At 45.2% G+C, this 72,089-nt stretch overlaps 2 protein-coding genes across 6 annotated transcripts; both read left to right on the top strand.

Annotated features, from left to right (window-relative positions):
• Positions 1–16,342: 16,342 nt before the first annotated feature.
• RAB14 (RAB14, member RAS oncogene family) lies at positions 16,343–66,426 on the top strand. Of its 5 annotated transcripts, none has more exons than XM_085882470.1 (8): positions 16,343–16,472; positions 25,479–25,597; positions 45,400–45,453; positions 50,830–51,007; positions 60,092–60,158; positions 60,960–61,047; positions 64,677–64,707; positions 64,852–66,426. In XM_085882470.1, exons 2-8 carry the CDS (start codon positions 25,546–25,548, stop codon positions 65,027–65,029), a joined length of 648 nt encoding a protein of 215 aa, XP_085738596.1. In that variant the 5' UTR covers positions 16,343–16,472; positions 25,479–25,545; the 3' UTR covers positions 65,030–66,426. The 5 variants fall into 5 exon arrangements, with proteins under 5 accessions (XP_085738596.1, XP_085738597.1, XP_085738598.1 ...); XM_085882471.1 differs by having other exon boundaries at positions 16,414–16,472; positions 25,482–25,597; XM_085882472.1 differs by having other exon boundaries at positions 16,457–16,576.
• A 2,584-nt stretch (positions 66,427–69,010) lies between these two features.
• On the top strand, positions 69,011–71,402 carry HDHD2 (haloacid dehalogenase like hydrolase domain containing 2). Its single transcript, XM_085882468.1, has one exon. The coding sequence runs from the start codon at positions 69,029–69,031 to the stop codon at positions 69,830–69,832; it is 804 nt and encodes a 267-aa protein (XP_085738594.1). The 5' UTR covers positions 69,011–69,028; the 3' UTR covers positions 69,833–71,402.
• The last annotated feature ends 687 nt before the right edge of the window (positions 71,403–72,089 follow it).

The following is a 72,089-nucleotide window of genomic DNA, read 5'->3' as shown; positions in this document are numbered from 1 at the left end:
CATCTTGGAAGGTAACGTGAGATTTGGGTGTAGGGACCTATTGTCAGGTGAGGTCAAATTAGATCTGTGACTTGCTACAGGTACCATGTAAACCTGTACTAACCTGTTTCATGGATGGGTTGTCGACGACGAAACCGTCTCCTCCACCAAGTTTCTTGGTGAGGAGGATGTTTGGATATAGACACCCAGCAGGATTAAAAATAAAACCTGTCAAAGGGCGGAGGAGCTCCTTGTGAGCCAACGGCCATCCATATCTAGTGCCCAACTGTGTCTGCGGACATCCTCCTGCAGTTGGGTTACTTTTTATTAGGAGGTTGGTGGCAGGATTTGCACTCCAGCCATCGTAAAACCCTTCATTCCGCAAAACATATGAAAAGCACGAATTAATCTGAAAACCGACTCCGTGGGAGTACCTCTTGTGCAGATGCCCTACGCAGGGCAACTCACCAGATGACGGGATTGGGGCAAAACCTTGAGGACCCCCAATATTTGATGATAGGAGGGAAACCACGGAGTAACATGCCTGGGTCAGATTGTGGACGTGTGCGGCAGAGTGGTGATGGAGTGTCGTCCACCAGATGGCGGTCTCCTTGGGTTAACCTGAGGCAGTCTCTTTGGGTGGGTGCCTGGAATGTCCTATCCCTAAGAGAGGATGATCACCTGTCTCTGTTATCATCTGAGCTCAAGCATTTGGACATTGATATTGCAGCACCCTCTGAGGTTCGGAGACCAGATTGCGGCGAGACCATGGCTGGTGGTTACACCTACTATTGGTCTGGTCGCTTTGATGGTTACCATGCCCAAGGAGTTGCTGTAACTGTATCCAATAAGTTGATTCCAATGGTAATTGAAGTAACACCGGTCAATGAGCGTATTATGAGACAAAGGAGTCGTCATCACTCCATGGGTGTCGTTTCTCCACTCCACTCCATTCCCTGGTCTCTGTGAATGCTCCGACTGAGGCAAGTAATCTGACCGTGAAGGATGCATTCTATGCCACACTCAAGTCTGTGGTTCATCACTGCCCCAGGCAAGATACTCTTCTCATCTTGGGGGATTTCAAAGCATCGACTGGAACTGATAGGGATGGTTATGAGATATATATTGGTCCCCATGGGTCTGGAACTATGAACCAGAATAGCACGAAGTTCCTTGACTTTGCAAGAAGTCATGGACTTAGGGTGGCTGGTTCATGGTTTCAGCGCCCACAAGCTCATCGCTGGACTTAGTATTCCAACGCTGGTGGTGTGCAAAGGAGATAGACCATGTGCTTGTTGATGGTCGTTGGAAGATGATCCAGAACTGCAAGGTCCACCGGAGTGCTCAGTTCTTCAATCCCGATCACAGGCTTGTGGTAGCAACTCTGAAGTTTCAGCTTCAATCCAGGAGAATGGTACAATTCCAGCCTAAGCTGGATGTTGGCAAGCTCAAGGATGAGAGGGTAGCTGAGGAGCTTGCGGGCAGGTGGAGTGTGGATTTGGGGGGTCTGAGTGCTTTGGGGAATCTTGAAGAGTTGTGGAGTGCCTTCAAGACCACCATCCTTGATGTTGCCGGTGGATGTTTTGGAACTCACCGTCGGGCACAGAAGAATTTTGTCTCTCAAGGGACACTGGATACCATTGACCAGAGTCACAGGGCCAGGCTCAATGGCAGAGCCGAGTTGTTCAGGGAGTTGAGGCATAAAACTGTATGTGCGCCGATGGTGGTCAAGGAGGCTGTGGATGCATTTTTTAGCATAATGGGTTTGAGGAAGATAAAACAAATAAATTGATGATAATTAAAACTTGGTATTAAAATAAATATATTAAACCTGAAATAAAAATGTACTCAATGTATCTATTTTAATTAACATAATCATATCTTTTCTTTGTATGGAAGGATCACCTCTCAGTGAAGCTGTGATGAGTGAGTTGGCTGACCTCGCAGTAACATAGCATTTCCTATTATTTCAATATATTGTTGCGGATTCGCGCCCGCCGGCGTGCGAACGGCCACGTAACTCGAATCGCGGCACGTCGCCCACCGGACGGACAATCCCGTCGTGACCCTCTCGGACTAACGCCGGGAACTAGTCACGGGTGGACCTTTCGGCCTCACCACGATCGTGCCAATCGGCCCCCACGTGGGATAGGGTTGCTCGCCAAATTCGACCTACCTAAGTACCCACACGGAGGGTAGACCGGGCGACCGCACCTCGCCGCAGGTCGACTTCGGACAAGGGCCACTTTAAGCGACCCGTTCCGTACTATCGGGATAACCGAGCGGTGTTATCGTCAACCTGGACGGTTCGATTAATTATCGGGCGTTTTAGCCCACGACCAACCCTTTACGTGAAGTAAGATGGAGATTCAATAGAGGAAAAGATGAAGCGAAGTGGGAAAACAGTTCAACATAAAGCACATTTATTTCACGATGAACAGAAAGCACACATATACAATTACACCAAAAGCAAATGTAAAAGAAGCAGAAACACAATATTACACAAAAAGCAAATGCAACAATGCAGATCTAACCGACTACCGGGCACACGGCAACACTTATACAGTTTTACTTCACAGACGGCGCCGACAACACATATACCCAAAGCAAAAGAAAAGGACCACCCTCAAGGATGAGGCAGGCCTGGGGCCGAGACCGCGTCGGGCCTACCCGTCTGATGATGAGACGCAAAGTGGCGGTGGCGCCCCAACTCCGCGGGCCTCGCGGACAGTGTCTGGTAGGGGGTGGGAAAGGGGCCCCCTTGTCGCACTATCTCAGCGCGGGGGGAAACAGGAGGGGGTTGTTGATGCTCGGGGGGAAAGGAGGATATCTCCCTGTCTCGGGTCCCGCGACGAGCGTCTCCACCACGACCTCGGTCGCGCCGCCGGCCTCTCCCTCTGCAGCTCCCCGACTCCGACACGAGCACCCCCTCGACCGCCTTCGCCGCCGCCACCTCTCCACAGCTCCGTCCTCTTCACTCTGACTACTACCACTTCTTCCCAGCTCCACCGACAACTCTTGACTGCGAACTCCTTTGACTGACTAACGCAGCCGTTTATATCCCCCGTGGCCTCACTCCTTCACCTTTGACCCTTTACCTCCGACCCTTCACCTCTAACTGGCTCCCCATTGGACCGAGGAAAAGTGGGCGTGAATGCTTTTTGATCCATGAATTTGCATATAGCGACCGCACTCCAACGCCCTGGAGGCGGGACCAAATCGCCCCACGCTCACCGATAGGACGGAACAGAAGTGGGCGTGAGTCGTTTTTGATCCGTTTTCCTCGGAAAGTCTGTGATGTTTCTGAACACACTGCTCGGTGTGTGCCCTGCACGAGTCCAGTATCGGTGCCCACAAGTGGCGCAAGAATGGTGGTGATACGATGGTGGCGAGTTGTGACGGTAAAGGTCGTGGCTGTTGTCGTGAAGCGGCGTTGTGGTTGGTGGTTGTTGTGTGATGGCTGTTGAGACGTGGTTGGTGGTGGTAGTAATGGCGGCTGGTCCAAAATAAAGATAGTAAAAGAAAAACGGCTATCGAAAAGGGTCGCAGCCCGCATGAATGACATTTATTCCCCCTAAACAACGGGTTTGGGCCTAACTACACATATACTTACAGAGATATCTCACCTAAGGGACCTGAATGGTGGTTTGTGAATTTCGTCAACCACAACACTACCCCCTCCCCTTTTTACAGACTCGTCCCGAGTCGTAAAATTTCCGTGTGCCATCATGTGTAGTTTTCCCCTAGTGCATTTTACCTACGGATCCCTGAGTGCGACATTCATGGTATTCATGTCCCCAAAATAAATAACCTGAGGTCTGAGTAACTACCTAAACAAACTCACTCACACAGACGACTTAAATAAAATTGCCGGCGCTAAGACAGACATGCCGGGGGCGCACTCATATTTACAGTACATCTTAACCTTAACTTACCAATTTTACACTAAACCATGGCCCAGGATCAATGAACTCTGCAAAAAGAAAGCAGTTAGCAGGGAGCCAGGCTGCTCGCATGCAGTCTCTGGCTCAAACAATGCAGGTGACAGGGAACGTGGCCGGCTGCTCACACGCAGTCCAAGGCCTTCCCTTTTGAACTGAACGCAGTGAACCACAACGGTGCATGGGCTGCACAAACGTAGTCTCCATGCCAGCTCAAGTGGCACACGCAATGAACACAACGAATGGATGGATGAATGGTTTGAACTGAACGCAGTGAACCACAACGGTGCATGGGCTGCACAAACGCAGTCTCCGTGCCAGCTCAAGTGGCACACGCAATGAGCACAACGAATGGATGGATGAATGGATGCACGCAAACACGGTGCACGGGCCGCCACTGCAGGCCCGTGTTGTAGCTGCCAACAGGGCAGTTCTTGCAGCTTGCAAACTGTTGCTTTTACGATGATCCCGGCGCGCATGGAAATGAACAGGGGGGGGGGGCAAAGCAAAATTGAACGGGGCTGGTGAACGTGGGCAGTGGGCATGGCATGGCATAGGCAGCAGGCAAACACAGCCTGCAGAACCAGGCCGTTGCAGGCAAACACAGCCGGCAGATGAACTGGCCGGCACAGGCCTTGAAGTACCACAGCTGCAGATGATCCGGCCGGCACAGGCCTTGCAGCAACACAGCCAGCAGATGAAGTGGGCCGGCACAGGCCTTGAAGAAAAACAGCCAGCCGGCAGATGAAGCTGGCCAGCCTTTGCCGTTCAGTGGAGGTTGGTGGAGGGGGTGCGGTGGTGCTGGCCACTCGGAAGGCGGGCTCGGACCTACCCTACGGTCTCCTTCCCAACCTATCGCCTTTGCCTGTCACTGTCTATACCCACTCCCTTAATTTGTCAAACCCCAATTTAGCCCCAACTTATTTTTTTATTTTTACTTCCCCACTATAAATCGTCCCCTAACCCCCTTTATCGTCCTTGTTCGGCTAACCTATCCTGTCACCTTGCCTACTCCCAACCCCTACGTTCCCTTCCCGGAGGGGAACAAGGGAGAGCTAGCGTCCTGTGTCGAGGCCCAATTCAAGCCTCAGAATTGCCTCCCCAGACTTCAGCGATCTAACCCAAAGTGGGTCCAGCGGCCCACAACGAGAGCGAGGGGATGGATGGTGCGGAGGGGTACACTTCCTATCTACCCTAACCATTTAACTGTTAAACTACCCCGGGGCTTTCAACAAGCGCCTCTCGCTTAAACTATTGGTTCTAACAACCCAGATTCCCGTCGCCTGTGTTGGTGTCCTCACAATTTCGGGCCTCGCCTCCCAATTTTCTCTCCGTGCCCTCACACGGTCTCATGGCTGGGACACGTGGCTCCCTTTGGCAGGCACGACCCTCTGCCGATTCTCCGACGATGGCACCCCCGGGCACTACACTGCCTCCGAGCCTACCAGCTCCCTAAACACCGGGGAGTGCCCCCCATGGCACCTCCTCTGAAACGCACACGTGGCAGGCTGGCTTCCCGGGCCCCTTTCCGAGGGTCACCCGTGCCCACAACACTGCCCACGCGGCTAATGGCGCCCCGGGCCCCCCGCACCAAGCAGGCGCACCCGTGCCCACTACGCTATCCCGGCCCCCCATGGGCCCTTGGCCTACTACGGCCGACTAGCCTGGTGCCCGGGGTACCCACTCAGCGATACTCACCTTTCGCCACCACGCTCCCAGCCTGTCAACAGGGCTCCTGCACCCCTCCAAACGGGTTTCGAGCCTACACTCCCACCAACAACAAAACGACCTCCATTTTTGTTAATTTGACTAACCCAGCTAACTCACTCTACACTGACCCCGGGGTCCCTTGGGCGGGAGTCACTCCTCCCCCCAATCACTCATCGCACCATGCATTCCCCATTCGCTCCACTCACACAGACCCGCTGGCCTCACTCACAACTCCAAGCACATGCTTCCACTTCACTCACCAACTCTTCAACACACACACCGCTGAACTCTGCCATCCTCCTAACTACTTCCCCTAACTAACTCGTGCTCCCACGTCATCCCTTACACTACAGCACGTTCCTTTTAACCTACGTAGCTAAACTACGTCAACTCTACACATCCAAAGGCTGTCACTGTCTCCAAATAAATCATTTTATTTCCCAACCTAAATCTGGCTACAATCCCTCCAACTAATCCATTCCACGGACTCCATGAGGACTTACCCCTGCCCCATGAAGTCGGTCTAGCTTAGCTAAGCCTTCCCCCTAACTAGTTTCCATCCTGTGCCCCGGGTAAGGGGGTCTTCCACCCCTTGCCCAGGAATCCTGTGCACCCGAAAGTGAGGCTTGCTTTTTCTTTTTTTTTTCTTTACATGCGCAGCACCAGCGCGGCAACTCACAGCTCGCGCACTTTGCACCTGCCCGTGACGTCATGCAGCTGCACGTGTACCTCGTCCCTCCTTGGACGGTACCATCCGGCAGGGATACCCCTCCTGCCGGATTCCAACCCCACGTGCAGCCATGACGTCACCGTGCGCATAAAAAAAAACACAAGCCCCACGTCTCGAGGGGTTCCCCACGCGAACACATGTGCTCTGCCCGTTGGAGCTTCACACACACGCCCGCGTGGAGAACCCGTCCGGTCCAAATCCATAATCCTGCCTAAACTTTGTCCGTCCGCGGGATCGGCAAATCCACCGCGTGCGTTTCCGGACCGGGACTTCACTCTCGCAAGCGAGCACGTGGGGGCCTCGTGCGTTGCACAGCACGGACCTCGTGCTCACTGCTGGGTGAACCCGGCACGGTCCCCGAAACAACTACAGCCGCTACTCGGCTTTCTTTCCTCACACGTCGCCGTCGTCGCCATTCCACACACGCACTCCCGCATGTTACGACGCTCACAGTCCATTCCATCAAATTCACCCCGGGAGACGCGGCTGCGTGCTCCCGCATGCCCACCGACATCTCCATTACATACCGCTCTCTCACACACACGGTCTCCCTTGCACTCGGCCGTTCACTCACGCATGCCATCTCCCTCGCACACGTGGCTCCACTCACTCGCGGCCTTCCACTCACTCGTGCCATACTACTCACACACGCGGGGGCACTCACCCGCGGTGCCTCATCCACACACCGTGCCTCACTCACACACGCGAGGGCACTCACCCGCGGTGCCTCATCCACACTGGCCGTTTCATCCACACACACAGCCTCACTCACACACGGTGCCTCACCCACACACGCGGGGGCACTCACCCGCGGTGCCTCACTCACACACGCGGGGGCACTCAACCGCGGTGTTTCATCCATACTCGTGCCTCACTCACACACGCGGGGGCTCTCACCCGCGGTGCCTCATCCACTTGCGGTGCCCCTTTTACACACGGCGTGCTGGGAAGCACGTACTCCGGCACAATCGCCACCACACCACTCACACACGGGGTCGCTTCCACACACGGGGACGCACTCACACCTTGCACCCCACACACAGGGACAACCACACTGGGGATTCGTGTCCCCACAAGGGTCTCCGGGGCCTCTATACCCCCCAAGCTCTCCGTGCACCTGTCCACAGCACCCGTCCCCTCAACCTCGCAAAGCACGACCGAACTCACCTGGTCGTGACTCGCCTCAAGGGGGCATACTCCCTCCCCTCGTTCCTGGAGGAGGCCATCCAACTGCTCGCACCGGGTCTCTACCCAGTCCGCGAGCTCACCCCCATTATCCTCCACTACCTCCGTGTGTGTGTGTACGTCACTTACCCGTCTTCATCGTGCAGTCTTCCCTCTATCGTTCCCATCTCCCGTGTCTCTGCCAACTCAGTCACCTCTTCACCCTTTACCTCCCTTGTCTCAACTATTATTTCCGTCTCTTCCCTTATCTCCCTCGTGCACGTCTCCGTCACCCCAATTAGTTTGTCCCTCTCGGTTACAGTCACTTTTTCTGTCACGACCCTCGCCCAACACGCCCCCCGAATTATTTTTTCACCCGCCTCCACCGCGGGCCCGACAGCCGTTGCACCCCCTCCCAGCTCGTTCGCTCCCACACGTGGAGTCGCCATTTTAAGCTCCCTGGTCACTGCCTTCATGCCCACCTGCAGGCTTCGGCCCATGTTCTGCGTCTCACCCCGCAGCTTTTTAGTTTCTTCCTTCATGTTTGTTTCCATTCCGTTCATTTGCTTGTTCATTCCTTCCATTTCGTTTTTCATTTCATTTATGTATGTATCCATTTTCGTTTTCATTGCCGCCAGCATGGCGAATAGCTGGGCCATGTCGGGTGCGCTTGGGTGAGCCGTTTCGGCAAGGATCGGGGAAGGGTTCTGGTGGAGAGGGGGAGGGGAGGTGTCATACACCACGGCCGCTGCCGCACCCATTTCGGGCTCTGGGCTCAGTTGGGCGAGTTCGTTTTCCTGTACAACCAACATTTCCTGCACGGGGATTTCGTCCTGGACCATGGATTCTACACATTCTACATCCATTTCTAATACCCCCGGCTTCCGCTCGCCTTGAGACGCCATCTTGCTTCTCGTAAAGCGTTAATTTAGCTCGCTCGTAATTTGGAGGGAATCGGGGGTCGCTCCTCTCACCCCTGGACCGATTCCCGTGAATTTAGCTGGAGACAGGAGAGCCCGTTTTCCCGTTCTCCGATACATGTGCCGCGAGGAGGGCGATGAGTTTGTATCGCACGACCTGACACCAGTGTTGCGGATTCGCGCCCGCCGGCGTGCGAACGGCCACGTAACTCGAATCGCGGCACGTCGCCCACCGGACGGACAATCCCGTCGTGACCCTCTCGGACTAACGCCGGGAACTAGTCACGGGTGGACCTTTCGGCCTCACCACGATCGTGCCAATCGGCACCCGCGTGGGATAGGGTTGCTCGCCAAATTCGACTTACCTAAGTACCCACACGGAGGGTAGACCGGGCGACCGCACCTCGCCGCAGGTCGACTTCGGACACTGGCCACTTTAAGCGACCCGTTCCGTACTCTCGGGATAACCGAGCGGTGTTATCGTCAACCTGGACGGTTCGATTAATTATCGGGCGTTTTAGCCCACGACCAACCCTTTACGTGAAGTAAGATGGAGATTCAATAGAGCAAAAGACGAAGCGAAGCGGGAAAACAGTTCAACATAAAGCACATTTATTTCACGATGAACAGAAAGCACACATATACAATTACACCAAAAGCAAATGTAAAAGAAGCAGAAACACAATATTACACAAAAAGCAAATGCAACAATGCAGATCTAACCGACTACCGGGCACACGGCAACACTTATACAGTTTTACTTCACAGACGGCGCCGACAACACATATACCCAAAGCAAAAGAAAAGGACCACCCTCAAGGATGAGGCGGGCCTGGGGCCGAGACCGCGTCGGGCCTACCCGTCTGATGATGAGACGCAAAGTGGCGGTGGCGCCCCAACTCCGCGGGCCTCGCGGATAGTGTCTGGTAGGGGGTGGGAAAGGGGCCCCCTTGTCGCACTATCTCAGCGCGGGGGGAAACAGGAGGGGGTTGTTGATGCTCGGGGGAAAGGAGGATATCTCCCTGTCTCGGGTCCCGCGACGAGCGTCTCCACCACGACCTCGGTCGCGCCGCCGGCCTCTCCCTCCGCAGCTCCCCGACTCCGACACGAGCACCCCCTCGACCGCCTTCGCCGCCGCCACCTCTCCACAGCTCTGTCCTCTTCACTCTGACTACTACCACTTCTTCCCAGCTCCACCGACAACTCTTGACTGCGAACTCCTTTGACTGACGAACGCAGCCGTTTATATCCCCCGTGGCCTCGCTCCTTCACCTTTGACCCTTTACCTCCGACCCTTCACCTCTAACTGGCTCCCCATTGGACCGAGGAAAAGTGGGCGTGAATGCTTTTTGATCCATGAATTTGCATATAGCGACCGCACTCCAACGCCCTGGAGGCGGGGCCAAATCGCCCCACGCTCACCGATAGGACGGAACAGAAGTGGGCGTGAGTCGTTTTTGATCCGTTTTCCTCGGAAAGTCTGTGATGTTTCTGAACAAGCTGCTCGGTGCGCGCCCTGCACGAGTCCAGTATCGGTGCCCACAAGTGGCGCAAGAATGGTGGTGATACGATGGTGGCGAGTTGTGACGGTAAAGGTCGTGGCTGTTGTCGTGAAGTGGCGTTGTGGTTGGTGGTTGTTGTATGATGGCTGTTGAGACGTGGTTGGTGGTGGTAGTAATGGCGGCTGGTCCAAAATAAAGATAGTAAAAGAAAAACGGCTATCTAAAAGGGTCGCAGCCCGCATGAATGACATTTATTCCCCCTAAACAACGGGTTTGGGCCTAACTACACATATACTTACAGAGATATCTCACCTAAGGGACCTGAATGGTGGTTTGTGAATTTCGTCAACCACAACAATATGTTCAAGGATTTTACGACATGATAAATAGAAGGCACCAGCAAGCTGGATAAAGGAATATTAGGTTTAAGTAACTGTCCAGATGTACCGCCTTGCTTGATATTCCCTCGTCTGCTGAAAGGAAGTTGAACCTTCTCCTTCCCATTCCATAAATTGTATGTGATCCATCTTCGTGCCCAAAGGATTGCAGTGTTGATGTCATTCCTGAGCTTGGAGAGAGACCATACATCTGGTCTTGAAATATACATATATATTATTCCTATAAAATAATGCTGATTGCTGCATAAAGCTGAAAATGATTTCCATCTGCAAATACATCAACCTGGCAAACTGTGACATCAGCCTTGAAAATTATAAAGAACTGTGTCTCACTGAACAGTATATATAAACTTGGGATTCTCAATATGTTTGAGAGATCTGGAATAAGTTTGTCTGTTCAGAATCTCCTCTAAGCATAACAAAGTGTTTGTCTGTTTAATAAATAAATGTTCTAATTGTGCTGATGACTGAGAGAATTCTTCAACAAGGCCTATGTGCGAGGAATCGGTGAGGGGGTAGAGCATCACCTGTGGTCAAGCGATTCTCATCCTGCTTACAGGGGAATTCACGCATTGCATTCCTCCAAACCCATCCCTCGGTGTACTGCAGTCAAAGTGGAGGGTGGAGAGCTCTTGACAGAGGAGTCCGAAGTGAAGGCCCGCTGGGCCGGATACTTTGAGCGGTTGTTCCAGGCTGATCGACCAGCTGTTGAGCTGGATGTCAGGGGTGTTGCTATCCCTATTGCTGACCCTCCAATCAACTGTGACCCACCTTAATTTGTGGAAATACAGGCTGCGGTGAACCGGTTGAATTTGGGCAAAGCTCCAGGGATCTGTAGCATCCATGCTGAACTTCTCAAGGCTGGTGGAAATGCTGTACTCGTGTCGTTGCATGCAGTTCTGTGCTCTGCCTGGAATATAGGCATCATCCCAACTAACTTGAATCGGGACTTTGTTGCCCCTCTCTGGAAAGGGAAGGGTGATCACCAACACTGCAACAACTACCGAAGCGTGACGCTGCTCTCAGTGCCAGGCAAGGTCTTTGTTCAGATAGTTTTTGATAGGGTTCGCCACCATCTGCTTGAGCAGCAGTGCCTAGAGCAGTCAGGCTTTACACCAAAGAGGTCCACGATTGACCGTATCCTTGCACTTCGTCTCCGCACTGAACGCAGACGAGAGTTTCGGTAGGGGCTGCTTGCAGACTATGTTGATCTCTGCAAAGTGATCAGTGAATCAAGATGCCCTCTGAAGGATTCTCAGTCTTTGTGGGGTGCACCAAAACTGATCAATCTGATGTCTGAACTCTACTCTGGGACTGAGAGTGCTGTGAGATGTGGTGAGACCATCTCCATCCTATTTACAGTTGCCACTGGAGATTTTCAGGGGTGTGTACTAGCACCCACACTTTTCAGTGCTTGTATGGATTGGATTCTGGGGAGGATGTCAGAGAGATCAAGCTGCGATGCATCGTTTGTGAATGTGAAGATCTCTGACCTTGGTTTCACAGATGATGCAGTCATCTTTGCGGAGACTCTGGATATCCTTTTGGGGGCCCTCGAGGTTGCTGAATGAGGAGTCAGAGGCACTGGCATTATGGGTTTCCTCGGTTAAAATGAAGATCCAGGCTTTCAATGACATCTTGGATGTTGCTATCTTGTCTGTAAATGTTTGTGGTGAGGATGTTGAGGTCATGGAGAGATTTACCTATGTTGGCGGTGATATTCATGTCTCTGCTGGCTGTAAGTCAGAGGTCAATAGATGTCTGGGTCGGGCCTGGGGAGTCATGGATTCACTGGATCATGGGGAGTGGCGCTGTTGGTATCTTTGCAAGAGGACGAAGGTCCAAGTCTTCACGTCATTGGTGCTTCCTGTCTTGCTCTGCTGATGTGAGACTTGGACTCTGACCAGGGATCTGAGACGGAGACTTAATTCCTTTGGTACCAGGTCTCTTCGGAGAATCCTTGGCTATCGCTGGTCGGATTTTGTTTCCAATGAGTGGTTGTTGAGAGGGATTCAAATGCCATTTGTTACCTGCATTGTCCATGAGCATCAGCTGCAGCTGTATGGACATGTGGCTTGTTTTCCTGATGCTGGTCCTGCTCACCAGATTCTCTCAGCAAGAGACCCTCGTGAGTGGAGGAAGCCAATGGGCAGACCACATGGCTCATGGTTGCAGCAGGTTGATCAGCATCTCAAGAAGATGGGGATAGGCCAGGCATCTGCCTGGGGGATGGCCAGACGGATGCCCCTGGAATACTGGCAGAATGTGGACGCATCGATGTGCTGCTCTGGTACATGCTCCCATATCTGACGTGACCTGACTATTTTATGTAACAGAGGGTCAGTTCTGCCGAAGTGGTTTATTGGCCAGGTTTATACTGGGTGGTGTTGTGTTTGAGAAGAATCATGTCTGGATCCACAGGTATACAAATGCACATCACCAGGCTTTATTCAAATTCCTGCCAACTTATCGAATCTTCTTCTTCTTCTTATTCTTCTTCTTCTTCTTCTTCTTCTTCTTCTTCTTCTTCTTCTTCTTGTTCTTCGTCTTCTTCTTTTTCTTCTTCGTCTTCGCCCAATACCGTATTGCATTGTGAAACACCCCCATGCGTCCAAAGTAGAATTAGCATTTATATCTAATAAATGTCAGTGTGTGTGTGTGTGTGTGTGCGTGTGTGTGTGTGTGTATGTGTGTGTGTGTGTGTGTGTGTGTGTGTGTGTGTGTGTGTGTGTGTGTGTGCGTGCGTGTGTGTGTATGTGTGTGTGTGTGTGTGTGTGTGTGTGTGTGTGTGTGTGTGTGTGTGTGTGTGTGTGTGTGTGTGTGTGTGTGTGTGTGTGTCCCCTCAACGCCAAAACTATGAAACCTATCAGCCTGAAACATTGCGGTGAAGTGCGGTGAAGACCGGCTTTAAAGTTATAGGGATTCTATGTGGTATGCAGCCACAGCCTGGCCAGCCATTCCTTATCAACCATTTAATTGGAGTGCTTTCTTGAGTGCTGAAGCCACTTGCGAAGCGCCCTCCAGTCGATAGCGGTACAGTTCGTGTCCTGATCGGGATGTACAGTCAGCAGTTGCTATGAGGCAGAGGTACATGATTTACAAAGGTTATATGGTTTCTCTTTATGAGTTTCAAAGCAAAATATATTTGATAACACCCGATTTCTGAGCTGTTTGCTGCGTCAACACGTTCTCTAAATTATAGAGCCAATTTTTTTTTCCACCCGTCACATGATGATCGGCAGCTGTTTATAAATAATAATGTTCTCCCTGAAACATTTATAATGCAACATTGCTTTTATAATTTGTTTATTGAAATTCCCCCAAAACAAGGGTGAAAGCTGCACAGGGTTTTTGGGTTGTTTACAATACGTACTGTAGTCGGTAATCAGAGTGACTCTCATCAAATAATTCCTGAAGAATTATCGATATCGGCCAATCACTAATACAGTGTGTGTGTGTGTGTGTGTGTGTGTGTGTGTGTGTGTGTGTGTGTGTGTGTGTGTGTGTGTGTGTGTGTGTGTGTGTGTGTGTGTGTGTGTGTGTGTGTGTGTGTTGTTCATACAGCATAACATTTTCTCTCTGCGCACTCTCCTCACCTCACCCGTCTCTCTCTCTCCCTCTCTCTCTCTCTCCCTCTCTCTCCTCTCTCTCCTCTCTCTCCTCTCTCTCCTCTCTCTCCTCCCTCTCTCTCTCTCCCTCTCTCTCTCTCTCTCTCTCTCTCCTCTCTCTCCCTCTCTCTCCTCTCTCCCTCTCTCTCCTCTCTCTCCTCTCTCTCCTCTCTCTCCTCTCTCTCCTCTCTCTCCTCTCTCTTCTCTCTCTCCTCTCTCTCTCCCCCCCATCCTTGCTCCGCACCTGCCTAATTCAGAGCAGCACTATCCCACACATGTCTCTCTCCTCTCTCTGGACACGTCCGGGCGGTGATCATTTCCGGACAGTGTTTGTCTCCGAACGTGTGTGAGCAGTGTTTGTCTCCGAACGTGTTTGGGCGGTGTTTGTCTCCGAACATGTTTGGGTGGTGTTTGTCTCCGAACGTGTTTGGGCGGTGTTTGTCTCCGAACGTGTTTGGGCGGTGTTTGTCTCCGAACGTGTTTGGGCGGTGTTTGTCTCCGAACGTGTTTGGGCGGTGTTTGTCTCCGAACGTGTTTGGGCGGTGTTTGTCTCCGAACGTGTTTGGGCGGTGTTTGTCTCCGAACGTGTTTGGGCGGTGTTTGTCTCCGAACGTGTTTGGGCCGTGTTTGTCTCTGAAGGTGTTTGGGTGGTGTTTGTCTCCGAACGTGTTTGGGCCGTGTTTGTCTCCGAAGGTGTTTGGGCGGTGTTTGTCTCCGAACGTGTTTGGGCTGTGTTTGTCTCCGAACGTGTTTGGGCGGTGTTTGTCTCCGAACGTGTTTGGGCGGTGTTTGTCTCCGAACGTGTTTGGGCGGTGTTTGTCTCCGAACGTGTTTGGGCGGTGTTTGTCTCCGAACGTGTTTGGGCGGTGTTTGTCTCCGAACGTGTTTGGGCGGTGTTTGTCTCCGAAGGTGTTTGGGCGGTGTTTGTCTCCGAACGTGTTTGGGCGGTGTTTGTCTCCGAACGTGTTTGGGCGGTGTTTGTCTCCGAACGTGTTTGGGCGGTGTTTGTCTCCGACGTGTTTGGGCGGTGTTTGTCTCTGAACGTGTTTGGGCCGTGTTTGTCTCCGAAGGTGTTTGGGTGGTGTTTGTCTCCGAACGTGTTTGGGCGGTGTTCATGTCCGGGCAGCGTTTATAGTATGACCGGTAGAAAATGGATTTCAGACATTATTTTCTTTCCATCTTCACTGTTATTCTATGCAGAATCATTTTAATGTGACAGAATGAATCAGAATTAACGCTCCACTACACGTCTGCCTTCCCTTCCTCTCACTTCTCGCTGTCCCCTTTTCTCACTCTCTCTCCCTCCCCGCTCCCCCACATCTCCTCAGTCTCCCCCCTCTCTCTTTCTCCCCCTCCTTTTTAAACTACCCCCCTCCCCGCTTTAGTATTCCCGTCAGTGAGGCGACAGGCGGTATTTTCTCGTCATAAATGTACGAACATGATACAACAGGTGGTTTGCCATTGCCTTCCAACAGTAGTTATGGACGGAATTTGTAATTTGTTCAGGGTGCCAGCGATAGCTCGCCTACTCTTTGCTAAGGACATTGTGGGATTTTTAACGTCCACCAATTAATTCCGGCAGATGGGACACCCAGTTTACAGCTGGGGTATGAACTTTGGACACGTCTGTTTGTAATATTAATGTGACCATGATTATCTATCTATAATTCCAGCAATCTCTGTGTGTGTGTGCGTGCGTGTGTCTGTCTGCGACCGCTGTTTCTCGCCAACCACTGGTCCGATCTCATTGAAACTTGCCAGGTATATTGCTGGGGCCCTGTGGATGTGCCTTTTCAAGGTTTGATATTAATCGGACAAGTAGTTCCCAAGTTATGGCCATTTATTTACCAAACCAATGACAGGACACGGTGTGATGACGTCACGATTGACGTCACAATTCTTTTTTTTTTTGCACGTACGGGCCCGCACAAGTTGCCATGAATGAAGCAATCTTCAATAAAAGCTTTTCAACCAAACTTTGAAGCAATAATGACAACATTCTCACTAAACGTGTCCCCATGCTTTAAACATGAATTTACACCGTACAAAACAACAGCACGTAATCAGCGTGATCACATGTTGCTCGTCTGACGTCACCTGATTCGTGTAAATTCGTGTTAACATCCAACGAGAGCAATCAAACATCGCTTCTTATTATACGTGCTTCGTGTAAAGGTAACTCGTCCGTTTGTGTGTGGTAGTTGTTACTGACTGTTCATGATGAAGAGAAAAACAAATCGTTGAAGTAGTCGTTCGAACGGTGTATAAGCACACATTCAGTCGGTCGTTCTGAACATCCCGATTATTTTATGAACGTGAGGCGTTTCGATCTCAAGTGCGTAGTTAATTAACATCGTGCAAAAATTGGACGCGACTCGAAAATCATGGAACGATTAACTTCGCCGCGTGACGATCTTGCTCGAACTTTGGATATATATTTATTTATTCCCCCCCCCCTGGTGTTTGTTGACGGGAAACCCCGTTACGGCGTCGCCATTTTGACTGCAGAGCCGGAAGCGGGTAGGTGTCGAACATTCAATCTTACCCTTCCAGCTTTCGTGTGCTGACAGCCGTGTTAACCGCCTCGTTTGCGTTCGGCACTTTGTCTCTCCGAGCTGAGGCACGTAAGGCGTCTTTGTTTTTTTCCTCCTCGTTGTTGTTATTTACCCTCCTGTTCACGTTTTGTATCGACTCGGGCCTCGATCCGGCTTGTTGAGATTTTCATTTGTATTTTTTTTTCTTGTTGAGGGAGAGACGTTTTACCCAAAGTAGTCGCTCTTGGTGCCTCGTTTGCCGCAAACACAATTATCCGACGATGGCTAGTCGAGGGAACGTGGCGATGGGATTGTCGAGGCCCGTCCGGAGTCGATGCCTTGTTGTTAGATTCGATTCGATGGTTTTTTTTTGTTTGTTTGTTTTTTTTTTTTAACAATTACCGTCCTGGTGTTGGTTGGATTACACCGACTGTGCTCGTTTGGAGCGTCACGGATGGGCGGTGGCTTATGTGACCTCTGCCATCTTTATTAAATTATTTGATGGTTGATGATCATGAGTTACAATCCTCGTAAACTATGACTCGTTCGTTAAATACACGCGACAGGATGGAGAGCGTGCTTCAAGTGGCCAAGAAATAATGGCGCTGTGATTTGTTTATTTTCTTGTTTCTCCGTGTCCTTGCTCTTTTTTTTTATTGAATGGTCATCTTTGTCCCCTTTTTCTGGGGTAGAGCGGTGGGTGGGCTTGGTATCATGTCAGGAAATGGATCGTTTAATACGGTTCCCATCGAAATGGACGTCTCGTCGTGCTCTGCTGAGAAAACGTACAAGTTCAAATCCATGAGTCGAGTATTCCTTTTAATTGGCGTTGGGTAAACATTGATCCATTATCCACGAATATTCGTTTAATTGGTGTTTCAACGGATGTGTCTACTCGGGTTTAAACTTTTGTGTGTGTGTGTGTGTGTGTGTGTGTGTGTGTGTGTGTGTGTGTGTGTGTGTGTGTGTGTGTGTGTGTGTGTGTGTGTGTGTGTGTGTGTGTTTACATGGTAATACCAGGTTGCTGTTTAGTGGTACTTGATTGTAAAAAAAAAAAAAAAAAAAAAAAAAGATAAATCACTATTTCCTTTTTCTATGCTAATGATGACGTTTGAGTTTGAAAAATATTATTTAATTTATCTATTTATAGTTGTGCTCTTTTGGTTGATCCCACCGAGGGAGAACATAAATTGTGCATCATTGACATGTGATCAGGGAAAAGCAGAAGGGGCACACAGCTTGCTTGCCCTCGTCCGCCGGAGTTTGCTGTTTGTGAAATGAGAAAGTGCTGAATTGATTGTCACGTCCAAGGCTGTAATATTTGGTGAATGTTTGTCTTTGCCTTCCCCAGGAGTCATTCCGGGCAGGAATTTGTAATTTCTTAAGAAGCGGGTGAGAACTCGCAGACTTGCTCGTGAAGGACGCTTTGGAACTTCTTTTTTTTTTCTTTTTTCTTTTTTTTTTAAACGTCCACCGACGACCGGTGCTGGCATGATGTCTTCCACCTTAACATCCACCAGATGGACGGCTGACGCCGCCCTGCATGCAAAATGCCAGAGTGACAGTTAATTGTTGCTTTAGAGTTTTGTTTGATCAATCTGGGGGTCATTTGGTGCTTGTTTTATAGCCCCTTTTAAGTTAATTGGTTACTGTTGTTGCTTGTCTGCATGGTATACCATGGACCCATGATGTTGGGTTGCGCTTCCATGCTTTTAAGGCACAATTTGAATGAACATCCCATTTGCTTTCTCGAAACGCACTTTTCATTCAAACTGATTTTGTTGGAGTCTATGGTCATGATCTTTGCTGTGATCAACTCGAGCAAGTGTTCTAGCCCGGCGGATATTCGGCAAACTCTGACTTTGCCTTTCACTTGGCCGAATGTGACAAACCATCGATGTCTGACTTAACTTTGTTTAATCTCGGGATGTTGGTATGGAATTTTAGAGATTTTATCGGAAGTCTGGATGAAACTTTATTGCTGAGCATACCGTGTCATCTGCGCACAAGCCCAGTAGTACTGTCCCAGCACGCTACTTTAAGGTATACCTCTTGCGATGTTTCCTCATGTGGATGGAGATCCTAACATGACTCTTGTCAGTATTTCTGTTAATTGACAATTCAGAGTCGCAGGCAACCTCTTGTTCCATGTTGTAAATATATAAATGTTTGGACAACCTTTTATGAGTGCTGCTTGCAAAGGCCTTTTTATTGTCCAAATGGACCTATCTTCATAACCACGTTCTGTATACAAAGCTTTGACCCATCTGTTTAAATATTTTAACAGATGAAGCCGACATTTGTTTTCTGATTGCAGGTTATTCCTGGTCTGATGGTGTATGATGATTGCCTCCATAAGTTTATGGAACTTGTCATGTTCAGGATGATTGCTTGCTGCGTCAGACATGTTCCCCCATGTTAAATGTTTTATTTTTTTTATTTATCTATCTACATCTATTAATTCATTATTTTTAATTAAAAATCAACAGCGTCTAAAGCTCATGGAAGTCATGACATAGGTCCTTTTTTAAACTTATCGAAAGGATACCGTTCGTATTTGGCCTCCATGACACTATTTCTATGAGTAGCACTACTAACTACTCATGCCCAACTAAGCGGTATAGTGACCCCCCCCCCTTGGGAGTTGACCATTTTGTACTTCGTTCCCTTGAGATTGGGGGGGGGGGGAATGTGAGTTCAGGGCAGCAATTTTGGATTTTTATTTTTTGCCAGGGTGCTGGCGATAGCTCACCCACTCTTTGAGGACATGGTCAGGCCTTTTAACGTCCACCAACTAATTCCAGCAGACCGGGCACCCAGCCTCGCGCCCATCCGAGGGACGGATACTCATTGGTGTATTGTCCTGCCAGGAGAACACCGGGATGATGGTTTCTAGCTGGGTTGAGATTTGAACCCAGGCTTATATGGTTTAGATGCTTGGCCATCCTGCCAGCGCACTTACCATCAACTGGTCTGCAGAATTTGGCCAAATAGTTGTTTAAAAAAAATTATTGTAAATCCTTACTTTGATAATCACAGATTTGATGCTTCATCACCATAACCAAATTTGAATGAGCAATACTCCAGAGCTTGTTTAATTGGGATTGTTGAGCAACGAATACCCTCTCGTACGCACTAAATCTTTAAAGTTCTCTCTACATAAGGCCCCCACAAAAAAGGGGGGGGGGAAACCCAAAATTTGACTTCTTCAACATGCCAATCGGATGACAACAGCACTGGGTACCCCTTCAATTATTGTATTATGTCTGAATGTGGCTAAAGGTTAAAACAAAAATAATGCCCCCCTTTTCCTTCTTCCCCTAATTTGAAAGACTGTATTCATAGTAGAACATATTGGTTTCATGTATAGAGCAGGATAGGGAAACAGTCACTTAAAACAAAGATTTTTATTGGACGTTTGGGTTCTGGTTCTTGAGCTTCTGTTGTGTTCTTCATCGTCTCTGCCCACTTTATCAAGATAAGTTTTCCAGATCGTTTTTTGTCGTGTTTTTATTATTTCGTTGTGTCCGTATTTACTGGTTTATAATTTTTTTTTTAAATTCAATTGTTTTTTTTTCTTCCTACTTCGGTTTTGTTTCAAAACGTGTGCCAATTTGTGTATTAATTGGACTTTCATTTTGGGATGGAGGCCTAACCATTTCCTTATTTGTATGCACCTCCGGTGCATGATCTTTTTAATTTCTTTTATCTTCATTACCTTCAGCTTAGCCTGATGTTGGCTTAATGGTTAGGGTGGCTGGCTTAAGATCTTAGGGTCTTGAGTTCAAGTCCCTGTCAACTATTGAATTAACACCAGGTGGGTTGACTCTCCTGCCATCCTTCTGAGGTCAGTGAAATGAGTGCTGGTAAAGTAAACTCTCGTGCTGGTAAAGGGGCACAGCAACAGCACAGCCAAGCCCCCAGGAAATTATGCAGCCAAGGAGCCGCAGGCTGTACATACAAATAAATAAATAACCTTCAGCTTTTTTATTTTCACCTCGGTTCCTTCCCATTTATAACCTCTGTTTAATGTCTTCAAATATATTTAAAAAAATAAAAAAATCCCTCACCTTACACCTCCCATAACCACAAGACTTCCTCTTCCTCCTGTTTGCCAATCCACTGATAGTTAAGGTATTCACCATACACCATCACAATCTTTTCTTCAACCTTTTTCCTTTATGCTGCCCCTCTCTTGTACCTAACCATAATTTTTTTTTTTTTTCCAAGCAACAAAAAAAAACAAATACTGCTTCCTCCCATACTAACAAATTGCTTAGATAAACCTCCACAATCTTGTTCAAGCTATGCTCCACCCAATTGGGCAATATGGATGTATTCCTTAAATTTTTTTTTAATGTTTCAACTTTCTCTTTCTCCATGTTACATCATCTATTTTATACTTCACTCCTCTTCTTCAAAAGGCTGCTTTCAACTCGATCCTTCAATCATTCCCCCAAAAAATTCCAACTCTTCCAGCTTTTCCTTTCTCCGTTCTCTTAACTCGCCATTATTCCACCCCTCCCTTAACGTTTTTTGACGCATCTCTGACTTGAAATTCTCAAGAACCCCAGTTTGCAACGCTGTTCGTTTTCCATCAATCATTCTCTTTGTCCATCTTCAGTGTCAAACCTTTCCCTGTCTGTTCTTTCCTCTACTTCTACTTGCCCGTATTTGAGCGACCCTATCTCTTACCTGCATCCCACCACATGTCCCCTCACTCAACTCCCGCCTACCCAAATTCCATCATGACCTTCCTCCTACTCCTTCCCTCCACTACCACCTCCTCCAAGCTTCTTCCTTCTGAAACCTCCTTTCGCTTGCCAATTCTCACCCTACCTTCTCAAATCTAACACTCCATCCATACATTGGGACCATACTCTATGCAGAACGTTGGTGGTGCCTTCGCAGTCTCCTTGGCTATTGGGTTCAATCCTGGACGGGTCGCCATGCTGGCACACTATACCAGCATGCTGGCACTCATTTTGCCGACCTCGGAAGGATGACAGGCCGACATAACCTCACCTGGTATTAATTCAATAACCGAGTGGGATTTGAACTCGGGATCCTCGGATCCCAAGCCCAACACCAGGCATAACACCTCCCCTGTTTTTCTTTATTTATTTATTTATATATATGTATACATATACATGTGCACACACACCCCTGCTGTCTATCTCTCCCCTACACACTGCCAACAGCTCTCCCTACCTCCCTCGTCCTACCCTCGGAGTTCTCTATTCCTCACTCTCCATGCACTGCACCACACACCCAGGACTACCTCTGGCTTTGGCTTCCCCTCCTCTCACCACATATTCATATGTGTGTTGTGCCGCCCACCAAACAGTGATGACTCCAATTACCTGTCACTCGCTGAAAACATGGACCAACTTCTATCCACTCCTCCCAACTCTCTCTTCCTCATGTGTGGTGATTTAAATTGTCATGCTAGTTGGCTGGGTGTGGGTACCCCTCTCACCTGTCATGGCACCTCAGCAAAGGACTTCTGTGACTCATTGGGACTGAAACTATCTGTTGACTTCCTGACCCAGATCTCAGCCAATGGTACTCCATCTCTTTTGGATTTGATTTTGACCAATTCCTTGCTAATGTCTGCTGTTCTGCTCCAATCGGTTCATCTGACCACATGCTTGTTAAAAATAGACATCTCTAGCCATTCTCAGAGAACCACCTCAGTGCTGAAGTCGGCCATTTCATTCAGGATGACTGGCAGGGACTTCAAGCAGCCATCAAACTTCTCAACTGGTCTCCCTTTTCTACTTTCTCTGACATCAACTCATCATTGGTATTCTTTCAAAGAAATTTGCTCTCTCATGCACAGATTTATTCCATCTCGTCTTCAGTTGTCTTATTCTTCCTCCCGCCCATGGTACACTGAAGCTTGTGGTGATGCAGTTGTCTTGAAACAACTTACCTTTGCTTCATGGAAGGCAAATCCAACTGAAGACTATCTCAGTTCCTTTCTCAAGGGTTGGAACATGTGCGTGTGTGCACGCATGTTGTGTTACTCAGGAGAGCCAGGAAACGACATCTTTCACATCTCAAGACTGAACTCTCAAATCTGTCTCCCTCCTTCAATTCCTGGTGGTGTCTAGTTGAATCTCTTTTTTGGTGTATGTCCCCCCCTCCATCTCCTCCCCTACTTCAAATGGCTGCACAGCTGACGCTGCACATGAAAAGGCTGAATGCCTAAACTGTTTGCTTCTAAATCTTGTGTCCCAAACCCATTGCATTCTGTACCCACCTTTGTCGCACCCTGCTTTACCTGGACAGTGTGTTCTTTTCTCCTGATAAGGTGGAGTGTTTGCTGTGAAATCCCAACTCGGATTCTGCAACCGGTCCAGACGGCATCAGCCCATGTGTCCTAAAAACCTGTTCTGCTGCTCTTGCACCACCCCCTCTATGTTCTATTCACCCTCATGTGTTCATTGTCATCTTCCATCTGCTTGGAAATCTGCAAACATTATCACTCTGCATAAAAAAGGTGCAATAACAGTTTAGACCAATCAACAAGGTCATGGAATCGATCATTGCTTCCAACATTAAATCCTTCCTCTTCTCCATGGCTTGATTTCTGATCATCAATTTGGATTGCAATGAGGTCACTCTACCATAGACATGCTGCTTCTGCTGTCCCAACAATGGATAGAGGTCCTCAATGCCAGGCATGAAATCAGAGCCTCCAAGACGTATCTTGAGCTTTTGATAAGGTCTGGCACCCTGCCCTGCTCACCAAACTCTCTTGTGGTATCCAAGGCAATCTCCACTTGTGGCTTGTGGACTTCCTCTCCTGTCAGTCAACACGTTGCTCTTCATGTAGTTCTCTCATCTTCCTGTCCAGGCTGGTGTTCCTCAAAGCAGTGTTCTGGGCCCTGTTCTCTCGCTCTCTCGCTGGCAGGCAGCAGCCTCTTCACTCTGCAGAGCTGGATAAAATCACAAACTGGTTAAACACTTGGAACATCACCTTCAATCCTGACGCATCTCACACGTATACACACACAGTCTCCCTGAAAGGACCATATGGAACCCCCCCCCCCAACCTACTTTCTAAACAATCCTCTTGAAGTCCTGTCATTCAAGCTTTTGGGTCTCACTATCTGCCATGATCTTTCCTGAGAAAGACACATTTCCGAGCAAAGTCACTGGGCATCATCCGTCATGCAAAGCCCTTCCTTGGCGCACCTGAGCTCTTAACCTCATACAAAGCTTTCATCCGCAGCTTGATGGAGTACTGCTCTCTCCTTTGGGCTTGTGCTTCTGCCTCACATCCATCTAGTTCGGCTTCACGCTGTGGAAACCAAGGCTTTTAGGATCTCCTGCGATGAATCTGAATCTTTGTGTCTTTCACACACTCACCACAGGTAGGTCAGTGGTCTCTGTCTTCTATCGACTCCTCTTCATCCATGCACCCCATGCTCTGTGTTCTGTCCCTTTAATATTTCTGCAGGGTGCTCAAGGTCTGCCAGCAACCCCCTTTCTGGTGAAACTGGCAAAATCTAGAATGACTGTCCACCTTGACTTTCCTTTTTTTTATATATATATATATATATATATATATATATATATATATATATATATATATATATATATATTTTTAAATCTGCCTCAAACAGGCTCTCACACACTTTTCAATCCCACTCTTCCCTCCATGTCTTTAAAACAGCTGTTCACCACCATCTCATATCTTCCGCATCCAAAACCATCATCTTTTCTACCCCCATTAACCCACCCAAAACCATCGCCTTCATATTCCGTTTTCCTTTCTGAAAGTCCCTGTAATGTCCATTTTGTTTACCCCTTGTAACTTGCCTCTTCCCTCTCCTCAAAAGATCTGATGTCCTTGTTCCCTACTGTTTTTGTGCTTCCCTCTTTTGCCCCCTCTTGTCTCCTGCTTCCTTTATTATATGTTGTGTTGGCTCTTTTCAAAAGAGATTGCTTGGTTGATGATGATGGAGGAAGAGGAGGAGGAGGAGGAGGAGGGGGGTTACTTATTTGATGGAGTGCTGCTTGATTCAATTTATGGAGGGTGAGATTGATGTATGATGATGCAATTTTTTGAGCTCCACAGCAAATAGGGAAAGAAAGGAGATGGGAGGTTGTTTTTTTTATTTTTTTTAAAAGTTTTATTGTTTTATTTTTTTAGCAGAGGGCAAGGGAAGGGAAAGTCGCCTTCCCCTCCCCCTTTTCAGGCATTGTTTTCGGGTTGTCCGTTTGTGCTTCTGTAATAGGTTTTCGTTACTGGCTAATTTAAGAACGGCCGAAGGGATCGAAGTCAAATTTAGTACAAGTATGTATGTTAAATGATGTAAAGACGAACTAAAGAGGTCGAAAGTCCGAGATCCTGTTCAGTAAAAATTGTTATTGTGCTAACTTGTGAACCAGTGATAGGATTTTGACCAAACTTGGAATAAGTATATATTCCAATGCAAAAATGAACTAATTCAATTTTAGCATCAAAAGGTCAGAGGTCATGTCATGTTCGGTAAAAATGTGATGCTTGAGAACAGCTGAAGGGATTTAATTCAAACTTAGTACAAGTATGTATAAACCTACACCAGTGTGCCTCCATGATAGATAATTATTTGTTACTGGAAGGTCAAGGGTCAGAGTTCACAAGAAAACATCTGTTGATATAATACCATTGGCTCTGGGATTTGAACTAAACTAGTACATGTACTTTGATACTTATGATATACGTACATATTAGTTATTGAGGTTTTAAGTCTAAGTTGGAGTAAGCAAAGACTTGATGTGGGTGCAGGCATATCGACCGACGTCATGACGTCAAATTATGTCTGGTTTACTGCATCTGTTTTCATGATCCTGTTGAAAGAATTGCTTTCCTTTTTTATTGTAGTACAAATGTATGCCAAGTTCATGTGAAACGTAATGTTTGATAAAATATATATTTTCATGTTGACAAATTTAAATCAGCATTTTTTTTTTCTTCTTCTTCTTCATTGTGCCACAGCAGAGTATTTATCTGGGTGGAGTCATTTGATGCTTGGTGTTCATTCTTTGTCACTGAGACTTGCAGAATGGCTGGTCCACCATATAACTACTCCTACATCTTCAAGTACATCATCATAGGTAACATTTTTTATATGGAAATAGTTTTACTTGGAGAACATTTTTCTGTTCTTTTTTACCTGCACCACCGAAGGTGAAGGAGGTTGTGTTTTCACCCGTGTCTGTTTGTGTACACGATATCTCAAAAAGTTGTGGACGGATCTGGATGAAATTTGGTGGACAGGTTGGGTGTGCGACAAGGACAAACTGATTAGATTTTGGTGAAGATCTGGATTCGGCTACTCAAATTGTTCGTGATTCTTCACCTTTTAGAGATGGGGCCAAAAATGATGTATAGCACCCTGTCTCAAAAAGTTGTGGACGGATTCGGACGAAACTTGGTGGACATGGGTCTGTGACAAGGAAGAATTGATTCAATTTTGGTCAGAATCTGGATATGAGGATTATTTAATTTTTAAAGTGATTCTTCATCATTGAGGGGGCCAAAAATGATCTGTAGTATGACATTTCAAAAATGTAATGGGCCCAATATGTTCTCATGGATCAGGCATTGCGTGGCGGAGGCAAGTGCTCGACTTGGTGCCCTTCTAGTTTGTATTTGTTTTGTTGACATTTCCCAGGCAAAAATGCTACAGTTAGAACTGGTATACAAGAATTGTACACACATGTTACAGTAGTCTGCAGAGAATTACGATTGGAAAGAAATGTTTCTTTTTGTCTGGGTTGTATAATTGTTCTGAAAATCAAGTAGTCTTAAAATGAACATTGTTATTTACTCCATTTCTTTTATGTATAGACCAAGGCTAATGGAAGACCTGACTGACAGAGGTGGAGCAGGCAAGGGGAATTTTAACAAAGAACATCAATTGTTGTAATTGAGCTGTCATTGGACAAAAATATAATGAGAGAAGTGGTGGGTGAGTGTATAAAGGACAAAATGAGGTGGCCCGTGTATTGGAAGGACTGGCTCAACAAAGTGATTGCACAAACGTGAAAGGGGAATAAAGCTATATTGAGGTGAGCATGGCATTTGGAAGTGCAATCAAGAATGTTGCAGGATGGATAAATGATCCCTTTGGGCTTGGATTGAGCAAAGACCTGTAGGCAGATGCTTTGGGCCAGAGGGGAAGGGTTGTTCGTGCGTTCATGTTTAGGATTTCTTATCCAAAATGCTTGTAATATTTGGAGCCTGAGGTTTGGTGGAATCCAATAGTTGAGGTGCAGGTGTGGGTGAATCCCCAGTATCAAAAGTGCACATAATTGATCTGTGGACTGAGGTTGGTTGGTTGTTTTTTTTTTTTTTTTATATACACATTATTGAAGAAAATTCTTGCACAACTGAACAGAAAAGGCTCAGGTGAAATGTGCTTAAGTGGTCAGACTAACAACTGTGGCAGGTCAGTGATATTTGAGTATTGGTGGGGGCTCTTCATCTAACCCACTGAAGTATATTTGAGGGTTGAAGTGTCTGTCTTGTTTGAACACAACTTGGTTGCATGATTTGCTTCTTAAACAATGAAAAAAAAAGAAAAGTACAATTGTGTTCAGACTGCTACAGCTACAGGTACCACCAACTGAGAACACTAACGAGACCAGATTTGTGAATTGTTTTTTATCTTTATTTTTTGCTCAACAAGTACAGGTAGTGGACAAAAAAGGAAACGTCAATGTAAAGTCACTTAATAGGCCATTGGGCCAGTACAGCCTGTATACGCCTTGGCTTAGAGTCCACCAGCATCTGGAATTCTCCAAGAGGGATGTGGCACCATTCTTCCACGAGAAAGTCGATCAACTCACCTGTTTGATGGAGGTGAAAAACTCTGTCTCGAGCATCATTCCAAAATATTCCATAAATGGTCGATTGGGTTCAGATCTGGTGACTGAGTTAGTTGTGACGTATTGCTTTGATACACCATCAGTGGCATGCTCATCAAATCATTGAGCGACTACACGTGCTCTGTGGATGGGGGTTGTCATGGAAGACGCCCCCCCCCCCCAGCAGGAAAAAAATGTTGCAACATGGGGTGAAGATCACTCATTACCATTAAGTAGCGATTGGCATTGACCTTGCCTTCTAAGTAAAGGGATGCTGCACTCAAACCATGCCAGGAAAATGTGCCCCACAACATTACATAACCACCAGCACTTTTCACTGTTGGAACCAAGCAATCAGGCTTGTAAGGGTATTTAGGTTTGTGCCACATGTACACTTCTCCATTTGTCAAGAACATGGTGAAGGATGACTACAATCCACTGCTCTGTAGTCCATTGCCTGTGCTCTTTGCACCACTGGACTTGCAAACATGCATTGCCAGGTGTGATGAGTGGTTTGTGCACTGCAACCCGACTGATATCCCGCTCTGTGAAGTTCTCGGCAGACTGTTTTTGATGAAACTGGCTGCTTGCGCCATTGGTTGAAATTTGCATTCAGTTGATCTTCAGTTGCTTGCCTGCTTTGCCTTGCACTTCAAATTAATACACAGATGTCATAATCCTGGAGTATGCGCTTTCGCTCACTGTTGCCTTTTGCCGATTATCTTTTCTTTGGAGTTCGATAAAGACGTCACCTCAGACACCGTTGCTTGTGAAATATCAGCAAGTTGAGCTATCTTTGTCACTTAAGCTCCTGCCAAACGTGCCCCAACATTCACCCCTCTTTCAAAGTCACTGTAGTGTCTTGCTTCCATCCTCTCCATAGTTATAGGCAACCAGATCTGTGCAGTATTTTTATACATGACCCTAAGCATGCTGGGATGTTATTGACTTCACACATGATCTACACTTGTGAAGCCATTTCTTTCAATATACTTGGTGCCCCTCATTTACCCAGGCCACCAGGTGTTCCCCTTTTTTTTTTTTTTTGTACCTGTAGCTTTGACTCGGTATTGTTCAAGGTGACTGAAATATCAGAAATGAAGCTTGGCTGTGCACAAAGATTCATTGGTTGGTCATCCTTTGTGTTACCTCATTCTTTATTTTATGAAGCTATTCTGTTGACAAGAAATATTTCACAACAAATGAGATCTAAGTTCTTCATATGCAGGAGACATGCAATCTCCCTGCAATATGGAAAACTCTTGAGATTGTTGAAGGTATTAAAGGCCAGTCAAGTATTCATGCAATTCGTGGCTCCATGACCGTTTTTGACGTGCACGTATGCACACGCACGTTGTCATGAAAATGTTGGTCGGTTGGCTTCCCAATTATACTTTTCTTTGCCAAGAATTTTATTTTAATTTCTGATCCACTTTGAGCCCTTTCAGAACATGCACATTTAAAAATATTTTAATAATAATTATTATTATTTTGGTGAAAGAGAAGGCACTCTTAAACTTGGCAGATTTAAATTGGGATTTTCAATACATCTACTTCAAACAAAACGTGCAAATTGTGACATAACTCATCAACTAATTAACTCTCCCCCTCCCCCGAACCCCAAAAAGTCAATTTTCATTGCAATACATATGAAGAGTTGAATTATGAACCTATGTGGATAGCGAGGATATCAGTGAACCAACCTCGCAACCTTGGACAGTATCGCAAAGACCAGTGTGGATTTGTTGATGCAATTCCAGAAAGCTTGGCTGATGGCATTAATTAAAATACAATAAAAACAGAAACATTAAGACTTCATTGCAAAGCAGCAATAATCTTTCCTCATGAAAAAAGAAACAGCTGAGAGATTGAAAGATCGTGATTGGTGACTTTTCAGAAAAATTACTATTTTGTCCTTTTAAGATGCAGCACAAGGATTCTGTTCAACAAATGATGAATACTCCATCCATTTGTCACAATTTATGTTGTTCAGAAGACTATCCATCCATCCATTGGGACCAGACTCTACAGAGCATCAGTGCTGCTGAAGCAGTCTATTGGGCAAAATCCTGGATGGATCGCCACTCCGACGCAGAATACACTCGAATGGCTCAATCATCCCAGCAAGCTGGTACTCATTTTGCCGACCTCAGAAAGATGACAGGCTGAGTCGACCCCACATGGTATTTTTTATTTTTTTTTTGTATACCTTGGTCGAGGCTCGTATGAGAGCAAACACATAACTCACAGCAAGGAAGCATGAGACAAGAGGGGCGGGAGTGGAAGGGACAAAACAGTGGGGAACAGACACATTAGGTGAACTGTGGAAGGGAGAGGGATGGGGATGGGACGGGGAACATGGCGAAGAGAAGATGGACATTACAGGGACTTTCAGGAAGGAAAGCAGGAGAAATGAAGGAAGTGGCTGGGTGGATTATCGGGGGTAGAAAAGATCGAGGATTTGGATGGGGGAAGATAAGAGGTGGTGGTGAACAGCTGTTTTGAAAGCCTGGAGGGAAGAATGGGAAAGAATAGAGTGAGGAAGTTTATTCCAAAGGCAGGAAAAAAGAGGAATGAAAGAGTGAAGATGAGCAGTGATTCGTGATTTTGGTAGTTTTACCAGAAGGGGGTTGTTGGCGGACCTTGAGCGCCCTGTGGAAATGTGGTGGGGACAAATCGCAGAGAGAGCAGGGGGGGGCAAGGCTGGAGAGGAGACGGTAGAAGACAGAAAGACCACCGACCAACCTGCGGTGATTGAGTGAGAGGCCCAAAGACTCGGCTTCATTGCGGGAGATGCCGATGATCTTAACTGCCCTGGTTTCGACAGCGTTAAGCCGAGAAAGGTGGGAGGCAGGAGCACCAGCCCAGAGGGGAGAGCAGTACTCCATCAGGCTACGGACAAAAGCTTTGTAAGTGGTCAGGAGCTCAAGAGGGCCGAGGAAGGACTTGGCACGACGGAGGATTCCCAGTCGGCGACTGGCTTTTGAGGCGAGGTTGGAAATGTGACTTTCCCAGGAAAGGTCATGGCAGATAGTGAGACCTAGAAGCTTGAAAGAAAAGACTTCTTCCAGAGGATTGTTGAGAAAGTTGATGGGGGGGGTTTTGTAAACTGTCCTTTCGAAGAGACATAGTGAGAGTGAGATTTGTCTGGATTGAAAGACATGTTCCACGTGTTGGACCAGTTTGTGATTTTATCCAGATCTGCAGTGAGCGAAGAAGCTGCTGCTTGCCGGTCTGAGGGATGACAGATGGTACGGCAGAGGGTGGAGTCGTCAGCAAAGAAAAATAGAGGATTTTCCAGAGAGTCCGAGGATCATTGATAAAAACCAGAAAAAGAACAGGGCCCAGAACGCTACCTTGAGGAACTCCAGCCTGCACAGGAAGAGGGGATGAAAGAACTCCATTTAGGGCCACACGTTGACTGCGACAGGAGAGGAAGTCTGCGAGCCATGAGTGGAGATGGCCTTGAATACCATGGGAAGAGAGTTTGGTGAGTAGGGCAGGGTGCCAGAAGTAGGGCAGGGTGCCAGAAGTATTAATTCAACAGCCGAGCGGAGTTTGAACTCGGGACTTCAGGATCACAATCCTGCCACCCTCACCATCAAGTCAACATCAGGCATCATAACAATGTTCCTTGAAGACAAAGTTCCAAAAAAAATGTCAATTTTGTGTTTTTATAATCAAACTGCATATCCCATGACTTGCTGTTCACAAGTTCCAAAATGGGAAGGGAATCTAAAGACATCTAAAAATGTTAAGTTAAAAATTGAGAAGTTATTTACGGAAAGGTTGAACTCTTTCGCCACCGAATATTATATAAATTTATATCTCTCAAATACAACGGGTCAATAAAGTGGGGGGTGAGGTGGAGAAAGGGGGAGAGAGAGGCAGCGGAAGGGGTGGTGGGGAGAGTGACACCTCACCCAACGTTGCTATTCAATGCGGGAGAGAGGGGTGCGAGACGGACACAGATGCACTTCTCTAATGCTAATGCAGTTTATATACGTACACATGCATAAAAATGACAAACACAAAGACTTACCTTCAAACAGAGTTCTTTGAAAGAGGAATTCAGTGGGAAACTAGAGGGGGAGCACTCAAGTGCAAAACCTCCGCCGCCAATACTGCTGGGTCACTCGAGTGAACCTTGTATCTTATTCATTAAATATGTCAACAGTGCTGACAGTTATAGTTCTTTTCTCCAACATTTTTTTTTGGCGGGGGGGGGGGGGAGTTGGAAATCACTTAAAACATATAGAAATGCAAAAAAAGAAATCGAAATTTTGTTGAAAAAAAAAGTTGCAAAATTTTTTTCTCTAAATTTTTTTTTTTGGGGGGGGGGGTTGGAAATCACTTAAAACATGTAGAAATGCAAAAAAAAAAATTTTCTCAAACTTTTTGGGGGGGGGGCAAGTCCAAAATTTAATGGCATGATCCTTGGACCATAACCTCACCCCCCCACCAAGTTTCGTCGAAATCCGTCGGAGTTTTTCAGTCATACTGTTCACAAATAAACAAATAAAAACCCACGTGTTGACTTCTTTAAGATCACACTGAGGTGAACAGAGCTGCTCTCCACCAGGAGCGACTCCTTGAGGAATATCTGCCTACGAGCAGAGCAGATACGAGCTACGAATATTGTTCTCGAGTAACCATGAAAAATGTGTTTGCCTCATGACGTCAAAATGTCTCAAGCTTGACATATCGAGAAGGCACTCATCGAGGTGTTCAATTTGAGGTACTACACGATATGGTTCCTAAAACTTGAAAATTTGACCTTGGGGTCAAATATGTTTAACCTCAGGCGCTAACCATGAAGGTCAAGGCCAATCACCACCAAAAACTAATCATCTGAGCGCCAGACCATATACTACATTCCCATAAAGTTTGGAGACGATTCGATTAAAATTACTCAAAAAATAAGGGTTTCGTCGACTCCCCTTTTTTGCGACAAAGTGACCTTGACCTTTGACCTTGACCTTCAAAATTTTGTGCGCTGAAAGGGACCTCTATAGGCCTCTGATATGCGAAGTTACAAAAATTTCCAATGATAACTGTGCTCTGCAGAATTTTTTATACGTGATTACAGACAAACAAAAAAAACAAAACATACAAGTTGACTAACATCTTGCAAAAACTTCGTTTTGGCAAGATAACAAACAAACGGGTGAAAACAGTAACCTCCATCCATCTTCGAAGATGGCGGAGGCTAATTAGCAAAATTCAATTGAAAAAATATGTCAAGGCACAGAACACAAAATGTCAATCTCTGCTCTCTGCCTTCACAACCAGATCATGGCAAACACGTGGTCAGATGGACCTTATTTATATATATATATATATATATATATATATATATATATATATATATATATATATATATATATATATAAAAACACACACACACACATTACACACACACACACATACAGTGAGGAGTGGATTATATTCGGAGATCGCACGAAAGGCTAAACAAAACGATATCCTGTAAAAATAGTTTCGAATTTGGAACTCAATTGCACACAACATACAGGTTCCCTTGGTCAGCTATGTCGATAAGTGCATGTTCCCTAGATAGCTCGCCTTCCATTGTTTAAATGTTCAGAGATCGATTAGATGCGCTGCAGATCGATTTAATCGTTTGGGAATGAAACAATGGAGACGTCCCTCCCCTTCTTCTGCAAAGAGGAAGAAGAAGAACCCTGCCATCCTGTGACATCAACAACTCCCTCCCACCCGTGGTTGAGGATCACGAGGGCATGAGTCATGCCGGGTGTGGGGGAGGGGGTGCAAAGGATAAAGAGGACATCTTTTCTTTGTTTGAAAAGAGTTCGTGGGAGTCCCGTGGTAGGGTTGAGTTCGTGAAAGCCCTGTGTAAAGAGTCCCGTGGTAGGGCTGAGTTCGTGGGAGTCCCGTGGCAGAGTTCGTGTGCTGAGTCCCGTGGGAGGAGTGAGCTTTTTTCTTCGGCAGTTGGGGGAGTCGAGAGGAATCCAGAAGCCAAGGAGCTGCGTGGAAGTCTGGGCGTCGCGAAGGAGACTCGAGCTGGAGGCGCAGCCTTGCCTGCTATGTCGCGCAAACCGCGCGTTCGTGTGGAGAAAGCCGGAGAGAGCTCGCCTGCCACACGGAAGGCCTGAGCTCGACCACGGCTACACTAGCTGCCGTGGGGAAGGAGCATCGCGGGTCGCCCAAGCACGTTCATGTGGAGAGAGCCAGAGAGAGCTCGCCTGCCACACGGAACGCCCGAGCTTGACCGCGGGTCGCCCAAGCCAGACACCACGAGGGTGCAGGTAACCTGCAACGGTCTTGTGGGACTCGTTCGGTCTGCCAAGTCCCACGCCATAAAGACCCAAGAGGTCCAGTCTGACCCCATTGCCTTTGATGGGGTCTTTTTCCTGCTTTTCTTTCAAATTAATGTTGTGGCGCCGAGTCCTGTAAGTAAAACTGTGTAAGTGACTGTACATTAATAATTGGTTATAGACGGTTGTAGTTCTTTTGTCGTGCTTTTGTTGCTTGTATAATTGCAGACGTGTTTCATTATAATAAATGTCCTTGTGTTAATGTAAACCTGCTCGTTGTGTCCATTCCCTCATTGACTGAACATTTCTTGTGTTGGGAGTTAGAAAGCCGTTGGTTTGCCGTAATAGGGGGACATTTGGACCGACTGTTCTCGGCGATTACGCCGCTCGGAATCGAGCACTGACAGGCTCGCCTCGGCGGTTTGTTCCGTACGAGTTCCGTCGAGGGTGGAATACCCCGGCCGTTGGATCACGTGGGTATTTAGGTACATTGAAGATTGGCAATCGACCCTACACCACGTGATCTGCCGATTGGCGTATTTCGGTTCTTGTACAAGGACCCGTCGCTTGGAGTTATCCGGGCGGCGATCTATATTCCGGGCGATCAGTCGGGCCGACTTGACTTGCGGCTCCGTTCAGAGCGGTCAGTTGGCGGCCGAACTCCGGCCCGTAACAATTTAATTGCACCTCCCGAGACACCAACCGCTCGGCACCGCAGGGCCCAACACAGGCAGAAACATACGTCTGTTTAATTGATATTCCTTTGAGAGCATGGATACTTTACCAAAACTCAAGCAAGCACTCAAACGAAACGGTTGTTAAACGGCTAGTTTGGCACGCGATTAGCAACACGTTAAATGTACACCTCCCACAGATGCCCGGAATGTCAAGCCATGAATGCTGACGTCTCCAGATGTTTATAAGCACTGTAATATACCAAGCAATTCGTAGTTATGATGAACAGGAATTCGATAATGAGAGGAAAGTACAAACAACAACTTTACCATGAAGAAATTGTTGCAGCCTGTTCCTCGTGAAGGTAAGTTTGAGCAGGCCAAAAAAATGTCGTGGCTTCAGACCCCAGCAAGGTTACCCAGGAAACACCTCAAGACCTCAGACAGTGAGGTGGCCGAGGACCTCCTGATGAAGGGGATGATTAAATAAGGCCATTAATTATCTTCAAAAGGGGTGTTTTAATTAACCTAAACACACAATTTTCACTCTTGCACTTCCTTGGAGTTTTCTTGGTGTGCATACAAAGTTTCAGGCTACTAGGTTTCATAGTTTTGGAGTTATGGAGCACGCTGACATACACGCACGCTGACTGTGACATGCACATGCACACCATCCCACACACATTCTGACTGACAGACTCCCTCCCCACACACTGACACACACACACACACACACACACACACACACACACACACACACACACACACACACACACACACACACACACACACACACACACACACACACACACACACACACACACACACACACACACACACACACTTTTGTGTGTATATAATTGGAATTTTTGAAGACTTCAAGCAAATTCCAAGTGGTGAATGTTAATTTTTTAATTTTTAATTATTTTATTTTATTTATTCTTCTTCCCCTCCCCTCGCTGTGCTGCAACTCAAAAAAATTCCAACTTCGACCAAGTTTATCATGATGAAAACTTTGGCCTGCCTGCATAGTAGCATTTCTTTGCAACATTCCCCGGCAAAGAGCCATGCGTTGGTGGCATTGCAGCTAAATTGTGAAAGCAAATCCTCGAGTGTCCCATGACTATCGTCATGACCCTAAAACAGCTCTTCATTTGGGCAAAATGCATTATTCTCGTTGTCCTCTTTCAAATGTGTTACAAATAAAAACAAACATCTGAGTGTCTTTCACTTCGAACTCACAAGTTTCAGGTGTTGTGGTTGGAACCTAATTTCCAATGTAAAATTAATATAAGGCTAAAACATGCTCCTGGTGCCATTTCTGAACATAGCTGCAACCAGCAAAAGATAACGGCAGGAATATATTTCCAAAACTCTGCTAGAATCTGAAGAGGTTGAAGTCTTAACTTTATCCACCTGGCCCCACACTCTATTACTCATAGATATATGAGAACTGATTGACATATGGAGTTGCATTCTGACAGAAGTGAACCAAACAATGGCCACTGCTTGTATCTGCAATATCACCAGCAAAGAAGCTGCACATGTAACTGAAGTTGAATAAAATTTAACTTTTTTATTTACTTATTTATTTGTTTTCTTCTTTCCTTTCCATCCCCTTCACCCCCCTGCAAAGGGGTTATTGTGAAGTGGGTAGATGGCAGTTAATATAACTTTCATACTTCTGGCTTTTACTCTAATTTATGCCAACTTCACCTATAAGAGTGATAATTTCACTTTGGGGTTACTCGCAGATGCACAAACATTCATTGGGTTCAATGAAACGTGGCCATAGTCCAGGCACCCTGTGGATATACCCGAAACAAATTACAATAGTTTTCGGACATTATTTTTCCAAGTCCTTATACATCTGGGAGATTCATATTGAAAATCTACCAAAATAAAAATAGTGGAACATATTTTTAGAGACAGTTTAGCCGTACCCCCTTAAATTCCAGAAATTGTATCAAGTGAAAATACAAAATAACAGAAATGCATCCAAATGCTTTCAAAATGAGTTATAAATGTTATGGATCAATCATATAGTCATATTAAATGTCACTATTGGTCCAAGTTTTTATACAAACAACAAGAGTTCAAACCCTGTCCCGGCCAAAAACGCGGATCGATTTTTACCTCAATACCGATGTACTTGTATTATTGTCATGTAAAGCACAAAATAGGCCAATGTACTCCTATTTATGTTATAATATGATCGACATACAAATATCCATGACCATGATTCTTAAAAATGTGTAGCTCTGCAAGTTTTACACTGTGAGATCGGTTTATTGATGATTTTTTTGCATAAAGTCTGAAGTGAAACATCAAGATGGATGACTGTGTAATTTGCCAAAAAACAGCGTCAGGTGGAGAGCGAACTGTTACATTAACACAAAAGGGATGTGATGGTATCCTGAAAGCCAGCGAAGCCAGAGGCAAAGATATAAGTCTCAGCTGGCCAGTCTGACCATGTGAAGTGCAGAAGTGACTATACCAACCCGAGATCAATCCTGTATCACAACAAACGTAAACTTTGAACAGGATCATCATCTTCAGCACACACTTAGATCGAAAGAAACTACATTCAGTTATGACAAAGATTGTGTATTGTGTGGTTGTCCGGATGTATACAAAGTCAAGAAATCGGAACATAAACTTATTCCTGTTAGAACAATGGATTTCCAGAACAAAATGGTGAAGGCATGTGATTAGTTCAAGGGAGAATGGGCTGACATTGTAAGAGGTATGGTGTTTTTTGTTCAAGACCTGCCTGCTGCAGATGCAGTACATCTCAACATTTGTAGTGTTAACTTTAGAACAGGGAAACAAATGCCAATCGTTTTTCAGCAAGCCATAGAGCAGAGAGCTGCAAAATGCAAGAAAATCAGTGGAAGTGGCAGACCCAAGGACTCAAAAAATCCAAAGCTTTTCAAGCAGTAGTAGAGTATCTTGAAAACAATGATGACTAGCAGGTGACCAACGATTTGATAAGCAAGATGAAAGAATATCTCCAAGATACTGACGTAGAGCCGTACAGCTTTCCACATATGAAATCTGAACTAAAAAAACATTTCAGTGACAGGATACCATCACAGAGATCAATGGCAAACAAAATGTAGTAACATTTCACACCACCGCTTCCAACATCCTACATAATTTTCATCAACAAACGATGCAAGACAAAAAGGATGAGAAGACCCACATAATTGAAGCAGAAGCTAAGTTCATAAAACAGGACATAAAAGACCTTGATCAGACCAGGAACACCTATCCCACTACTGCCGAAATGTCAACAGAAACAGCACTGGAGTTCATGCCACCATCCTTGCAGCAGTTGTTAAACACAATATTCTGTGGAAAAGATCGAAGCACCAAAATTGCTTCAATAGGACAAGCGATCATGCAGGCAACGCGGCCTCGTATCTTTCTGGCACCATTACAAATTGGTTTGGGTGTTCAAATGCACCACCACTTCCAATCAAAATTTTTGGTGGATTCTTTATATCACCATGGGTTTTCCTGCTCTTACAGTGAAGTGAAGAAGTATGAAAGAAGTTCTTCAGTTGCACATGGCACAGAGAATCAAAACTTCAGTGCAAATAATTTTATACAATATTCTGCTGATAATGTTGACAACAATGTGAGAAGTATTGACTGCAAGGGGGAACGTTCCACGGTATGGGAATTATTGCTATGGTGACACCCGGGACAACATCAAGAACCATTCCAAGAGTGAAAGTCACATCTGGTGATATTGCTTCTGTTGGACGGATAAATGTTCAGCACTTCTCAGAAAGAGATAGCCTCCAGTCTCTCCTCTAGCAGCCAATAACAAACCCAAATGCAAAAACCATGTGCAGATGTAGATCTACTTTGGAAGTCATCGCTGCTGCTGAAAGTCCCAAGACCCCAGTGGTCTGGGTTCATGCAGCTCATCCACAAAGGAGAACATCCTGGTGTGTCGTCGGTCATGTTTCTCCCCATGATTGATTTGGATCCAAACGATCTCACCTGCATTTATTCTACATTAAAATTCATATCTTCCCATGCAAGTCGGTACCAAGCATACCCAGTGGTGACATTTGATCAACCGTTATGGTGGAAGGCACACATGATGGTAGAGAATCTTCCTGAATTGCAACCAACTGTTGTTCGTTTGTGAGGCTTCCATACAAAAATGAGCTTCCTGGGATCCATTGGCCACCTGATGAGTGGATCAGGCCTTCAGGAGCTGTTGGAAGTAGTGTATGCTGACAACACAGTGGTACATGCAGTGGGGAGAACAAGTATTTGATACACTGCCGATTTTACAGGTTTTCCCACTTACAAAGCACATAGAGGTCTGTAATTTTTATCATAGGTACACTTCAACTGTGAAAGACTGAATCGAAAACAAAAATCCTGAAAATCACATTGTATGATTTTTAAATAATTAATTTGCATTTTATTGCATGAAATAAGTATTTGATCTCCTACCAACCAGTAAGAATTCCGGCTCTCACAGACCTGTTAGTTTTGTCATTAAGAAGCCCTCCCATTCTCCACTCATTATCTGTATTAACTGCACCTGTTTGAACTTGTTATCTGCATAAAAGACAGCTGTCCACACTCAATCAGACTCCAACCTCTCCACAATGGGCAAGACCAGAGAGCTGTCTAAGGACATCAGGGACAAAATTGTAGACTTGCACAAGGCTGGGATGGGCTACAGAACAATAGGCAAGTAGCTTGGTGAGAAGGCAACAACTGTTGGCGCAATTATTATAAAATGGAAGAAGTTCAAGATAACAGTCAATCTCTCTCTTGGTCTGGGGCTCCATGCAAGATCTCACCTCGTGGAGCCTCAATGATCATGTGAAAGGTGAGGGATCAGCCCAGTACTACAAGGCAGGACCTGGTCAATGACCTGAAGAGAGCTGGGACCACAGTATCAAAGAAAACCATAAGTAACACTACGCCGTCATGGATTAAAATCCTGCAGCGCACGCAAGGTCCCTCTGCTCAAGCCAATGCATGTCCAGGCCTGTCTGAAGTTTGCCAATGACCATCTGGATGATCCAGAGGAGGAATGGGAGAAGGTCATGTGGTCTGATGAGACCAAAATGGAGCTTTTTGGTTTAAACTCCACTCGCCGTGTTTGGAGGAAGAAGAAAGATGAGTGCAACCCCAAGAACACCATCGCCAACCGTGAAGCATGGAGGTGGAAACATCATTCTTTGGGGATGCTTTTCTGCAAAGGGGACAGGACGACTGCACCGTATTGAGGGGAGGATGGATGGGGCCATGTATCTTGAGATCTTGGCCAACAACCTCCTTCCCTCAACAAGAGCATTGAAGATGGGGCGTGGCTGGGTCTTCCAGCATGACAACGACCCGAAACACACAGCCAGGGCAATTCAGGAGTGGCTCCGTAAGAAGCATCTCAAGGTCCTGGAGTGGCCAAGCCAGTCTCCAGACCTGAACCCAATAGAAAATCTTTGGAAGGAGCTGAAAGTCTGTGTTGCCCAGCGACAGCCCCGAAACCTGAAGGATCTGGAGAAGATCTGTATGGAGGAGTGGGCTAAAATCCCTGCTGCAGTCTGTGCAAACCTGGTTAAGAACTACAGGAAACGTCTGATGTCTGTAATTGCAAACAAAAGTTTCTGTACCAAATATCAAGTTCTGTTTTTCTGATTTATCAAATACTTATTTCATGCGATAAAATGCAAATTAATTATTTAAAAAATCATACAATGTGATTTTCAGGATTTTTGTTTTAGATTCTGTCTTTCACAGTTGAAGTGTACCTATGATAAAAAATTACAGACCTCTACATGCTTTGTAAGTGGGAAAACCTGCAAAATCGGCAGTCTATCAAATGCTTGTTCTCCCCACTGTATGTTCTCAGGAAAGGCAGTCAGCCGTGCAGTCTGCCTCCAACATCAGCTGCAGCTAAATATCACAGCCTCAGAGTGTATCAACAGGTTCAAGTGTGGTTCGGCCATGGTGACCAAGTACCTACAGATCAATTGGGCTGGAAAGTGAGTGAAGGGAAACTGGCCCCAATTTTGACCGACAATACACCAGCACCACAAAAGTTACTGAAAGCGATACGGTGTAATTGTGAAACAGGGTGCTACAGTTTGAGATTTATCTGCCGAAAAAATGGATTGGATTGTTCCATGGCCTGCGGTGAATGTCGTGAGATGTGTGCAAACATTTCGCTGTCGGCTGACAGACTCGGAGGAAGACCCAACAGAGCGTTGATTTGAGTTTTCGATGGCCGTGGCCTCCCGATGTTTCACAACAGATTCAGCTTCAATTGTGATTGTTTAACCCTGGTGTATACAGATGTACTTGATGTGTAACACTGTTATATAATGTACTATTTAAAGTTACATAAATTTTATAAATGTGAGACTTCAATATGTGAAATGTTGTTACCGGTACATACTGTGGCCAGCCGCCCGCGGAGCCTGGTCACCGCCAATTTTAGGAATGTGGAATCATTCTGACCCATATCAAGTATTTCTATAGGTTTAGATTATGTTTTTAACTTCCAGTGCAAATATCTGATGCTGCTGTCATATATTAAACTATTGTTTATAAGACAAACACATTTTTGTTATTTTTCATTTTCAACATTCAAATTTCTGAATTTTATGGGTGGGGATAAGTTAAATAAAAAAAAAAATGTTCCACTGAATAGATTTTGGTAGATTTTTAAAAGGATAGTCCCAGGTACATAAGGAATTATCAAAAACAGGTTTGAAAACTATTGTAATTTGTTTCGGGTTACCACCTTTTTCAGCACAGGGTACCCGGAGTACCAGTCAACTCGTTACCTCTGCCACTTGAAACGAGTTACGCTGCAGCACAAACATAAACAACACTCTGCCACTAGTAACACCAGTCGACTCATAACGAGTTATGGTGGACTGAGGATGTGTGCTCACCACTGTCTGTTTGTCTGTGACCAGGGTATCTCACAGTTGTGGAGGGCTTCAGACGAAATTTGGTGGACAGGTGTTGGGTGACATGTGTGACGCAAACAAAATGATTAGATTTTGGCGAAGATCCGGAGAAGAGTTGTTTTTATTTTTGTTTGTTTTCTTTTCCTTCTCCCTCCTTCCTCCTCCTTTCTTCCACTCTTCTTTCCTCTCTCTTCCTTCCTCCCTCCCTTTCCTTCCTCCCCCAACTCCATTAACTCCCTCCCTTTCCTTCCTCTCTCCCCTCCCCTCCCCCCTCCCTTCCTTCTCGCAATCGCTCTCGCTCTTTTGGCAAGTTGCCGAAAGACTAAGTTTTGGTTCGGTTTACCCCCTGCTTCGCTTTGAAATGCATTTGTGCTTATGCCTATTTAATAGTTTTCTTTCATTTAATTCTCTTTTTTTGACATCGTTTTGTAAGATGTCAAGGTCAATGCCAACCAATTTTCAGACATTATCATTAATAGTCATTGGCCAATTAATTCAATCAATTCAGTTCATCTGTTCATTGTTTCAGAGACATCGGCCAAAGTTTGATCTCCCCTCTCAACCTGAGGTTGGCACAAACCTTGGGCTCGACGTTAACGGACTTTTGACTGTCCAGGACCAGTTTGGCCAGACAACTGTAAACCTCTTTTTACCTGTCCGAAGGAAGGACAGGTCAATTTTTGCATGTACATCTGGAAGTTTGATAAACTCGACAGGTCTTGACCTCAAACGTTTTTTTTTTTTTTGTATGTGTGTAAAGCCACATTGATTAGCAGTGACTAAGGTTTTTTTTTTTTTTGGGACTTGATCTTCCCTGTGTGTCGGCAAAAACATCAAAGAAACCTAGTGGAATTGTACCACATGCTTGCAATATGAATAGTTGGACAGTTGTAATGGGTGGCAGGATGGGTAAAATCTAAAACATACCTATCCCATGGGCAGACTGGGGTGGGGGGTAGTTGATGCTGGAACCTTGTATTTTATGTAAAATAATGTAAATAAATAAATTGTTTAACACTCAACTTTTATACAACAATAGTCTGTCTTGAGAAAGTTGTGCAAGAACTGCCATCAATGCTGATCAAAGCATTCTTCATTAACCTGAGGCAATCAACATGCACATGAGCTGTAGAAGAGGGTGTATCATTCAGTCATTTGTAAAGGAGAACATGAAATTATCTGAACGTTGCCTCATACTGTCTACAATTTGGATAAGCGTGTTTTTCACAGTTGTTTAAATAATGTAACAGTTCAAAAATGGCTTTAATTTCAGTGATCTTGAGCATTCAAACATGCAAGCAACTGTCACTCAACCAAACGATGATCGTGTTGAACAGATAATGTTTGAGAATTGCTGAATCTTTATAAACTATAACGGGCACTCATGGAGCGCATACCTTCGCCACCACTACTTTTTTTGTTCTTGGTATGAGTGTGGGGAACTGGTTTCATATGAATGGTCTTATGACACAAACCACATATCTATAATGTCATGACCCCCCCCCCGACTTTCGGGAGCTACGGACTAAACAACAATCAACTCACGTCGTTTTGGCGAGTCTTCGCTCGCAAGCTCGGTGAATACAACGTTTCAACAAGAGAAGGTAATCTCGTTTGATGCTGGTTTCATGCAAATCGAATAAGAATTGACCGAGTTATGCCGAAAAGCGCATATTTTTCAAGGGCGTGACCCCCCCCCCCCCCGACATTTTACCCCAACCGGTGACGTGTTATGACGTCATTGTGTCACAAGATTGGGCATTAAATTCTGAACATTTTGGTGCTGGGTTCATGTAAAGTGGACAAGAATTGACCGCGTTATGACAAAAACCGCATATTTTTCAAGGTCGTGACCCCCCTGACCTTTGACCGCTAACCGGTAACAAGAGTATGGGCGTCATTGTCATATTGAATATCCCAAGATGAGGCGTTGAATTCTGAACGTTTTGGCGTTAGTTGCATGCAAATTGAATAAAAATTGACCGTGTTATCGTAAAAAGACGATTTTGACCTTTTCGTGACCTTGACCTTTGACCCGAACGATCCCAAAATCTAATCGAATGCTTCCTGGCTAATAACCAATCATCCCACCAAATTTCATGCAATTCGGTTTAATACTTTTTGAGTTATACGAATTACAAATAAATAAATACACGCTGACCAAAACATAACCTTTCGCAGAATGCGAAGGTAATGAAACTGCAGAGTAATTAGTCAGTTGCAAGTGTCAACTAATTTCTCACTTTAAATTCAATAATGTTTGTGCAAGAGGTGTACTGTACTCAAAAGGACATTGCGCTTGATCAAAAGGCAACTCGTGTGCCCATTCATGCAACTCCCGGAATGTAACCAGAGGGAAGGAGAATCTATCATTAAAGGTAGAGGTGGTGATATAATTGTAGTGTTGTGAATACTATAGCTTCTGGGAAGAATACCACTTGTGAAGCACATAGCAATCAAACTCTTGGCTAATGAAGTCTACTCCATGCAGCAGGTTGAAGTCTGACCTGTGTTTCAGTAGGAGTGGTATGCAAAACTGAGGAGGATATGCCAAAATGGTACTGTTAACAATAGAAGCAGTCAAGGAAGAAAGCCCAAGCTTTCCAAAAATGTAATTTCAGGGTGTGCTCTTTTCGTGACCGACAATACAGTACCTAGCTTGCGAATGACTTGCCTGAAAGCGTGGGTGTTAACATTATTTTTTTTTGGAGAACAGTGATGTGCATCATGTTATACTTGTCTAATCCTCCTTTGGGTGTAACACCTTACTTTCATGACTATCAGTCAGTGTACTGGATGAACACATGACGACTAACCAAATCTATCGCGTGTTATTCCTACGCTTTTTTTAAAAAAAAATGGCGGGGGGGGGGGGGTGATTTCATTCGGGTCTGCCTGTCCGTCACGCTATCTCCTAAACGGTTGAGCAGAAATTCACCAAATTTAGTAGTTATCACTACATGGCAAGAACAGTAGTGGGGACAGGACCAAAATGTCAAATACCAAAAAGTGGAATTATGGGCACATTTTTAAATGAAACTTTGTATGTGCAATCAACATTAGGAGACAAATGAAATGTTAAAGGATTGTTGTTGTTGTTGTTGTTGTTGTTGTTGTTGTTGTTGTTTGACCCCTGGGTTATGCGTCGTTTGGGGGAAAAAAAAAAATTTAACTTGAAATTTGAGGGGTCGTTCCTGAATAACTTTTTGCCACCTTTCAACCTTGCTTTAGGTGGGAAGTGTGGGGATTTGTGACGACGTGACATGAACTTCGTTATTATTATTAATTTTGTTCAACTTGTTCTCACCATCTGTGTTGGATTGGCACTTGGTTCCATAATTTGAATTATAACTGACGTGGGTAAGTCCACACCCATTGGGAATTTGTGTCAAACCTCAATTAGGTCACACAAAACCATACCAGTTAGTCTTGGGTACATCGCTCAACACCCACTTTATTCGTTTGGTGAACCAGCTGGAGATTTGGTCTCCTTGGAGCTTGTGTATGCCGGAAAACGAAGTTGTTTTTTTTAATATATTTTTTAAAGTTATTGACTTTCCTGGCAGACGACATGGTTTTTATCGACAGTCCGTCACTAAATTAGTGCTTGGGTTGTCTTTGACCCCATATCCACTTGCAGTCCACCGTTACTATGTATTATTTCATATTTTACATATACATATACACACGTGCATGCATGTAACCATAATACTACTTTAATGGTCCCAATTAGTCCCCCTTTTTGTGGGGTTGGCTGGCAGAATGCTCCCTGCTCTCCTCCCCCCCCCCCCCCATACCCTTCCCCAACTTTCAAGATCTGGTTTTCCAGGCTTGGAATTCAACAGGAATTTGTAATTTCTTCAGTGTTGGAGATTATTTACTTGCTCTTCTTAAGGGACACTGTGGGATCATTGATGTCTACCAGCAGAGTTGACACCCAATTTGATGTTCATCTGGTTGAGGGCATACGCATTGATGAATTACCCACCCTGTGAAGGATGACTATTATTGGATTGACACTTTGACCGAGGCAAGATTGCTTGATGGTGTGTCTGTGTGCGCATACATGTAAATGGTCCTTTATCATGATCCCTTGAAATAATCTTGCATTTATTTTACAGGCGACATGGGTGTGGGGAAGTCGTGTTTACTTCATCAGTTCACAGAGAAGAAATGTGAGTAATCTGTACAGCTTACCCATTCCAGGTTGTATTAAATTTTCTTCTTGAATGTTTTACGATGAAATGATATGCATTGCATTGCTAGAATGTAACCTTTGAGTTCATGGTTAAAATTAGTTTTGAACATTACTTGGGGTTCAATCAAGGGTTAATTATTTAGTTCTTTAAGAATGTTGGCGTAAGTGTTTTGCACCACCAAATGGATACGGCCATGATCAGATGTATCTGAAGTTCCTTGTTGCTCTTGCTCTCGAGTTCCTTTTCCTAGGAGTGGTGACAAATTGCAATTTGAAGTCATTTTGTATCCACCAAGCGTGGTGCACCGAACCTGGGCCCATTGTGTGTGAAGTGTAATATGTGTGCTTTCTTATCGCGCTCTCTCACTCTGCCCCAAAAGGAAGATTATATTGCTTAATGCATTTTTTTTTCTTATTATTCTTCTTCTTCTTTTTCCAACACGTCAGGATCAGAATCTTCCAACTCCACAACATACAATCAGACAGGATTGATTTAACCGTAACACATCGCAAAAAGCACAGCAAAAAGAAGCATACTGTGTGAGTAAAGGTTCACACTGCCAAATTTGAGGTGTACAGAGTGAGTGCGCAGCAGAAACACAGGTAGTGACACAATGCAGAAATAAGAAAGAAATGGAAAAAAAGAGATTTTTCTTCTTCTTCTTCTTATTTTTGGTATACCTTGTCTAGGCTCGTATGAAAGCTAACACACAACGCACAGCAAGGAGGGTGGGACAGAGATGGGATGGGGGAACACTGTATTCAAGATGGACACTCCAGGGACTTTCAGGAGGGAAAGCAGGGAATTTGAAGGAGGTGGGTTTGGTGTGGATTAACGGTGGTAGAAAATATCGAGGATTTGGATGGGGGATGATCGGTGGTGATGAACAGCTGTTTTGAAGGCCTGGAGGGAAGAATGGGATTGAATAGAGTGAGGGAGTTTATTCCAAAGGCGGGAAAAAATAGGAATGAAAGAGTGAAGGTGAGCAGTGATTTTGGTAGTTTTACCAGAAGGGGGTTGTTGGCAGACCTTGAGCACCCTGTGGAAATGTGGTGGGGACAAATTGCAGAGAGAGCAGGGGGGTGGTGGTGAGACCGGAGAGGAGACGGTAAAAGACAGAAAGACCACCGACCTGCCGGCAGTGAAAGGGTGACAGGCCCAAGGACTCGGCCTCATCGCGGGAGATGCCAATGATTCGAAATGCCTTGGTTTCCACAGCGTTAAGCCGAGAAAGGTGAGAGGCAGGAGCACCAGCCCAGAGGGGAGAGCAGTACTCCATCAGGCTGCAGACGAAAGCTTTGTATGTGGTCAGGAAGCTTTCTTTATATGTGGTCAGGAGCTCAGGTGGGCCGAGGGAAGGATTTTGCATGACGAAGGATTCTCAGTTGGCGCCTGGCTTTGGAAGCCAGGTTGGAAATGTGGCTTTCCCAGAAAAGATCTTTGTAGAAAGTGAGACCCAGGAGCTTGAAAGAAAGGACTTCTTCCTGGGGATTGTTGAGAAAGTAGATGGGTGGGGTGGGGAGTTCTAAACGGTCCTTTTGGGGAGACGTAGTGAGAGTGTGAGATTTGGCAGGATTGAATGACATGTTCCACATGTTGGACAAGTTTGTGATTTTATCCTGATCTGCAGAGATTGAAGAAGCTGCTGCTTGCCGGTCTGAAGGATGACAGATTGTACGGCAGAGGTTGGAGTCATCAGCAAAGAGATGAAGAGGATTTTCCAGAGAGTCTGAGAGATCATTGATGAAAACCAGAAAAAGAGCAGGGCCCAGAACGCTACCTTGAGGAACTCCAGCCTGCACAGGAAGAGGGGATGAAAGAACTCCATTTATGGCCACACATTGGCTGCGACAGGAGAGGAAGTCTGCGAGCCACGAGTGGAGATTGCCTTGGATACCATAGGAAGAGTTTGGTGAGCAGGGCAGGGTGCCAGACCGTGTCAAAAGCATGTGATATGTCGAGGATGTGGCTTTGATTTCATGTTTGGCATTGAGGACCTTCATCCATTGTTGGGAGAGCAGAAGCAACATATCCAGGGTAGAGTGACTTGGTCTGAATCCAAATTGATGATTGGAAATCAAGCCATTAGAGAAGAGGAAGGATTTAATGTTTGAAGCGATGATGGATTCCATAACCTTGCTGATGATTGGGAGAAGGCTGATTGGTCTGTAGTTGCAGGGATCTGTTTTTGAACTTTTTTTTTTATGCAGGGCGGTAATGTTTGCTGATTTCCATCTTGAGGGAGAGTCGAGATTTGAAAAAGATAATGGTTGTGAGTAGTGTTGGGGTGGGGGGGGGTGTCGAGAGACCTTTTGAATTTTTTTTTGTGCCTGTATGCTCTGCCTGAAGGCACGTCCTTTGCTACTGAAGCAATTTCTTGTCGTGGGTGATACTGGATGGCTTGCCATTACTCTCCTTATTTTCTCCTCTTCTTCCACTCTTCTGATTCCTGTACTTGGTTTTTTTTGTTGTTGTAGTAATCTTGTTGCTTTCTCCCTCTTTGTCCTCTATTTCCTCTATCTCCCTTAATTTTAGTGTCGCTTGCATGCTTTCAAACCAAACCTCAGTATCGAACTTATGGCACAAGACTTGCTGAGCACACTTTTCGTGGAATTTTGCCCATTGCAAAGCCAAAGGTCACTTTAGTGTGAGCTACATAACGGAAAATATAGATATAATATTGCCTATCCAGTACAATGTACTAATTTAAATAAATAAATTTATATTACAGACATACAAATAATGTGTTTACTTGTGAGCAACTTTGCCTGGATGTTCTTGATATGTCATAAATCATCCACAGATGTTTCCCTGATATATTTTTTTTCTGTTTCCGAATAATACCCAACTGCCGTTTACAATGATTACAGCACCATACAATAAATGTACACACAGGACTACAACTTACCGAACACAAAAGTGACTTCTGCAGCTGCGTTGACATGGAGACATTTGAGTGACTTTGTTGCCGTGGGAGTGTATGTGCAACCTTCGTGGAGTTTGGGGAAAGCCTTGTAACATGGGGTGTGTGGTGTTTGCTATATTGGTGATCTGAGTGCACCAAATCGGTCGACTCATGAGTGAGCGTCAGTCAGGGAAGTGTCAGTGCCTCACAGTTGGTGAGTAGTTGCCAGAGTGAGTCGGCACCAACAGATTTAGAAGTGAGCCAGTACCAGAAATTCTGCCAGTGTTGTACTGAATCCCGCATTCCCCCTGCAGCACGAGCCATGAGGCCCCCTGCTTGCGAGCCCATCCAGCCCTCAGACACCTCAATGAAAGCTCCCTCCAAATACACCCCCATTTCTGTTTTCTTCTTGTCTGTACTGTGCCTAAACAAGTCTACACGTGTGATAATGGGACGTGTCAGGAAGGACCGACCAATAGCTCGACACTGCGAGGAAACGCTCCAGATTTGTCCCTTGGTCTCTGGGGTCATCATAGGATGGAACCGGGTTGAGAGGCCCGAGTATGGGCCACATTACCCAGCCAGCTACTTGTGCCAGAGTACAGAGTTTGAAGAATTTATGATGGCTTGCCCAAATTTGTATGATGAGACCAGCAAACTTGGCAGCAGGTAAATTTGTCTTTTGGACCACCGTTGTAGGATTCGAGGTAAATCTTAAACGGGTGTTTTCATGATGTACTCTGGTTTTAAATATATGCTCTCATCCATGCTGTGCAATGTGTCAGCTGTTGCCAAGGACAGAATTGGTTAATTGGCATTTCAGAGGACCCTTTGAGTCCAAATTGCTAGATGAGGGTAGGTATCAATCAGTCATCATCTCCACCAGTGAGCCAGGTCAGTCCCTATCAGCCCTTTGTTTCTGGGGACACCATCATTTCCTCCCCAGAATGGAAGAATGGGTTGGAGCTGGCCGTCCTCTGCCTGCTGATAAACCACCTGCTTACATCTGCAGCCAACAGTCACCCTCGCTGCTGCCTACTGCAAGCAATATTGTTGCTGACAAGCCTGTTGCAAGAGCAGCCTCCTGCCAATTGCCTTAAAAAATAAACTCTTGCTGTCTGACTTTTATTGCAGCCCCATGGCCAATGATTTGTTTTCTGCTCCAAAACAACATTATTGTGCAGCAGCAAACTATTTCTGCTTCAAGAACAATTGTGCCTCACCATGAATTCAGGAACTTTTATTTTTGTATTGCCATTGCTTACTGTGCTGTGAAAGCCTGGTTCTGGCTTCGTGGTTTAGGTGGCTGGCTTGCCAACCTAAGGGTCCTGAGTTTGAGCCCCTGTCTATCGTTGGATTAACACCAGGTGGGGTTGACTCAGCCTGTCATCCTTCCAAGGTCGGTGAAATGAGTACCAGTGTACTGGGGTAATAACCATTCGGGGTAACCTGCGTCGGAGTGGCGACCCGTCCAGGACTGTACTCCTTGCCAATGAAACTTCCTCGGATTCACCTTTTTTATTTTATTGTGCATGGTGAAATCCCATTTAGAATTGATATGTGTACTCTGAAGGGGATGTATCTGAAGGAAAGATCCTCGCTGACAGAATAGGTGCATGACAGCATCCACACCACACTGTTTTGTGGTTACAGAAGGATAGAAATGTTGTCGTTTCCATCCTGTCCCAGCCCAGCTTCAGGTGAGGCTTTGCACAAGTGAGGTGATGGATGCAGTAATATTACGATAATGATATGGGGGTTGATGAAGGGATGATCATTAATTATATCAATGAATGTTGGTGTGTTTTGTAACCCCAGCTAGAAACGACCAGAATTGGTGTATGGGAATTTCCTGTTGCCACAGAACCTTATGAATTTGACCTTGAGGGTAAAGGTTTGGGCTGAAATTGAAATAAAACTTGTCACTTCATCCTTGTCTTGGTAACTTGCCAGAAGTGATTTCAGGGCTCTGATATTTTTTCTTGAAAGCCCTATTCATCACAAATCGAACAGGTGGCGCACATGATTTGAGAGATTTAACTTTTCTTTTATTTATTTATTTTCCTGGTCAAGGCCACTTTTTTTACTTTCGGTTGACATTTTCCAGGTCATAGGTCAAATAGGAATTTTTTTTTGAAGGACTCCAACTCGGCAGACCCGAAACCCCCAGATGAGTAATTTTTCTTGCATTGCTGCAGTTGGTTTGGAATAACCAAATATTATTCCTGATGAGGCTCATCTTCGCTGTAATTTGCAAGTAAAATCTAATTTTGCACACAATTGGTTTTGCTTTGTCACTGTTATTGCTGCTGTTGTGCATTTAAATAATAATATGTTTGTCAAAAGCATGTACAAGCCTTTAAACCTGGCAGTGATGCACCCCACCCCTCCCCCCACCCCTCCCCCCACCCCTCCCCCCCACCATTCTCACCCCCTCCGTGTGCTAGTCATGGCGGACTGTCCACACACTATTGGCGTAGAGTTTGGCACACGAATAATTGAGGTTTCCGGCCAGAAGGTTAAACTGCAGATCTGGGACACGGCTGGTCAGGAGCGTTTCCGTGCTGTTACCCGCAGCTATTACCGTGGTGCTGCTGGTGCACTCATGGTTTATGACATCACTAGGTAAGTGTGTATAAATCTGTTATTTGTGGAAAGATTTTTCTTTGGCCTGCGATATTGATGCTATATGGGTACCACGTCACCACATTCTGGAAAGTGGGCGTTCAATTATGAAATTGTGATTTGTGTTTTGCTGTTATGCATCTGAAAGTGTTTGAATGCAAATTTGATTTCTGAACGAGACATAAGACCAACTGATGTGCTTGGAAGTATTTGAGTGGTGCTTGCTCATGATAACATGCCTGAAAGAAGTTTTCTAAATCCTGGCCATCACTTTGAGTAAAATTGGTGTCTAATTTTTGAAGCTGGTTCTATATTCTGATTTGTTATTCCCACGCTTTCGAAGAAAAGCGGGAATATTGTGATTGTCTCCGCCGTCCGTACACAAGTACGTCCGTCTGTATAACCCTGTAACTCTTCCTACACCGTTTTAAATAGGAACTTGAAACTTTGGGACATAGTAGATACTCGCAAAGTACCCGTCCATGGGCGGGTACAGTTATTTGAATAGCGTTGGTCCCGTCTCGATCGGATGAAATTGAGAAATTGACGTTATCCGGTTACCTTGACCCCGTGACCTTTGACCTTGACCTTGATCCCCTTATGTCTGTTCCCAAGGATCACATGTGCCAAGTTTCATCTCATTCTATCCAACCGTTTGGCCGTCTATAAAGGACAAACAAACATGAAAAATTGACGTTTTAGTCAATTTATGACGTCATAACTCGAAAACCGGAAGTGAATGTCGTCAATGAACTGTCATTTAATTTTGATTTGATAACGATAGTTTAACTTTGGCATAGCGCGCTGCACGTATCGCCGACAAACTCGCGGCGTAGCCTGTTAAAAACCTGCCGCAATCCGATTTAAATCATAACTGCCTGAGAATCGGAAGTCTCAACCACCCGTCACACCCTGACGATTTAGCCAGCTTAGGACGATCATCGTCGTCGTGCGGGGTGCCACGGAGAGGACGATCATCGTCGTCGTGCGGGGTGCCAAGGCGCTGTCACACGTCGAATACGTTATGGGTAAGTTTTGTATACGTTAAGAGCACGCTGAAAACACTGCCATACATCGTAGTACGCTGGCTGTCATCGTTGTACTTTGTGGTTGTCCTCAAATTTTAGCATGCTTGAAATTTTACGACGTATGCCAGCATATGACTCACGTTCCGCGACGCTGGCCATAAGTTGTCGGCACGTTATGCGATTGACGCACGTTACTTGTAAGTTACTCATAAGTCGAAACACATCGAGGTAATGATTAGCGTACCCGAAACTTATTTATAACCTATGAGTAACGTGCTTTGAACCTATGTGTAACGTACCTTCAACGCATGTCGACGTATTTGATTGACGTCTTCTGGACGACCACAGAACTTGCTGAACGTGTTTCTAATTTACAGCTACCGTATAATGGCGTATTGGCAGCGTTAAAAAAAAAAATAAAATAAAATAAAAACAATAACTTCTGATGTTACGTCACGTCCGATTGCCTCTTCAGTTTGCTCATGTCTTATTCTTCGTTCCTCCTCTGTGAATATTTTCTGTTTGAGGATATTGTCACGTCGACGTCGAAACGTAAAAGCAAATGTCCGAATATATTTTAAAATTCGTGATGGACTAAAAAATAATAATTAAAAAAACCAACAACAACAACTTCAGATATTCCTTCACGGAGCCAAGGAGAAAAAAAAAAGTGCCTTGACTGAGAAAATAAGTTTTGGGTATGCTAAACATTACCTTGACATGTTTCGACTTATGAGTAACTTACAAGGAACTTGTGTCGAGGTGTGTCAACGATCGCATATCGTGCCTACAACTTATTCCCAGCGTGGCGGAACGTGTGAGCCATACGGCGAGTACCTCGTAAAATTTTCAGCATGCTTGAAATTTCATGACGTACGAGATGTACCACAAAATATGACAGCATACTTCATCGTTTTTCAGCGTGCTCTTAACGTATACACAACTTACCCATACCGTATTCGACGTGTGCCAGCGTTTTAGACACATTTTTCATAGGTGCCTGTAAAAGATGATCGTCCTCTTCGTGGCACCCCGCATGACTATGATGATCGTCCTCTTCGTGCCACCCCTGGTCTCGAACACCCTGCAATGTAATTAAAAGACTACCAAAAACGAAATCACATTGCATCATTCTCCATTTCCCTCCCCACCTTGGAACGTCTTATGCAGTCGGAATCGTGTTCATCAAAGATGGCCACTGCTTCTTCGGACAATTTGAAACCTTTAGCCATGACCTTCGTCGTGAGGGTTTTAACAGGCACAATCTCTTCAGGACTTTATTCCGATTCCTCGCTGATATGCTACTACTCCAGAGCCAGATGATCTTCACTGCTCAGCTCCTCCCTGGTGTGAAAGAAGCAAATCCTCAACATCATCTTCGTTGACTCCCTCAAATCACTTTTGCAGGGCAATGTCCACAATCATTTGCCTTGCTTCACTGACTTTAGCCTCTGTGAAACCTCTGAACTCATTTACTGCTTCAGACTAGAGGTGATGGAGATGAAAGTGGGACAGGGCATACGTTTCCAATAAAGTCCAGTTTCATCAAGGTTAAACAGGTGGCTTGGTGTGTACCCTCCATTTGCAATCACTGATTTGAAAACAGCTGGAAATTGTTCGACAGCGGCATGATCTGCAGCAGCAGCTTCCCCAGTAAACTTGAGATTATGGAATGCATGGAGACTCTTGAAATGTTCAAGCCACTCATGACTGGCAGAAAATGGCACTGGATCATTGGTGTCTTTGGTTAGATTGCCATACAAGCTCCTCACCTTCTCTTGAATGACCATTCCAGACAAGGGCATGTTCTGATGGCTCTAATGCTTTATCCATGTGGTTAGCATCTTCGTGATTTTATCAATAACATCAGGCCGAGATTTTGCAGTTTTGGTAACATTGAGATTTGTTGTTGTTGTCTGAGTTATCTTACGGATTTTATCACGAAAGTGATTCTCGTGAGAACCAAAGTCCCATCTCTCTTTATATTAATGCTGCTCTCACCTCTATCAAACCAATCTAACACTTTTAATTTCACCTCCAAGGAATGAGACCTTCTTGGCTACTACTTCACTTTATCATTTTCTCCACTGATACTTGTTACACATTTTGTAGCCATAGTTTCAGCCGCTCAAAATGATTTAGCTTGGCAAAAGTGCCTGCGGTGGGTGAACGATTCGTTCAGAATGACTTGGCGCCATTGTTGGTGGTGTTGACTTAAATCCATGCTATCGCGAAAACGCATCAGAACGTGTTTTATGAGTCACTTGGATAATCAAATATAATTTCGGTTTTGAGGATCAGATCACATGGACTAAACTTGGAAGGGCACGTGGTGGAGCGCATACTCCACCACGTAATGTTTGGTCCACGAGAACATATCGGGCCCAATACATTTTTGAAATATCATGCTATACAGTACTATATCGTTTTTGGCCCTATCTCCCAATGGTGAAGAATCGCTTTAAACATTAATTCTCTTATTCGGATTCGGATCTTCACCAAAATCGAATCGATCCATCTTTGCGAGCAACAAACCCAATGTGTCCAAGTTTCGTCTTAATCCGGCCATAACTTTTTGAGATATTGTGCTATACAGTCATCCCCCCCGCTATATCGCGGTTCACCTATCGCTCCCCCGGTTCATCATGGGTTTTCCCTTGGAACGTAATTAATTTTTTCTGCGGATTCCCCCGGTACATCGCGGTAATAATATCTTCTTCTTCTTTCGGCTGCTCCCGTTAGGGGTCGCCACAGCAGATCATCCGTATGATCCGCATAGTGATTTGGCACATGTTTTACGCCGGATGCCCTTCCTGACGCAACCCTGGTCGCCTCTTACGACACATTGATATGGTACACCTATTTTGACCGGGGTATATACTGGTACTCATTTCGCCGACCTCGGAAGGATGACAGGCTGAGCCAACCCCCTGGTGTATTAATTCAGTGGCCCAACGGGGCTTGAACTCAGGACCTTTTGGATCCCAAGCCGCTGCCCTAACCACTGCGCCAACACACCAGGCTTACATCGCGGTAATAATATATAAAATATAAATTATTTAAGCAATTAATTATAACGCGTGGCGCTGGACCAGTCACACAACGCACGAGACAAAGTTTCGCTTGTGAACTTCGAATATTTTCTACTTTTTATTTTATTTTTTTTCTCCAAGCCCTACGATGCCACCCAAACGCCCTGCACCTTCTAAGGCTTCTGGCAAGGAACCGAAGCGCCAGACGAAAGTCCTGATGCTCCAGGAGAAGGTTGAGGGGCTTGATATGCTTCGGGTAGGAAAAAGGTTTGCCGCAGTTGGACGCCATTATGGTTTGAATGAATCGACCATACGCTACATCAAGGACGAAGCCAACATCAGGAGCCTATCAAACCCAATCGTGTTTATACATCGCCCAGCGTTTAATATTCACTCGATATAAATTAAACCCAATCGTGTTTATACACCAACCAGCATTTTAATATTCACTCCATAAATCAAACCCAATCGTGTTTATACATCGCCCAGCGTTTAATATTCACTCGATATAAATCAAACCCAATCGTGTTTATACACCGCCCAGCGGTTTTTTTTTTTTTTTTTTTTTTTTTTTTTTTTTGTATACCTTGTTGAGGCTCGTATGAGAGCGAACACACAACTCACAGCAAGGGGGCATGAGACAAGAGGGGTGGGAGTGGAAGGGACAAAACAGTGGGGAACAGACACATTAGGTGAACTGTGGAAGGGAGAGGGATGGGGATGGGACGGGGAACATGGCGAAGAGAAGATGGACATTACAGGGACTTTCAGGAAGGAAAGCAGGAGAAATGAAGGAAGTGGGCTTGGGTGGATTATCGGGGGTAGAAAAGATCGAGGATTTGGATGGGGGAAGATAAGAGGTGGTGGTGAACAGCTGTTTTGAAAGCCTGGAGGGAAGAATGGGAAGGAATAGAGTGAGGAAGTTTATTCCAAAGGCAGGAAAAAAGAGGAATGAAAGAGTGAAGATGAGCAGTGATTCGTGATTTTGGTAGTTTTACCAGAAGGGGGTTGTTGGCGGACCTTGAGCGCCCTGTGGAAATGTGGTGGGGACAAATCGCAGAGAGAGCAGGGGGGGGGGCAAGACTGGAGAGGAGTCTGTAGAAGACAGAAAGACCACCGACCAACCTGCGGTGATTGAGTGAGAGGCCCAAAGACTCAGCTTCATTGCGGGAGATGCCGATGATCTTAAATGCCCTGGTTTCGACAGCGTGAAGCCGAGAAAGGTGGGAGGCAGGAGCACCAGCCCAGAGGGGAGAGCAGTACTCCATCAGGCTACGGACAAAAGTTTGTAAGTGGAAAGGAGCTCAAGAGGGCCGAGGAAGGACTTTGCACGACTGAGGATTCCCAGTCGGCGACTGGCTTTTGAGGCGAGGTTGGAAATGTGACTTTCCCAGGAAAGGTCATGGCAGAAAGTGAGACCCAGAAGCTTGAAAGAAAAGACTTCTTCCAGAGTGAGATTGTTGAGAAAGTGGATGGGGGGGAGGTGTTTCTAAACGGTCCTTTCGAAGAGACATAGTGAGAGTGTGAGATTTGTCTGGATTGAAAGACATGTTCCACGTGTTGGACCAGTTTGCGATTTTTTTTTCTTTTTTTTTTTTTTCCCAGATCTGCAGTGAGTGAAGAAGCTGCTGCTTGCTGGTCTGAGGGATGACAGATGGCACGGCAGAGGGTGGAGTCGTCGGCAAAGAGAAATAGAGGATTTTCCAGAGAGTCGGAGAGATCATTGATGAAAACCAGAAAAAGAACAGGGCCCAGAATGCTACCTTGAACTCCAGCCTGCACAGGAAGAGGGGATGAAAGAATTCCATTTAGGGCCACACGTTGACTGCGACAGGAGAGGAAGTCTGCGAGCTATGAGTGGAGATGGCCTTGAATACCATGGGAAGAGTTTGGTGAGTAGTGCAGGATGCCAGACTGTCAAAAGCACGTGATATGTCCAGGGATACTGCTCGGATTTCCTGTCTGGCATTGAGGACCTCCATCCCTTGATGGGAGAGCAGAAGCAGCATATCCAGGGTAGAGTGACCTGGTCTGAAACCAAATTGATGATTGGAAATCAAGCCATTGGAGAAGAGGAAGGATTTCATGTCTGAAGCGATGATGGATTCCATAACCTTGCTGATGATTGGGAGAAGGCTGATTGGTCTGTAGTTACAGGGATCTGTTTTTGCACCTTTTTTATGCAGGGCAGTGATGTTAGCAGATGGCAGATGACCTTGGGCAAATGAGAGGGTGAATAGAACAGAGTGAGGGTGAGCAAGATCAGAAGAGCAGGCTTTGAGGACACGTGGGCTGATGCCGTCTGGACCAGTTGCAGAATCTGACTCGAGGTTTGAAAGCAAGCTCTCCACTTTGTCAGGAGAAAAGGATAGAGTCCAGGGACAGTTGGGTGCGACTGGGTAAAGTGGGTAGAGATAGTGATGGGTTTAGGACACAAGATTTAGCTGCAAACACTGAGTTTAGACATTCAGCTTTATCACGTGTGGTATCAGCAGTGCGGCCATTTGAGGTAAGGGAGGGGATGGAGGGGGAACATACACCAGAAACAGATTTGATTAAACGCCACCAGGATTTTGAGGAGGGAGAGAGGTTTGAGAGTTCAGACTTGAGATGAGAAAGATGTTGTTTTCTGGCTCTCCTGAGGGTAGATACACACTTGTTCCGAGCTTTGTGGAAGGAGCTGAGATTGTTTAATATTCACTCGATATATATCAAACCCAATCGTGTTAATGCACTGCACAGCGTTTAACATTCGCAATATAAAAATCAAACCCAATCGTGTTTATAAAAAAATAGGCATTTTTTGGGGAGGCATCCATTCATCGCGGATTTTCACTTACCGCGGGAGGGTTTGGAACGTAATCCCCGCAATAAACGGGGGATGCCTGTATATTGTTTTTGGCCCTATCTCTCAATGGTGAAGAATCGTTAAAAAAATTGTAGTAGTCGTAAAAAAAAAATTCTTGTCGCACAACCTGTCCCCAAAATTTCATCTGAATCCATCCACAACTTTTTGAGATCCTGTACACAGACAGACAGAAATGGGTAAAAACATAATCTCCTTCAACTTCAGTGGCGGAAGTAATAACTGTCTATTTGGAGTGAAATCTGAAATTGTTAAATCTCCGATGTTTTGGTTTTTGCAGTATGTCCAATTAACAATCGGCTTGCTATTGCTTTCCAAGCCAACTGTTCCTTATCAACCGTTTTTATTGGAGTGCTTGCTTGAGTGCTTCAGCCACTCGGTGAGAGCTCTACAAGCTGCTTGGTTGCAAGCCGTGGCGATACACAGCAAAAGTATTCGCACTGTCACTTTGAATACATTGATTGACTTGAACAAAGTTCAGGCCCCACCCACCTGCGTTTGCCTCCGCGGTGTCGTTTGGTGCCTCGGGCAGTGGCTCGCCTGCTGAAAATGTGAAATTTTATTTTGCATGACGTTTCCCCTTTTGTGTGATCTGTTTTCATTTTATGACCTGTCACTTTGACGTAGATACACATGTATATAAAAAAATTCAACGCTTCGTTTATTTATTTTTCAATCGTGTATTTGGAATACTTGCATGAGTACCTCAGCCACTTGGCGAGTGCTCTACAAGCTTCCGTGGAAATATTGTGGCTCTTCTCTGGGGATATCCAGTTTGGAAAAATAAATTGGATTACAATGAGTAAAAAAAAAAAAAAGTTTTCAGTGGGTTCAAAGCAATTGTTCACCACACCATGGCAGGATAGCTGAGGTACGCATGATCGTTCTCAGCTGTCTAGCCTGGGTTTGAATCCTGACCCAGCTATAAACTGTCATCCCAGTGTTTCACAGGCAGGGTGATTTCATCAATGTGTGTGCCATCCCTCGGATGAACATTAAACTGGGCATCACATCTGCCGGAATTCCCCCCCCTCCTCCCCTCCCCTCTCTTTACCCTCTACTCTCAATCTTCTCTCTTCCTCTTCCTCTCTCCCCTCCCCCCCAAAAAATTCCCGTCAACAAAGGGACGGGTTGTATTTGCCTATTATATTACACTTTAACAGTTGAGTGATATAATTGCTACAACTAATGATTGTCTTGTGTATGACAACTTTGAAGAAAAAATAAATTTTGCAGGATATGTTGTGGATCAAGTTAAAGCTGAACTTTAACATTGTTGTGTAGGAAGTTGTATTGACTGACTTCCCATTATAGAAATGAGAATCAAAACTATGAGCAGAGGAAGTTGCTGACATGTCAGTGTTGTTTTTTTAAAGTGAGTGAATACAGTCTGCACCAGTTTGGCTGACCCCGAGTCGAATGCTCAGCTAAATTCGTGAATGCTTTTTTTTTACCAACAATGTTATTTTTTTTTTCCATCTTATCACATCCATCTTAAAAGAGCTGACAAGTAAAAGTGCTTTGTATTTTTTTTGTTTTTTTGCATTCAAGGTTTGCAGATTAATGGCTTTGGCTCTTGACAGGGGAGAGTCATTGTTCTTGGAAACTAATGTGCTATAAATGGATTCTGTTGACTTGAACATGAAAATCATTTCAGTGCAACATGAACCAACTATTTTATCCCTATTGTGTAATTGAAAATCAAATGCTCCACTTTTCTTGCTTTCGTCTTGGTAGTCCTGATAAACTGCAGAGCATCCATTAAAATTTGCCAAGCACACAGGATGAAACAAAACTTCAAAGCACGCGAATGACTTTGATCATGACGTTGACTATTTCATGACAGTGATTTGATTTGATCACTCGGTTGGAACATCAGATTTTTCTCGATGTCCTTTCGATTATGATAATGGAGGAAATGAGGGAACTGATGTCGGACCTTTGTGCATTCAAAGGCCGCCTCTGTTGCAACCTGTTTATTTTGGAACATTGCTCACTGCCAATCCAGTTCGTGGTAATCGTGCAGACACACTTCAAGAAGGTGTATACAATATTTGTCAGTACCGGTGCTTGGTTTGTAAAACTGCACATTTAAATAATTCCTTGGTTACATTTGCTCTCCTGTCACTGTACTTAATAGCGTGCATTTCTCTTCCAGGCGGAGCACATACAATCATTTGAGCAGCTGGTTGACTGATGCTCGGAACCTCACCAACCCAAATACGGTATATCCCTCTCCAAATTTTCCACTTGTTGGCAAACCTGCAACGTGTGCTATGATTATTTATGATCTTTTTTTTGTCATCTGCTGACAGTAATTTCTCAAACTTGTGGTCATGTTTTTGGGAAAGTGTTGACTCCTTCCTTATTGTCGTCGTCCTCAATTTCGCTCGAAGCATATCTCGACTTTGATTTCAAGTGTGTGGTTGTGGTATTCAAAAGATTTAAAAGCAACCTCGGCTTGAATTCGAAGCATGAGATGTTTACACAAAGTTGGTCTTCAAATTCCTATCCATAATGCATTGAGGATCTATCAGAGATTGTCTGTTTGGAAAATAGTGACCTATTGTAACCTTTGGAAGTAAAGCTGTTATTGCTCGCAAACCATTGTTTCAAACTTCAGCTCTGTTTAAAAAGTAAATCCTTGATATGTCATCAATTTAAGGATCTTTAGAAAATGCCTTGATTTGAGAGAGAACTGCATAAATCCCTCTGATCAAACTTTAAGACTGAACATTGTCTTCTTCTTTTATTTTATTTTTTTCATGCTATTTTTACATTGGTGAAAGCATTGTTCTTTATTCCCATATTAATGTAGAGGCTACTTTTAGCTTTGCCGTTAAAAGTTACGCTGGTGCAGTTTTGCCGTTTTTAGCATTCTTTATATTCTTAACAATGGACCTTTTTGTTGACCATGGAAGAGGAAAGTATTTAGTCGGTTTGGCTTTCAGCCCCCAGACTGCAATGAGCACATATTTCCATTGAATAAATTGATTGTGTTGCTTTGCTCTATCACATTCTTGTAGGTAATTTTTCTGATCGGAAACAAGGCTGATTTAGAGGCTCAACGTGATGTGACTTATGAAGAAGCCAAACAGTTTGCTGAGGAGAATGGTAAGTTGAAAACTTACTGATTGTAAAATGCTTCGTTTCTTTTTTTATTATTTATTTATTTGTTTTTAAGTCTAGCTTATCCATGATTTCAACACTTTCTGCCCATGCTTAATGTTTTCTTGGGGGGTTTTTAAAAACTGTTTTGCCAAGGCTTTTGATGAGCTCTGATACTTGGTTGAAATTGGCCCACAGCAACTTCAAAAAACACTTCCATCAAATAGTTATTGTCAACTCATTGTCGGAATTTTATTTTCACAAATGCAATTGAGGCAAATGGGTGAACTTGGCTATAATGGATGGTCAACAGACTGACAAAAATGTGGAGGTGAAGAGGTGGATAAGAATGCTCAGGCGTGTTACATCGAGTGAATATAGTATGTCTGATCTGTTGTCTTGTGCATTTCTCGTGTCTTTCTCGTCTTTGATACCTCTCGCAACTTGGATAAATAATTATTAAACTTCACCCTTTGTTACCATGCAGTAATACAGTGGAGGGTCGGTATTCCAATAGGAGTTGTTTCTGCAAGGCAGTAGACTGGCAAGTGAAAATATTCTGCTCTGGCTGTGGCTTGCACAAGGAGTGTGGGTGGGGGGGGGGGATCAAGGGGGTGTTATGAGAAAACATAACAATGCATAGATAGTATTGATTTGTACTTTGTGCTCACATTTCATTTGTGCAGTTTAATTGATGTAGGGATTAATGAATTTTGAAAATTTTCGTTTTGGAAATGAAAAAAATCTTGCAAAACCACTTGGAATCGAGATGAAATGAAAGAATGTAGTTGTAGTGTAAGGAACTCTTTACCTTTACAAACCAATTAATATAATTGTTGTATTGGCTTGAGTACAATACCTTTCTGATAATATGGTGAGCCACCAAAAACTTGTGCACGCAAAATAAAATGCAGAAGGTTTCCTCCACCGGAGGTTTGAAAGCAGCACGGCCATACGACATTTCTGCTTGTTAATGAAGAACTCGTCCATATGCAATCATAGACAGGAGACGTAATTCAGCTCTTCGATAGTAGACTATCGACATCCGTATGTACGATTGTGGACAGGAGATTGGCAAACAAGGGATGTGGGTAAGAATGAGGGGTCGAGGAGGATGGAGGGGGTGGACAAGATGAAGATGGAAGGAAAAACTTAATTTTGTCGGGGGGGGGGGGGGTGGGTGTCGAGGAGGGTGGAAAAGATCATGGATTTGGATTGGGGATGATCTGAGATGGTGGTCAACAGCTGTCTTAAAGACCTGCACAGAGGAATGAGATTGAAGAGAATGTTGAAGTTTTTTTCAGCAGGTGGGGAAATAATGTTGTGGAAATGGGCCCTGAGTGTGTTATTAAATATAGGATCAGCCCAGATCCCCCCTTAAAGCTATGTTTCGCCCGGTTGTTTGGTAATCGGACGTTACATGTGTGTCGGGACGTGTAGCAGGCTGTCCAGTGTTCATACATTGGTGGTGTACCGAGAGGCACCGTTCTTCTTCTTGCCCCCACCCGGCGCTCTGACAGTCAAGCCGTGCCGACGACCCATTGGCGGAGGGCTGCTGCGGTCTCGAGCGATGGACCAATCACGGGTCCCCAGAGGCGGTTCGTAAGGTCCGCCCCAAAAAGGCAAAAGGAACTGGCGGCTTTGTGAGTCTGGGATCTGTTTTCGTGAGAAGAGTGACCCCAAGAAGGCAAGGGAGAAACTGCTAGTGTGGAGTCTGCGATCGGCTTTGTGAGAGGCCCGCCCCGAAAGGAAGTAGCTGCTTTGTCGGTCTGGGAACTGCAGTGAGTCGGCGATCGGCTTTGTGAAGAGTGGTTTTGGCCGGCTGTTCCTCCTCGGTTATGGATCCAGCCTGAGGTCATCCACAGGTTGATTCTGAGTCCAGTCACAGAGCCTCTGACTGTCCTTACTCACTGCATGGCTCGACACGTCTTGTGATTACCATCGATCTGCCTGTGGAGCCCAACACCCCGATTTGGCCTCGTCTGGTGAACAGGCCAGGCCTGGATTTGTATACTGGACCTTGTGAGAAACCAGCTGGAATGCACCATAGATCTTTCGCTCTTGTGCCGTCGACCTTACGCGGGCTGGACGCGCCGCGGCATGCGCGAGCGGTGCTGGGAAAAGGAATACGAGCGCCATCTTGCCATGCTGCATGCTCGAGCTTGGGTGCTCGAATCGGTTGACATCTGCTTCTCACGAGCCGCATTCGTGCCTTCGACAATTTTCCTCTCGTTCATGAGGCACTACCAAGTACTCCGTGTCTTGTCTGCATGTCTAAGGTTTATTTCGCGAGGGCCCCCTTCGAAACCCGTATCCGTAGCTCCCTAGTTAAGAGCGGGTTATCGATTAATTGTAACGTTCGTGAATGTTTTGCTTGTGTTGTGTTTCCCCGATGTGTCCCCAATAAATCTGGCTGATTCATATGAAAGTTTCTGCCTTGAATTTATTCGTGCCTTGCTGAGGAACAATCCGCTCGTTTTTTTATTTTTAAACCAAACGGGCTACGGACTTGCAGACTTCGCTCGGTCTCTGACAAACCCAGTCTGTAGCCGGCGTCTATTTCCCCAACTGGTAAGGCCCAGGTGTACTTTGGTATCGCGATCCGAGGCATGTGACCTGAGACCTGTGCCGAACTAGCCGGCATTGTAACCCCGGAGACGGCGGTGCTGTTAAGTGACGCCGAATCTTCAACATTTGGCTGTCAAGAGTAGGGTGCAAATTCCGCCACCGCCTAATCCAGAACAACAAGACTTGGTACTTACAATATGTAATTCTAATAGTTGATGCTCTTCATTCAAATGTGGCCAAACACCATTCAATGGAATGCAAGTCCAACAGTATGAAGCCAAATGTGCAAGTACCGTTTCGCTGCTGTTTGTCTTATTGATTTCACAAGACCAAGTTAGTGTCATGCTGCTTTATTTGGATTCTTCTTGCCACGTCCTCATCCATAATAAGATGATAAATCTTTGAGATCAGTTCGGATGACTTCATCGAAGGGACTCTCCTATATGCTGCAAAATAATTGCTAGATGAAATCACCAGACTTGGTGATGTAATGGTTAGCACATCCGATCCGAGTGGGAGGCCAGCAGTTTTAACCCTGGCCGAGTCGCACCAAAAACTTTTAAAATGGCACATGCAGCTTCCTTTCTTGATGTCCAGTATTTTAAAGAATAAGAACACTGACAAAGCCCATAGGTTGGCATCTAATAGGAAGAGGAAAGGCCTCACTGAGTGCCCTGGAGGTGAGGGCAGCTCCCCCCAAGCTCTGTGTCTGTGTGCATGTACCACTACGATCCTTAGATCCTGGAAATGGATAAATAAATAACAGGCCAGTGATTGAAGTATGCCAAGCCAAAAAAAAGGGTTAATAGCGTTGACCCTTTGTTGGAGTAATAAAACTCTTGCTCTGATGAAGGGTTAACACCCAAAATGTCAGCTTCTTCTTGCTTTCCATGGCAGTTAGTGTCCCTCTATCAACATCCTGTTGATTGCAACCATTATTCTCCCTGTCCACCGATGCAGATTAACACTCACCTTCACCAGCAAAACTGGTCGTCCTTTATTCCCAAATAAATGCTAGTTGATTAAGTGTTTACCTGCTGAGTGTGAAGACCTCCTTCTCATTACAGGTTTGCTGTTCCTGGAGGCAAGTGCAAAAACGTAAGAACTGCTTGATTTTGTATTCTCATTGGTTCACCAAGCATTTCACCTCAAGTGTGTTGTAGATTTGCATCCATTTTGACCTTGTATCGGATGAAAGCAACTTGACCAAATTGTTGAATCATTACCCCCTGTTCAATTCAGGGGTGACAATGTAGAGGAAGCTTTCCTGGAGACTGCGAAGAAGATCTACCAGAACATTCAGGATGGAAGTCTCGACCTGAATGCTGCAGAATCTGGTGTCCAGCACAAACCAGCTACATCCCAACCAGGACGGCTACCAAATGACACTCAGCCAGCTAAGGATGCTTGCTCCTGCTAGATTAAACTTGACCTTGTTGTTCTTCCTTATCCACTCTTTGCTTTCTCTGCAGCTTAACTGACCCCCCCCCCCAATTCCCCTTCACATTGTGGCCAATGCCATTGAACATCTGCACTCGCAATTTGGAAATTTGTCTACGAACCCGTGCCTCCCCCCCCCCCTCGATTGTCTGTTTTTGTAACAATTTAGACTTGTGTTACTGTTGAGACTGCACACTAATGTGTTCCTGAAATCTTTCCTCTTTTTGTGGGCTGGGAGAGGTATTCATTATCCTTTTCTCATTGCTTGGAGGGTAGATCACATGGCCTTATGAAAATGTTAATTCCAGTAAAGGAACTTCGAGTTGAATGTTGGTGATGGTAGGTTGGGGTAGGAAGGTTCGAGATGGTATTGGTTTTTTTTTGTGAGGTGAGACGTCATCTTATTTTGGCTGCTACTTCTCTCCTTTCTCAGCATTGTGCATTATTATTTGTAAATATTTGCTTTTCTTCCTTCGTGGTGTGTTTGACATCCAATTTGCATGCAATAATTTGGACCGTGCCGAGTTAAAAGTTGGACCCTTTGGCAAGGGTCTTGCTTGATTGTACACTATCTCAGTTGACTCTGCAGAATCAGCACAATTGTACGTCTCCGTCTCCTCATTCTACACATTTTCCTCCACCCTTCTACAGTACAAGCATGTGCTGCATTGTTTGCAGAGAAGTTTCAAGCACTTTTTATAAATACCCTCCTTTAAAAAAAATTTTCTTTTGCACATTTGTGGCTGATTGAGTTTGGGAAATTGTGATCCTTGTTGTTCGGAGAGTTGTAAACGGGCATGGTGAGGGCAGATTTCCACTTGGAATACGAACACGTTCCTTGCTGTACATTGTATACCATGGTAGTGAGTGACGGTTTCTCTTGGGAAGGTTATCCAGTCATTTTTCATGCTGTGGTTCGTTGTATGTGATTTATTTTCTATTTTGCAACTTGTTCAATTTGAGACTTCATTGCTTTATTTTTAAGCTGGCTGTTGTGCTTGTGCATCTGTGGGACCACAATTTTAGATGGTTTCTGGTATTCTGATCCTCCTCCCCCCCCCCCCACCCTCTTTCAATCAAAAGGTCATATCTGATCACCTCCACATATCCATTTATTCTCCCTGACTCTGTAATTAGCTTGCAATAATCAGAGCATAAACTGTACTGAATTATTGAAATTGCTCTTTAATTTGTAAATAAATCCTGACGTGGAATGTTGCTTTTGTTCCTTGCCCCCTCCCATCCGTCCCCCTCAAATTATAGCATGCAAAATTGACCCCCAATGTGTGAGCAATCAAGGTTAACTTTTTTGCACATGGTATACATACACTTTTATATATATTAAAAAAAAATTAATAAAAACCCTTGACCCTCGAAGCATTTATTTGATTTATTTTCAAATGAATTTATTCCTAATTAATTGACTGGCCCATAAAGCAGCCTTCATTGATTGTCCTGTTTTTAGCTCACCTGGACTTTAGTCGCGTGAGCTTGCGCAATCGAGCAGTGTCCATAGGTGAATGAGCGAGTCAGTCCGTCCGTAAACACTTCAGTCATCATCGCTTGAACCAAACACGATTTTTAATGAAACTTGGCCACAAGCTTCATATCTGATTGGTGTGGGGGGGGGGGTTTGACCCCCCCCCAAAAAATACGTATTTACTCGCTTCTCCAAAACTCACATTATTTCGATGAAATTTGACCACAACCTTCATACTGTGATGTACCAAAGTTTGTTCATGGCAATCAAAAAAAAAAAGTCAAGGGGGTTTGTGGAGGGTTTGAGTGACTGTTGTTCCTGATCCAGGTGAGCTTCAGGATGCATGGTCCTATATATATATTTTTTAATTCCTGAAATTATGCTAATTGCTGCCATTGGCTTTTGTCCGTTTCCTATGGTAACCATTTGACATTGTGTTGTGTACATGTCTCCTTTGTACCAATGCACACAAGACATGCCAATGAGTTTGAAAGCAGTCCTATCTTGGTTTCTTTGAAGGGCATGTGCTATAAAATAGGTGACTTTAAAGTTTATTTGCACTTCATTGCTGAATTATTTTGCACCAAACTTGCAATTTTCCTTGGTTAGTCAAACTGGTGTTTTTTTGTAGGATTGAGCACATTTTGCATGTTTGCTTCTGGTTCCCCTGGTTACATGGAGATCCTTCCAAGTCCATTTCCCAAGGCTTTCATAGCTCGGTTGACCACCTCCCCACACCATTTGCTTACCTGCTTGGCAGAATCTTTCCAGGTGGTCCTTCTTCCTTCCTGGCTTTTAGCAAAGCCCCAGAAGGGGAAAACTGACTGAATTTGGACCATGCTCTTAACCTTGCATTCCATTACAACGTGATGCAAGCAAGTCAACCATCCAGGCCATTAAGACATAGTTCACATCGTATGCTGCCTTTGTGGCTGCTGGTTGCATCATTGGTTAGTGGTGCAGCTATGCCGCTGATGCAGTGCCCCTATTTCCAGTATACTGGTGCTCATTTCGCCGACCTCGGAAGGATGACAGGCTGAGTTAACCCCTTGGTGTAAATTCAGTTGAAAACGGGGCTCAAACTCAGGACCCGAGGATCCCAAGCCACCACCTTAACTGCTAAGCCAACACGAGGCTCAACACATAGTTGAATCTATACATACATGTTTGGACAAAAAAATAGGACCACTGAACCTGTAGCTTATCTGGGCCCTGTCCGAATGTTCCAACCCAAATTTGGTAGCATTCTCACCGGTGGGTCAGGAGAAAATTTTTGAAGGAATTAAAGTCTGTCATTTTGACCTTCTTACAATGAAGTGATTGTGTAATCCCTGTTACCCATCAGGAGCGACATATTGCTGCCAAATTTCAGTGGTGTGGGTGGAGATGTCGAAATGGGAGACAGGCGGTGCACGATGATGATACCTTATCTGGAATTCCAATTCCAGAAAAGCTAAAAGCTGTTGGGGGAAAACGCACGCACGCACGCACATGCATACATACATACACTCACACAAACACATACATACACACACACATACATACACACACACACACATACATACACACACACATACATACACACACACACACACACACATACATACACACACACATACATACACACACACACACACGTATACGCACACGTATACGCACATGTATACGCACACGTATACGCACACGTATACGCACACGTATACGCACACGTACACATACATACACACACACGTATACGCACACGTATACATACACATATACACACACAGACATGCACATATACATACACATACACACGTACACGTACACGTGCACACACGTGCACACCAACTCCCAAGCCTTGGGGACACCAGGGTGTTCACAATAAAATATAAGGGACCATTGTAGTTTGAGCTTATCTTGACCCTCGCCTCATGTTGTAACCCAAATTTGGTAGCATTCTGATTGGTGGGTCTGGAGAGGTAGAATATTTTTAAAAGGAATTTATTGTCGGCTATTTTGACCAACATCGTCACGTGACCAGAAGAAGCTTCGTCATTCCTGGTGACAGTGTTGGAGCGGAACGTTGCCACCAAATTTCAGCCACAGCGGTATGGATGGTGCGTGATGATAATACCTTGTATGGAATTGCTAATAATGCTGAGTTTATATTGCGCTTAATAAAAATTTTTGACATTATAACATTGAAGACGCGAAGCATGGTGGGGGGGTTTGCGATGACGCGGCGCTCCAGTTATTATTCCATCTTCTCTCAGAATATATACATTATATCTCACAGGGTTAGGTAGATATACTCTATCTGGCAGAATAAACCAGGTGGTAATTTTCGGGTAGTCTGGCGTCTTTAATACTTTCAAAGCGGTCTTCGAGTCCGATTGGTTAACAGTGAACCCAAAACAGGCGTGACCGACACAGATGGCCTTTCACATTGCGTGACCGAGATGACGTCACGATTGTTTGGTGGAAGACGCCCCTGCGTGGCAACATTGGGGAGAGCATATGTTCCTCGCTCGAATGATGGCGCGACCACTGCGTGCCGTGTTCATTGACCTGAGCGGGACGTTGCACGTCGAGGACACGCCGGTCGCAGGTGCGAGCGTCGCTCTTGCGAGACTGCGGGAGGCTGGTGCGGTCGTGCGCTTCGTCACGAACACCACCAAAGAGAGTAGCCGCTCGCTCTATGATCGGCTCCGGCGAATGGGCTTCGAGTTACACGCAAGCGAAATGTTCACGTCTCTCTCGGCCGCCAGGGACGTGGTGAAGATGATGGACGTGCGGCCGTTGTTGCTGCTCGCACAAAGTGCTCTGGAGGACTTCGGTGAGGTGGACACGTCGAGGCCTAATGCCGTGCTTGTGGGGCTCGCTCCGGACAAGTTCAACCGCGAGACTCTCAACGAGGCTTTTAGCCTGCTCATGGAGGGGGCTCCTCTCATTGCGGTGCACAAGGCACGCTATTACCGGAGGGCCGACGGACTCTCTCTTGGACCCGGTCCATTCGTTGAGGCGCTGAGGTTCGCCTCGGGGGTCGAGCCGCAAGTGGTGGGTAAACCGGTCGCGACTTTCTTTCAACGAGCCCTGGCCAACGCGGGCTGCGAGGCGCACGAAGCCGTGATGATCGGAGACGACGTATGCAGTGACGTGCAAGGGGCACAGGCTGTCGGGATCATGGGCTTCTTGGTGCAGACTGGCAAATACAGGATCGGGGACGAGACGACCGTGGAAGATCTACCTGCGGGGACTTTTCCCGACTTTCCAGCAACTGTGGAATTCTTATTGAAAAACTTCAACTTTGGATCCTCTTAAGGGTCGTGTTCAATCGCCCTGTACATAAATCGCAGTACTTGCACACGGCAGTGATGGCCGTCACTTTGGGCAAGTCTCAAGTCACCGTCGTATTACTTCAACTTGTGTCAAGTATCACATTTACTAATAAACCCATTGGAGTGCAAGCTGTTGAAGAATTGTAAAACGCAGGGCTTCATTTAATGGACCCAGTTCATTTGTGGAGGCGTTCAAAATCCCCTGAACGTTCTGAAAAATCAAGTTGCTGTTTGTTTTGTTTGTTTGCTTGTTTTGTCAGTCATACAGCAGACGTTTTTTGGTTTGTTCCAGCAAACATTAATTTATGGAAAATTTACTTCTTATATTTACTCGAACATACAGTATGCACAGAAACATGACAGAAGTAAATGGACACCTTAAATTTATTCATTTCTTCTGTATCAAGCAGTTTCACTCTGTGATTTGTATTAATATTCAACGATTTATTTGCGGAAACGATTTCCTGGGTCTTGTACGTCAATTAACTCTACCTCGAACCCAGGGAGTACACGACCTTTCCGATTTTCAAAGGACGAATTGTTGGTCAATCGGAAGGTGGAGTCAGCCAGCGTCGGATAGCTCAGAACCTTGGCATTCCGCTTTTTACGGTCAATTCACCAGCGAAGGCAAGGAATCCACAGCTTCCCGTTTTGGTCGAGCTGGGCCCTCAGAAAGGTGTCTTCGAGCTGTCAAGCGGTCCATTGAGAAAACTCCCCGTTGCAAGGCAGCAGATGTTGCAGAGGAGGTCCAAGTTAGCTCAAGAACTGCCATGCGGTACCTTCATCAACTGGGCTACTTTGTGAGAGCAGCTCAGAGAAAACCTCTTAGACCAGCCAACATTCAAAGGAGAAAGAACTGGGCTGATGAGATGGCCATCATACCTTTGGAGTTTGGCAAACTGTCATTTTCAGAATGAGTCCCAATTTGCTCAATTTTCTGAGAGTGAATGTGTATGGGTCTGCAGACTTCCCAGTCAAGAGTTCTCTTTGAACCGATTGCAGCTAACTGTCAAACACGGTGGTTTTTCAGTGATGGTGTGGGGAACAATCTGGAGCATTGGGCAGTCAGAGCTTGTGGAGTGTGTTGGCAACATCAACTCTAAGATATACATTTATATCCTTGAGGATGGACACCTCCCTGTCTTCTCCACTGGTCATATGGTCAAAAACAACTCTCTGTTCATGGCAGATGGAGATCCATGCCACACTGCAAAAAACACCAAAGAATGGCAGGACAGAAATGGGATCAAGCGACTTCCATGGCCAAGTCAGTCTCCTGACATGAATCCCATTGAACACCTCTGGGCCATATTGATTTGAGCTGTGTGGAAAAAGTCCAGGAAACTAACATCACGGGCAGAATTTCTAACCCGTTTGCGTGAAGCCCGAGCAGGAATCCCACAAGAGAAAATTTCGGAACTCATTAGTTCAATGCCCGAAAGAGGAAAAGTGTTGAAATCTGCAAATGGCAAGTTTACAAAATATCAGTTGTATGTATTAAAATGGATCAAATGTACTTCAAATGTTTAATAAATAAATTATTTTTAAAATCATGGTGTCTATTTACTTCTGCCATGTCTTTGCGCGACGAGTCAGTACCTCAGTTTATAATGTATTGGCTGTATCGGGCCGAGTACTCACGTGGCCGAAACAAGTGAAAGTGGTTTTAAATCCTTGCTTTGGTACATAGATTATGAAAAGGTATGATGGATGTGCAAAATTGGAAGTTTATCAATAAACCAGGGGTCTATAATGTTCTTCAGTTTATTAATGATGAAAACGCATTTTCTCCTGAGACATTCTTATTGGTTCATGAGCACCAGCCAGTGACCACAATATTCGTTATGTCTGTGTGTCTGTTTGTCTGTGTCTGTCTGTCTGTCCAGAGCATAACTCCGTGGACTTTGATCCGATCTTGATGAAATTTGGTTATGTGTTCGATATCAATGTCCAGTTGTGTTTTCCTGGATGAGGACGTGCTATGCCCATTGTGGGTGGAGACACGCCCGAAAAATAGCCATTTTTAGGGGGTCGTCGGATTAAAAATCTATCTTCTCCTCGGGAATTGACTGAATGGAATGGGTTCTTCGGTATTTGAATGACAAAATGAATTATCTAAAACTTGTCATCCGATTTTTCATTTTCGTCACAAGGTCAAAAACTTAGAAAATTGCGAATTTTGACATAAGCTCGAATGAGCTAAGATCCTCATCCTCTTAATGATGGCGTCATAAAACTAA

The sequence above is a fragment of the Eptatretus burgeri genome, chromosome 5, assembly GCF_056783735.1.
Source record: "Eptatretus burgeri isolate ZD-2024b chromosome 5, Ebu_testis_v1, whole genome shotgun sequence".
Classification (NCBI taxonomy): Eukaryota; Metazoa; Chordata; class Myxini; order Myxiniformes; family Myxinidae; genus Eptatretus; species Eptatretus burgeri.
This window is presented reverse-complemented; position numbering and strand designations above follow the sequence as displayed.

Excerpts from the sequence above, each read along its gene's own strand:
- RAB14 (XM_085882470.1), top strand. The coding sequence starts at position 25,546 with ATGGCTGGTCCACCATATAACTACTCCTACATCTTCAAGTACATCATC. Across the intron at positions 25,598-45,399 it reads CTTCAAGTACATCATCATAG|GCGACATGGGTGTGGGGAAG; the intron begins GTAACATTTTTT and ends TTTATTTTACAG. Across the intron at positions 45,454-50,829 it reads TCAGTTCACAGAGAAGAAAT|TCATGGCGGACTGTCCACAC; the intron begins GTGAGTAATCTG and ends TCCGTGTGCTAG.
- HDHD2 (XM_085882468.1), top strand. The coding sequence starts at position 69,029 with ATGTTCCTCGCTCGAATGATGGCGCGACCACTGCGTGCCGTGTTCATT.